We start from the raw sequence: 72,089 nt of genomic DNA, 5'->3' as shown, positions 1-72,089 counted from the left end.
TGATGAGTTGCCGCAATGTATAGTAGCATTGGTTCGCCAGTGTTTGGCGCGGCTAGGACTGGGTTTGTTGCCAATATGGCTTTTATTTCGTTCAGTCCGGCCGTGGTGGCGTCCGTCCACTCAAAGTGTTCGGTGCGCCATAGGAGGCGATAAAGGGGTAATGCATTTTCTCCCAAGCGGGAGATAAAGCGGCTTAGAGCCGCCATGCATCCAGTTAATTTTTGTATTTGTTTGAGGTCAGTTGGGGTAACCAACTGTGACAACGCTCGGATTTTGGCCGGATTAGCTTCAATACCTCTACTGGAGACGATGAATCCCAGGAGCTTTCCTGCTGGTACGCCGAAAGCACATTTTTCCGGATTGAGCTTGATGTCATATGTTCGGAGGTTGTTGAATGTGACCCTCAAGTCGTGTACTAGGGTGTTGACATGCTTGGTTTTAACGACCACGTCATCCACGTATGCCTCCACTGTTTTGCCGATCTGGTTTGCCAGGCATGTCTGAATCATGCGCTGATATGTTGCACCGGCGTTTTTTAGCCCGAAGGGCATTGTGTTGAAGCAGAATGGGCCGTATGGTGTGATGAATGCCGTTGCGGCTTGGTCTGGCTCTGCCATTTTGATTTGATGGTAGCCGGAGTATGCGTCGAGGAAACACAATGAATCGTGTCCTGCGGTAGCATCGATGATTTGATCGATGCGGGGGAGGGGGAAGGGATCCTTTGGGCAGGCCTTATTAAGGTCCTTAAATCGACGCACAAGCGCCAGGATTTGTCCTTCTTTGGCACCATCACCAGGTTTGCTAGCCAGTCCGGATGTTTTATGTCTCTGATGAATCCGGCCTCCAATAGCTTGGCTAGTTCCTCTCCCATGGCTTGTCTTTTAGGCTCGGAGAAACGTCGAAGAGCCTGCTTGACTGGCTTGAATCCTTTTAGGATATTTAGGCTGTGTTCAGCCAGCCTGCGTGGGATTCCTGGCATGTCTGAAGGGTGCCAGGCAAAAATGTCCCAGTTCTCGCGTAGGAACTCTCGCAGTGCGGCGTCAACATCAGGGTTTAATTGTGCCCCGATGGAAGCTGTTTTTGTAGGGTCCGTTGGATGGACTTGGAATTTGACTATTTCGTCCGCCGGCTTAAAGGAGGTGGACTTGGATCTTTTATCGAGTATCACGTCGTCCCTGTTCACCGTGGAGCGCAGCGCAGTTAGTTCTTCGGCCGCTAGGGCTTCGGATAGTGCCTCAAGGGCCAGTGCAGCTGTCTTATTTTCGGCGCGGAGTGCTATGTCCGGATCACTAACAAGAGTGATGATTCCGTTGGGCCCGGGCATTTTGAGCTTCATGTACCCGTAATGGGGTATGGCTTGGAAGATTGTAAACGCCTCCCGCCCTAATAGAGCGTGGTATCCGCTGCTGAACGGGGCCACTTGGAATGTAATTTCTTCGGACCTGTAATTATCCGGCGTGCCGAATACCACGTCTAGTGTGATTTTTCCGGCGCAGCGTGCTTCCCGACTGGGGATGATTCCTCTAAAGGTTGTGCTGCTTTGCTTAATGCGGCTCCAGTCTATTTCCATCTTTTGAAGAGTTTCCTCGTAGATGAGGTTTAATCCGCTGCCGCCGTCCATGAGTACCTTGGTGAGTCGAAAGCCGTCCACGATTGGACTGAGGACCAGTGCGGCTGGTACTCGGGCTGTTCGGAATTTAGGTTCGTCACTGGCATTGAAGGTAATAGCCGTGTCGCTCCAAGGATTTGTTTCTGCTATGTGGCAGATTTCGGACGTGCTGCGGAGTGTTCGCTTCCGTCTTTTATTTGACGCGAAGGTCTCGAAGACCGTCAAGACCGTACTGTTGTCCTCGGGGTGGTGCTCTGTGGTTTTTGGGAGGAGTAGATCCTCACCACTTTTGGCCACCTGCCGGAGTATCCAGCATGCTCTAAGGCTGTGCGTTGGTATCGCATCCGCTGTACTAGGAATTTTGCAGGGTCCGTTGAGCCATCCCTCCAGTACGGTTCCTTGCCCCGTAGAGGGCTTTTGCTTCGTGGTAGTTAACCCAGGTGTATTGTGATAATGCACCCTTTTATTTCGGACTGGGTTTGTATTCAGGGCCGGATTATCCCAAAATTTTATTTTGGTTTTCTAGGCACTTTCCATAGCACAGTACTTTCGTACTATGGACACCAAGTCGGCAAAGCGTGTAATTTCGCGACGACTAATGGCGTTGAGGATTCCCTTGTCCGTGCAATTATTGCAGAAGAGTGAAATTGCGTCTTCCTCGCGGCAGTCCTTTATCCTGTTCTTGACCAGGAGGAATCTGGCCCAGTAATGGTGTACTATCTCTGCTGGCTCTTGCCTAATTTGGGATAGATCGCGTATGTTTGGGTGGGTGGAATTAAATCCGAATCCTCACCCAATCTGAGGCTCAGTGGCCAAGGAGTTTCCAAACTCGAAAGTTTGGATTCTTGGATGTTTTCCAGTAAATTGGCCCGCTGCCTGATTCTAGGTTCAGGCTTTGAGTGACATCCTCCCCTCTGCGGGTATCCGGCTTGGAGGGATCGGGAATCCGGACGTAGCTAGTCCTTAAGATAGATGAAGTTTTGCCGCATTGTTCTTCCACCACTGCAACGTGATGGGTGAGCTGGGGAGAGTTAATTTCTCTTAGATCAGGTTTAGGCCCAATCTGATCGTAGTCTGTAGCGACTCCTAGGGCGGCGATACGATCCAAGAGCTCATTCAGGGAAGAGAGCTCCATTGGATCTAACTGCTCGGCGAGTTTTGAGTTGATGTGAAGATTGCTTTCGATGACCCGAGAAGTCATCGTCGGCGCAGCGGCCGAACAGGCGGTCATAAGAAAACCACCTAGCCGGAGAGTTTGGCCGATATCCAGAGCTCCCTCAGCGATAGTGCCGTCTTTAAAGACGGGACGAGACATCCTTCCTTGTGGCGACAACACAGCGGAACTCTCAATGAAAGCACCAATGTCGGTGTCAAAACCGGTGGATCTCGGGTAGGGGGTCCCGAACTGCGCGTCAAGGCCGGATGGTAACATGAGGCAAGGGACACGAAGTTTTACCCAGGTTCGGGCCCTCTTGATGGAGGTAAAACCCTACGTCATGATTGATTAATATTGAATATATGGGTGTTACAAGAGTAGATCTACCACGAGATCAGAGAGGCTAAACCCTAGAAGCTAGCCTATGGTATGATTGTATGTTGTGGTTGTTGTCCTACGGACTAAAACCCTCCGGTTTATATAGACACCGGAGAGGGTTAGGGTTACACAAGGTCGGTTACAAAGGAGGAGATATCCATATACGTATTGCCTAGCTTGCCTTCCACGCCAAGTAGAGTCCCATCCGGACACGAGACGAAGTCTTCAAACTTGCATCTTCATAGTCTATCAGTCCGGCCAATGGAGATAGTCCGGCTGTCCGAAGACCCCCTAATCTAGGACTCCCTCAGTGGGAGTTGGGTTTCTCTGTGCTGGAGCAGTATCTATGAAAACTGAAGTTGGTTTATTATCTCCTGGTGTTTGGATCTTTTACAAAGACCTGGTTTGTAACCCTTCAGATTCTAACATAGACGTCTTCCCCTTGCATGCCTTATATAGAAGAATGGTGCTTCAATTATAAAACATGCTACAACAGAGATGGAATAGGTACTGAAGAATAGAAAGGCATGAGATATTGACATGTATAACCTCCATTCGGAAATAAATGGATGGGTCTAGGCGTATTTCAGTTCTAGATACATCCAGTTTTATCCATTTCTGCGACATGTAATCCGGATGGAGGGAGTATGATGTAAGAGCTAGGGATACGACAGGACAACAGTGTAAAAAACACTACTTGAATGTAAAACTGTATGCTAGCGGAATACATACAGAAAAACACTAAGGCAACATATGCATGTATGATTGGGAAACTAAGATGGCATTGCAAGAGACCACTAGAATAGCACTTCAATGTAAAAAAAACATGGTATGGTAGACAGATGAAGTACATACTGATGAATAACAATGCATAAGATATTGAGAAGCATGATGTCCAAACTAAGAAGATGGCATTGCGATAGAGTAGAATGACAGTACTTGAATTTGAAAACATGTTATCCTGAATGGAATAGGTACTGAAATACAGGAAGGTATGCCATATTTACAAGCATGACCAGCAGGCTAAGCACAAGGCATTACAACAGAGTAGATGCACTCCAGGACATTATATGCATGTTGTACCCATATCAAGGGCCAAGTTAGAGCAAGGACCTTATGGGGTGAATAGGATTCATCATCTTTCTGCAAGTCTTGTCAAGAACCGCCTTTACATGTACCATCATATTGGGTATCATTGACGTCAAGTTTGTTGGCCGTTACATTGCTCCATGAGGTTCTTGTGGATAAATCAGTGTGTGCAATTATATCTGACATGCATGGAAGACAACTAGTAGTTAGATTTATGTAATGAGTGCCTTTAGGAGACGACATAAATAGTAGGACTGGGGTTAACTATCAGCAACAGGTCTCAAAAACTAAAGGGAGAACACAGATGAAAGATACATAATATGTATCGTTTCTACTCGAGATTAACTAGATGGCACACAAAAGTATTAAGGAATAACATAGGTTGTACTAGAAGTGGTATAATACTATAATCACCAGCCAGTGGGATAGCATTGGCTGATGGATGATGACTATGGAACATCGTTACCTAATGAACAAGTCTCTTAGCTGAACTATGGAACATCGTTAACTCCTGTACAAGGCCCGTAAGAGATCAGCATGAATATACAGTGAAATGTGATAATCTATTTTCCATGCTTAGATGAATAAAAAAGCCATAAATGTTGCACACAAGTAAGCATTGTTGAGGAAATCGTTAACTGGTAGCTTCTCGGTCGGCTGGTGAGTAGGGGATTAATAGGCTAATCGGCAAGTTAATGGGCCATTTAAACAATTAATCGGATGATTTATCGGGTAATCGGCTACTCGGGGGCCCTATGAGTAGGGATTAATCGGCAAGTTAACTAGTTAACCGGGTGAATTCTTGAACAGGGCAAGTAAGATGATGGTACAACCTTGATGTCTACTACACAACCTTCTTCTTGTAGACGTTGTTGGGCCTCCAAGTGCAGAGGTTTGTAGGACAGTAGCAAATTTCCCTCAAGTGGATGACCTAAGGTTTATCAATCCGTAGGAGGCGTAGGATGAAGATGGTCTCTCTTAAGCAACCCTGCAACCAAATAACAAAGAGTCTCTTGTGTCCCCACCACACCCATTACAATGGTAAATCATATAGGTGCACTAGTTCGGCGAAGAGATGGTGATACAAGTGGTATACGGATAGTAGATAATAGTTTTTGTAATCTGAAAATATAAAAACAGCAAGGTAGCGAGTGATAAAAGTGAGCATAAACGGTATTGCAATGCTAGGAAACAAGGCCTAGGGTTCATACTTTCGCTAGTGTAAGTTCCCTCAACAATAATAACATAATTGGATCATATAACTATCCCTCAACATGCAACAAAGAGTCACTCCAAAGTCACTAATAGCGGAGAACAAACGAAGAGATTATGGTAGGGTACGAAACCACCTCAAAGTTATTCTTTCCAATCAATCCATTGGGCTATTCCTATGAGTGTCACAAACAGCCCTAGAGTTTGTACTAGAATAACACCTTAAGACACAAATGAACCAAAACCCTAATGTCACCTAGATACTCCAATGTCACCTCAAGTACCATGGGTATGATTATATGATATGCATCACACAATCTCAGATTCATCTATTCAACCAACACATAGAACCTCAAAGAGTGCCCCAAAGTTTCTACCGGAGAATCACGACGAAAATGTGTGCCAACCCCTATGCATAGGTTCATGGGAGGAACACGCAAGTTGGTCACCAAAACATACATCAAGTGAATCACGTGATATCCCATTGTCACCACAGATATGCACGGCAAGACATACATCAAGTGTTCTCAAATCTATAAATACTCAATCCGATAAGATAACTTCAAAGGGAAAACTCAATTCATTACAAGAGAGTAGAGGGGGAGGAGAAACATAAGATCCAACTATAATAGCAAAGCTCGCGATACATCAAGATCGTGCCAAACCAAGAACACGAGAGAGAGAGAGAGATCAAACACATAGCTACTGGTACATACCCTCATCCCCGAGGGAGAACTACCCCCTCCTCATCATGGAGAGCACCGGGATGATGAATATGGCCACCGGAGAGGGATTCCCCCCTCCGGCAGGGTGCCAGAACGGGTCTAGATTGGCTTTCCGTGGCTACAGAGGCTTCTGGCGGCTGAACTCCCGATCTATTGTGCTCTTTGGAAGTTTTAGGGTATATGGAGATATAGAGGCGGAAGAAGTATGTCAGGGGGGCCACGAGGGGCCCACGAGGGTGGAGGGCGCGCCCTAGGGGGGTGGGCGCGCGCCCCTACCTCGTTGCCTCCTCGAAGGCCCCCTGACGTGCACTCCAAGTCTTCTGGGCTTCTTTCCTTCCAAAAATGAGTTCCCTGAAGTTTCAGGTCAATTGGACTCCTTTGATTTTCCTTTTCTTCGAAACCCAAAAAACAAGGTAAAAATAGAAACTGGCGCTGTGCTCTGGGTTAATAGGTTAGTCCCAAAAATGATATAAAAGTGTATAATAAAGCCCATAAACATCCAAAACAGTAGATAATATAGCATGGAGCAATCAAAAATTATAGATATGTTGGAGACGTATCAGCATCCCCAAGCTTAATTCCTGCTCGTCCTCGAGTAGGTAAATAATAAAAACAGAATTTTTGATGCGGAGTGGTACTTGGCATAATTTCAATGTAATTCTTCTTAATTGTGGCATGAATATTAAGATCCAAAAGATTCAAGACAAAAGTTCATATTGACATAAAAATAATAATACTTCAAGCATACTGACTAAGCAATCATGTCTTCTCAAAATAACATGGCCAAAGAAAGCTATCCCTACAAAATCATATAGTCTGGCTATGCTCTATCTTCACCACACAAAATATTTAAATCATTCACAACCCCAGTGACAAGCCAAGTAATTGTTTCATACTTTTGATGTTCTCAAACCTTTTCAATCATCACGCAATACATGAGCGTGAGCCATGGATATAGCACTATAGGTGGAATAGAGTGGTGGTTGTGAAGAAGACAAAAAGGGAGAAGATAGTCTCACATCAACTAGGCGTATTAACGGGCTATGGAGATGCCCATCAATAGATATCAATGTGAGTGAGTAGGGATTGTCATGCAATGCATGCACTAGAGCTATAAATTTATGAAAGCTCAAAAGAAACTAAGTGGGTGTGCATCCAACTTGCTTGCTCATGAAGACCTAGGGCATTTTGAGGAAACCCATCATTGGAATATACAAGCCAAGTTCTATAATGAAATATTCCCACTAGTATATGAAAGTGATAACATGAGAGACTCTCTACTATGAAGATCATGGTGCTACTTTGAAGCACAAGTGTGGTAAAAGGATAGTAACATTGTCCCTTCTCTCTTTTTCTCACATTTTTTATTTTTTTATTTTATTTGGGCCTTTTCTCTTTTTTTATGGCCTCTTTTCTTTCTCTCTTTTTTTATTTGGGCTTCTTTGGCCTCTTTTATTTATTTTTTGTCCGGAGTCTCATCCCGACTTGTGGGGGAATCATAGTCTCCATCATCCTTTCCTCATTGGGACAATGCTCTAATAATGATGATCATCACACTTTTATTTTTCTTACAACTCAACAATTACAACTCGATACTTAGAACAAAATATGACTCTATATTAATGCCTCCGGCGGTGTACCGGGATATGCAATGACTCATGAGTGACATGTATGAAAGAATTATGAATGGTGGCTTTGCCACAAATACGATGTCAACTACATGATCATGCTAAGCAATATGACAATGATGGAGTGTGTCATAAACGGAACGGTGGAAAGTTGCATGGCAATATATCTCGGAATGGCTATGGAAATGCCATAATAGGTAGGTATGGTGGCTGTTTTGAGGAAGTTATATGGTGGGTGTATGATACCGGTGAAAGGTGCGCGGTATTAGAGAGGCTAGCAAAGGTGGAAGGGTGAGAGTGCGTATAATCCATGGACTCAACATTAGTCATATAGAACTCATATACTTATTGCAAAAATCTACAAGTTATCAAAGCAAAGTATTACACACATGCTCCTAGGGGGATAGATTGGTAGGAAAAGACCATCGCTCGTCCCCGACCGCCACTCATAAGGAAGACAATAAATAAATAAATCATGCTCCGACTTCATCACATAACAGTTCACCATACGTGCATGCTACGGGAATCACAAGCTTCAACACAAGTATTTCTCAAATTCACAACTACTCAACTAGCATGACTTTAATATCACCATCTTTATATCTCAAAACAATTATCAAGTATCAAACTTCTCATAGTATTCAACACACTCATAAGATTTTTTTACTAATCTTGAATACCTAGCATATTAGGATTATTTAACAAATTTATCATGCTATTTAAGATTCTCAAAATAATCTAAGTGAAGCATGAGAGTTCATCTATTTCTTAAAAATAAAACAACCACCATGCTCTAAAAAGATGTAAGTGAAGCACTAGAGCAAATGACAAACTACTCCGAAAGATATAAGTGAAGATCAATGAGTAGTCGAATAATTATGCAACTATGTGAAGACTCTCTAACATTTAATAATTTCAGATCTTGTTATTTTATTCAAACATCAAGCAAAACTAAATAAAATGACGCTCCAAGCAAAACATATATCATGTGGCGAATAAAAATATAGCTCCAAGTAAAGTTACCGATGAACGAAGACGAAAGATGGGATGCCTTCCGGGGCATCCCCAAGCTTAGGCTCTTGGTTGTCCTTGAATGTTACCTTGGGGTGCCTTGGGCATCCCCAAGCTTAGGCTCTTGCCACTCCTTATTCCATAGTCCATCGAATCTTTACCCAAAACTTGAAAACTTCACAACACAAAACTTAACAGAAAACTCGTAAGCTCCGTTAGTATAAGAAAATAAATCACCACTTCAAGGTACTGTAATGAACTAATTCTTTATTTATATTGGTGTTATATCTACTGTATTCCAACTTCTCTATGGTTCATACCCTCCGATACTACTCATAGATTCATCAAAATAAGCAAACAACACATAGAAAACAGAATCTGTCAAAAACAGAACAGTCTGTAGTAATCTGGATCAAACATATACTTCTGGAACTCATAAAATTCTCAAATAAATTTCTGGACCTGAGGAATTTATCTATTAATCATCTGAAAAAAGAATTAACTAAATATCACTCTCCAAATAAAAATTGCAGCAGTTCTCGTGAGCGCTAAAGTTTCTGTTTTTTACAGCATGATCAACAAGACTTCCCCCAATTCTTCCCAATGGTTAAAACATAAAAAATCAATCATAACATAGGCTAGATAAATTATTTATTGCTAAACATGAGCAAAAATCAAGGAACAAAAATAAAGTTGGGTTGCCTCCCAACAAGCGCGATCATTTAACGCCCCTAGCTAGGCATGATGATTTCAATGATGCTCACAGAGGTAAGAATTGAAACATAAAGAGAGCATCATGATGAATATGACTAGCAAATTTAAGTCTAACCCACTTCCTATGCATAGGGATTTTGTGAGCAAACAACTTATGGGAACAATAATCAACTAGCATAGGAAAGCAAAACATGCATAACTTCAGAATTTTAAGCACATAAAGAGGAAACTTGATATTATTGCAATTCCTACAAGCATAAGCTCCTCCCTCATAATAATTTTTGGTAGCACAATGAATGAATTCAACAATATAACCAGCAACTAAAACATTCTTTTCATGATCTACAAGCATAGAAAATTTACTACTCTCCACATAAGCAAACTTCTTCTCATGAATAGTAGCAGGGGCAAACTCAACAAAGTAACTATCATGGGATTGAAAATTGAAATCAAGATGACAAGTTTCATTGTTACCATTATTCTTTAAAGCATTCGTGTCATCACAATAATCATCATATATAGTAGGCATGCTTTCATCATAATAAATTTGCTCATCAAAACTTGAGGGACAAAAAAATACCATCTTCATCAAACATAGCTTCCCCAAGCTTGTGGCTTTGCATATCATTAGCATCATGGATATTCAAGGAATTCATACTAACAACATTGCAATCATTCTCATCATTCAAATATTTAGTGCCAAACATTCTATAGGTTTCTTCTTCTAGCACTTGAGCACAATTATCCTTTCCATCATACTCACGAAAGATATTAAAAAGGTGAAGCGTATGAGACAAACTCAATTCCATCTTTTATAGTTTTCTTTTATCAACTAAACTAGTGATAAAACAAGAAACTAAAAGACTCGATTGCAAGATCTAAAGATATACCTTCAAGCGCTAACCTCCCCGGCAATGGCGCCAGAAAAGAGCTTGATGTCTAGTACACAACCTTCTTCTTGTAGACGTTGTTGGGCCTCCAAGTGCAGAGGTTTGTAGGACAGTAGCAAATTTCCCTCAAGTGGATGACCTAAGGTTTATCAATCCGTAGGAGGCGTAGGATGAAGATGGTCTCTCTCAAGCAACCCTGCAACCAAATAACAAAGAGTCTCTTGTGTCCCCAACACACCCAATACAATGGTAAATTGTATAGGTGCACTAGTTCGGCGAAGAGATGGTGATACAAGTGGTATATGGATAGTAGATAATAATTTTTGTAATCTGAAAATATAAAAACAGCAAGGTAGCAATTGAAAAAAGTGAGCATAAATGGTATTGCAATGCTAGGAAACAAGGCCTAGGGTTCATACTTTCGCTAGTGTAGGTTCCCTCAACAATAATAACATAATTGGATCATATAACTATCCCTCAACATGCAACAAAGAGTCACTCCAAAGTCACTAATAGCAGAGAACAAACGAAGAGATTATGGTAGGGTACGAAACCACCTCAAAGTTATTCTTTCCAATCAATCCATTGGGCTATTCCTATGAGTGTCACAAACAGCCCTAGAGTTTGTACTAGAATAACACCTTAAGACACAAATGAACCAAAACCCTAATGTCACCTAGATACTCCAATGTCACCTCAAGTACCATGGGTATGATTATATGATATGCATCACACAATCTCAGATTCATCTATTCAACCAACACATAGAACCTCAAAGAGTGCCCCAAAGTTTCTACCGGAGAATCCCGACGAAAATGTGTGCCAACCCCTATGCATAGGTTCATGGGAGGAACACGCAAGTTGGTCACCAAAACATACATCAAGTGAATCACGTGATATCCCATTGTCACCACAGATATGCACGGCAAGACATACATCAAGTGTTCTCAAATCTATAAAGACTCAATCCGATAAGATAACTTCAAAGGTAAAACTCAATTCATTACAAGAGAGTAGAGGGGGAGGAGAAACATAAGATCCAACTATAATAGCAAAGCTCGCGATACATCAAGATCGTGCCAAACCAAGAACACGAGAGAGAGATCAAACACATAGCTACTGGTATATACCCTCATCCCTGAGGGAGAACTACTCCCTCCTCGTCATGGAGAGCACCGGGATGATGAAGATGGCCACCGGAGAGGGATTCCCCCCTCCGGCAGGGTGCCAAAACGGGTCTAGATTGGCTTTCGGTGGCTACGGAGGCTTCTGGCGGCGGAACTCCCGATCTAGTGTGCTCTTTGGTGGTTTTAGGGTATATGGAGATATATAGGCGGAAGAAGTACGTCAGGGGGGCCACGAGGGGCCCACGAGGGTGGAGGGCGTCCCCTAGGGGGGTGGGCGCGCCCCCTACCTCGTGGCCTCCTCGAAGGCCCCCTGACGTGCACTCCAAGTCTTCTGGGCTTCTTTCCTTCCAAAAATGAGTCCCGTGAAGTTTCAGGTCAATTGGACTCCGTTTGATTTTCCTTTTCTTCGAAACCCTAAAACAAGGTAAAAACAGAAACTGGCACTAGGCTCTGGGTTAATAGGTTAGTCCCAAAAATGATATAAAAGTGTATAATAAAGCCCATAAACATCCAAAATAGTAGATAATATAGCATGGAGCAATCAAAAATTATAGATACGTTGGAGATGTATCAAACCTATCTGGTCGCCATCCATAGGAGTGAGATTCATGTGCTGACTTGTCGATGACCCTGTAGTTGTTGTGGCTGTCCATGTTGGGCACGTGCATTCGATGCAGGGAACTATTGAGTGGGGACTATAGCTCCCTTCTGGTGTATGCTTCCCTTGTTGGAGCAGCTGCGGTGAGTCGGAAGACGGTGTGGCTGAAGATGCAGAAAATGCATAATGTTAAGAACGACACATCTCTCTGATCTGAAGAAATACCCTAAGAGATCAATAGCAAGGTACGAGAGTGGTCACACGTCTATTTACTGAATACTAAATTGGGGTCACACGATTTTATTTTATTTTGGTACCATCCGATCTACGCCGGATGGCTTGATGGCTGTCTTGTGCCTCCCGGCTGACACTGTTCGGAATTTTCCCCGAAGAGCCAGCAACCACCGGCAGTGCAGCCTGCCTCCGCCGTCCGTGGCCCCGACCAAAACCCGCTCCCCGCCCCACCGCACTGCCGTGGTTGCGCCGCCCCTGGGCCAATCCACAAAGACTCGCCGTTATCTAGATCCGGCGGCGGCAGTACCTTCAACCCACACAACTCTAAGATAGCCATCTAAGCGCTGCTTCTGCGGCGAACTTGCGCCCCCGCACCCTTACGTTAGACACCAGCCAACCGGCAGCCTAGGAGCTTCGCCGGCTCGAGGGGTGCTATTTCCCATTGGGAATCGATTGGCCAGAATAAAAATTCAGACAATTGATGCCTACATAAAGTGATTTGAGATGAGGGTGCGACCTACCTAGCGGCCCGGTGAAGTAGGCAGCTCCATCTGCCTAGTCAGTGAGGCCGGTGTGGTTGTGGTGGCTACCGGCAGCAGGGAAGCAGAGATGTCGTGATGGTCGACGGCTACGGGGAAGTAGCGCCGGGGCTCTGGACGGGTCCAAAGTTGGAGCTGCTCCGGCGCCGTGAGCAATGGCAGGGGTGAATCGGCTCCGGTACGGTTCACGCGGCCGTCATCGAGGCGGCTCCGACAGCACGGAGTAAGAGGTACATGACCCAGTGCACGACGACAAATGGGCAGCGTCTTCGGGATTAGAGAGGAGGGCGGCTGTGAATTTGGTGCGGTGGGGGCGCCATGGAGGAGGGGCTGAGGTTTCGCGGCTCGGGAGAAGGGAGCTTCCGGGGAGAAGGTGATTTGGCGCCCACGAGGTATGTTTGGGGAATTGGGAGGGGGAACCATGTCTTACGGACGCATTTGTGTGAAATTTGGGGGGGGGGAGTTACAATTCTACCCCTGCCTTTAGGCTTCTCGGCTTGGGTTTGTGTACTGAGGGTCGGGGATAGTAGAGTAAGTTTGCTTCTCCCAAATAGTGGGCATGAGCAATTTCGGGTGAGGAGGGCGTGTTTTGAAATATAGTGGGCGTGAGCGATTTTGGGCGAGGAGGGCGTGTTTTCAAATATAGTGGGCGCGAGCGATTTCGGGCGAGGAGAGCATGTTTCGAAATAGTGGGCGCGAGCTATTTCGGGCGAGGAGAGGGTGTTTTGCCGACCATGGTTTATGAATTATTTGACACATGTCATTTTGGCCGAGGAGAAGGCATGCTTGGATGAAGTTACGAACCTACCCTCGATGTACAACAGGCCAATTGATGTGTGTCCCACATAGGCCGGTAATTTCGCGTCTCCCATTTATTTGCTCGGGCGAATTCGACCGAGCAGAGGGTGTTTAACGGTTCGTTCAAATTTTGGAGAACGAGCATCCACGTCTACCTTACCAAGTCAATTCGAATCAAATTTTGAAATATTAGCTTGCCACTTCTTTTTTAGATGGAGAGATGATGCTCGGGAGTAATGTGTTTTTACATGCTCGCTGCTAGCGATTTACTATATGACAAATAGTTGACCCACTCAAAAACGAGAATCAAACCCAAAATGAAATATCTCGATTCAATGAAATAGCTCGTTCACCAGGTTAAAATAGTGAACTAAATCCAAAATTGAACACCTCAATTGAGTAGCACGTTGTACAGTATTATAGTACTCCATGAACATGTTGAAAGTCAAATTAATGAACTTGTTTGATATACGCATATCTCCGTTCATGTGTGGATTGCAGACAACATGTTCTCCAATTTAAATATTTGAATGCAAGTATATATCGAAACATGGTTTATACCAGTCTTTGATGCATAAAACGCGACCTCCCCCTCTTCTGGACTCCTGCTCTCTCTCTCTCTCTCTCTCTCTCACCGACAATCTTCAATTCTGTCGCACGCATCCAACACACAAACCTTTTTGGTACCTATCCCTCTCTCTCCGTCTCTCTCTCTCTCTCTCTCACTCTCTTTGTGTGTGTGTGTGGGGGGGTGGTGGTCTTTCTAGCTCGCATGCATATATACTTCATCTATAGGTCTCTCTCGCACACTATGTATGATTCTCTAGTCCAAGCTAAATATATTGGGTGCACTCATCGTACGCACACAAATTCCTTGGCTCGTTGCCCATAACTCTCTCACGCACCACTCTATCGTCTCGGAGCTCTTCTCTATCTCTCTCAAACTCTCCATCTACCTGGGTCACACATACACATGCATATCTCACTCACACTTGATAGACCCATCTAAAACTCTATCTCTTTCCCTCGTTCTCTCTTCATCTCACACGCACACACACAAAATCTCATACCTAGCCAAGTATGATGGTCTCTCACTCAAATGTAGGCACTTGCAGTCCCCCCTATATGTGTATGACTAGCTAATCTTAGTCTCCATCACAAACATGTGCATGGTCTATCTCGATTTCTCTCGGGGCATCTTTCTATCGCGCATGCACCTCCCTCGATCTCCCACCCATATAGTCCCCTCACAATCTCGAGGGGATCTCTCTTTCACAAACACACCCTCTCTCCCTCCCCATGCGTCCATGTTCTACATGTGTCCCTCTCGACCTTTGTTCCTTGTTGGCCAGACCTCTATTGGACATGTGCTATAGGGGTGTCTCTCTCCGTTGCAAACAATCACACACTAGCTATCTTCGTGTATCTCCTCACCTCGCTTTTCTATCTCGGAGATGCATGCGTGATATGTTTGCGTAAGAAACGAAAAAACACACACTCTCTCTCTAATTTATCGTTTGTTGTCCCTTTATCTTTCACACACATACTCTTTTTGCACACTCACTCATTCTCCTTCGCATGCACTTGATCTCTCTTGACTTAGGCACTCTCTTCGGTCCATAGCATATAGATTTATTGAAAAGTCAAACATCACAAAGTTGGACCATGTATGTGGAGAAAAACATTTACATCTAGAATGGCAAACATATACCATTAGATTCATCATGAGATGTAGTTTCGTATGATGTATCTTTGGTATTGTAGATATAAATAACATTTGCATAAACCTGATCAAAGTTTCCAAAGTTCAACTTCTAAAAAATTTACATGCACTGCATTATCGAGCAGATGGAATATCTCTTTCCCCCTCTCAGCTATCTGACGCACCACTTAGCCTTATCGGGGCTCCTCTATCTATCTCAAACTTTATATCTCCCTGGTTCACACATACACATGTCTCGCTCGCACTACATATAGACCCATCCAACACTCTCCGCCCTTGTTCTCTCTCTATGTGACATGCACCCCCCTAAGTACCATAATCCTCACTCCATCATAGGCGCACACACTCCCCCTAACTATGATTATCTCTCACTAGCCATCTAGAACACACGTATTGTCTCCTTCCATCCATACGTCTATCTCGATATCTCTCAAGGTATCTTCTATCGCGCACACACCTTGTCACTCGATCTCCCACCCATGTAGTCCCATCACGATCTCCAGGGGATCTCTCTATGACAAACATACACTCTCTCCTCCCCATGTCTGCATTTTCTCCGTACGTCTCTCTCGACCTCTCCCCCTTGTTTGTCAGACCCCTCTTGGCCACGTGCTAGGGGTATTTCTCTATCGGTTGCACACAACCACACACTATCTCCTCACCTTGCTCCCGTTGTTGAAGATGCATGTGTGATATGTTTGCATAAGACACACACGCCTTTTCTCTACTTTTATCATGTGTTGTCCATGTCTCTTTCACACACGCACACACACACTTTTTTCGCTCACTCTTTCTATTTCACACTCTCTCTAGTTAGGGACTCTCTCACGTCCATAAACATATGGATATTTTGAAAAGTCAAACCTCATAAAAGTTTGACCAGGTATATGTGGAGAAAAACATTTACATCTGGAACGATCATTAGATTCATCACAACATGTATTTACTTCATACTATCATTTATCTTTGGTATTGTAGATATAAGTAATTTCTTTATAAACTTGGTCAAAGTTTCAAAAGTTTGACTTAAAAAAATGTTGGCACTACATTATCGAATGGAGGGAGTAGCTCTTTATCTCTCTCTCTGCTATCTCTCATGGGCTCATATACGGCCAGAGACTCGAAAATTTATTTGCCCGTTAGTGACTTGTCAGGGCGGTGGATTTTAGTTTGTACAATAATGCTGCATCCACCTAAAGTAATGAAAGTTCTTACATAAACTTCCTAGATTCCCTCTTCGTAGGTGCAACATTACTCCTAACATTTGTAATATCAGTTTGAAACTTGTAATATTGCTGTGTCCTATTCATGCGTTTTCAAAATCCTGCGAATCAAAGAGGTCCTAAGTTGGTCATGATGTTGTGCCTGCCATCTTTCATCAATAGCCGTCAGATCTAGATCTGACGCATACAAACCAAACTTCTCCAGTTTTGCAAAAAGATGCTCGCACTTGTTCCCTATTTACAAACAACTCCTTGTCTCTCACAATCAGCCTTATCTCCTCCCACCACATCTAGAAGGCCATGGAAAAATCTGGCACGATGGCCGCTACCGATGCCGTCCACCCCCAATCTTGGTGTTCCGTGCAATGCACGGGCATCTACGCACGGGAAATTATGTCAAACACGGCTAGTTGTAAGCAGGCTAGCTCTATAGCCATGATGATAGTGACTGCAGGCGGTGAGGCTGACTTATGTGTTATGCCGAACATGGCGCCTATACTCAGGTGTCATCTCCGGCGCAGGGTCTTGTCACTTCACTGCGATGAGCAGCACGTAATAATTTGACAAACGGGTAGTATAGTGCTACTACATTGGTAGTAGTACTACTAGTACTAGCATCACAATATGGATTTAGTAGTACTACCATGTCCATCTGGATTTAGTATTTGACTAGCAATATCTAGTAATGCATGTCACAAAAATGTACTACTCCCTGTAAATAAATACATGGTGTATTGTTTTATTCCTTCCGGTAGATGGCTCACATCTGAAGTCTCATCAATTAGACTACTATTGTACTCACCGAGCACTCAACTTTGTAAGATACCAACAAAAAATTGCTATCAAAGACCACTATTGTACTCCCTCCGTACTAGTGCATCAATCACGTTACGAAAACCAAATAGTAATCCCAAAACTTTTAGGCGCAGTGCATTAACTACCCACCTCGTTCCTTGTTTTTGCCACGAAAAAATAAATCACCCAATACGAGACATGGGGTGCGTATGCATCCAATGACTTGAGACTACTCCCTCTGTCTAGGTGTATAAGTCATCTTAGAGCAAGTGAGAAAGAGGAGTGGGCTCTCATGCAAGAGCCTAGCTATATGCGGATTCCTAGGCTGATATACAATAAATATTGAGAAAGAGAGAGAGAAGATGAGAAAAAGTAGTACTCTTATAGCCATCCTTATAGCTAACCTTATTGTATGAGTGGCTACAAGTGATGGCTCTACTATGACATGGCAATATCATATAGCCAGCAGTTGGCTATACTATTAAGTATTAACCATGCTCTTAGGTTGTGCACTGTGACCAAGACGAAGGGGAAAGCAAGAGAACTTAATGTATTTTTGCTAATTAATAGGATTACATGCAATGAACTAACCACTGCATGTCATGTTTGGTAGTCTCAAGTCATTGAAAGTATGCACGGCCCACATCTCTCATTGGTTGATATGTCACGAAATAAGAAACAAGGAGGGAGTTAATGTACCATGCCTAAGTGTTTTGGGACGGAGGGGGACGCAACTTCATTGACTTACTACACCTGCGTTTGGGTAAATGACTCGTGGCCCAACAAGTGGCTGGCCCACCTGTCATACAGCATAAGGCGGGTGCAGTAGAGGGCCGAGGAGTAGATGGCCAACACACACGAGAATGCAACGCAGTCTGCACTTCTCATATAAGGCTAGACATAGTGGGGGTAACATAAGTAGTAACATGCACTTGGGACTCACAAACATGCTTATGTGATAGTCAATTAAAGAAGAGAGAGATGGTTATAGTAACATAGGTAGGTATCATAACATAATAAATGTTATGCTACTATGTGTCATGCATGGCAATAAATGAGACCACCTATGATACTAATCTATGTTACTATGCACTATGAATGTAGTATCATACACTAGTATCATATGCATGATACTAGTATATGATACTCCCCACTATGACCAGCCTAAAGGCTCCCCACCAATCCAATCTACGAAATCCTACACACCTACGCACCCTAACCAAGGGCAAGAGTGATCACTCCAATCACAAGATCAGTTGACTAGAAGCTAGACCCATGGAGGCAATGAGCACGAGCATCAGCCGGCTGTGCCAGATGGTCCACGACGCCGGCCTGTGGCCCGGCATCGAGGAACGTCTCCAGGTTGTGCTTGAGGCTGCCTGGGTGAGAGGCCGCTTGGACGACAACTTCGTCTCCTTGTTCGACAAGGTCCTTGTCGGCTTCCTCGACAAGTTCACCATCGTCAAGAAGCTCGCGGACGACCTTGACGTACGCCTCCAGCCCATGTGCCCAGGCTCTGCGATTCCAGCCACCCTCAATGGCCTCTATGGTGATAACCTCTTCGATGCACTGGTGGCCCTGCGACTGCCCGCCGTCACGCCAGAGAATGTCCACCTTGAGGTCGCGCTCGCCGCGCAGCGCCTGGCGCAGCAAGACACCGTCGACATAATCACCCATGTCTACACGCAAATCGTCCACAAGGTCTACCATGTGCCAGAGGAGGACGATAGGTCGCTGGCCTTCTTGACCCGTAGGGCAACCTTGGACGGCATTGTTCAGAAGCACGTTGAGCTCGCCGCCAACGCCGCAAGGCGTGATGATGTCGTTGATGGATCCGTATGTATCTTTATCTTTCCGTCAAATCCATGTAGTAGTATATGGTACTACTAGTAATTATCTTACCTTTCGCATCAACTTCATAATTTCGTATGTACTCCATGCATGAACCGTGCCAGAACCAAACTTCTCATTACTCTAGGGAAAATCATTATTTCTACCTATCGGTCACGCCATGGAGTAGAACCAAATTTTACAAGTTACAAGTTAAAAAAGGCAAAGCATGCCGTGTTCGCGTACATCGCACCCCCACACGGTTGGTCCGGCACGCCGCTCAAGGGGGAATGCGTGCTATGTTGCATTTTCACTTACAAGTGGGACCACAGTTGAGCAAACCGACTATCGGCAAACCCCCACCCCTCCCACCGCATGATGGCTGAGAAAACAGGAGGGAGAAGAGATGGCTGTAGCATGGACTCCAAGAAAATTGGTGTCAGATGGGACTCGTGTGGGTGGCATGTGCCGTACTACTAGACGTGAATGCTAGTTATGGCCCATGCCACCCCACTATATCGAGCCTATATCGAGGTGATGGTTACGTAGAACAAATTTCCTGGAGTTCGTGCTCAGCCTGTTGGGTTCTACGGTAGGGTGCGTCAACTGCAAATTAAAATTTTCCTACGCGCAGAACAACCAAGAACATGCTACGGGAGATGGATCACAGTTTGTTATCACTGGATGCGCAGTGCTGTGCAGTGGAAGAAGAGTTGGGGGCAGCATGTCCGCATGGATCGTCTCCTCCTCGTCTGATCTCCCTCGTACAGCCGGTCGTCGGTCCCATGTACAGGTTCGCCGGAGCGATGCAAGTGCACCGCCTCTAACGGTATCCGCACGTGCAGGAGGAACGTCGCGCGGCGGACTGCTAGGTCCGATCACACAACCGGTGGCGAGTGGAGGTGTCTATTCGCAACACATGCAAACTGCTACCTCTTGAGCACTGTGTTGGTTTTCCCTTGAAGAGTAAAGGGTGATGTAGTAAAGTAGTGTAAGTATTTCCCTCAGTTTTTGAGAACCACGGTATCAATCCAGTAGGAGATCACACTCGAGTCCCACGCACCTACACAAACAAATAAGAACCTCACAACCAACGCAATAAAGGGGTTGTCAATCCCTTCACGGTCACTTACGAGAGTGAGATCTGATAGATATGATAAGATAATATTTTTGGTATTTTTATGATAAAGATCAATAAAGATGCAAAGTAAAATAAACAAGAATAAAAATAGCTAAGTGTTGGAAGAATAATATGATGGAAGATAGACCCGGGGGCCATAGGTTTCACTAGTGGCTTCTCTCAAGAGCATAAGTATTACGGTGGGTAAATGAATTATTGTCGAGCAATTGATAGAATTGAGCATAGTTATGAGAATATCTAGGTATGATCATGTATATAGGCATCATGTCCGTGACAAGTAGACCGAAATGATTCTGCATCTACTACTATTACTCCACACATCGATCGCTATCCAGCATGCATCTAGAGTATTAAGTTCATAAGAACAGAGTAATGCTTTAAGTAAGATGACATGATGTAGAGGGATAAACTCATGCAATATGATATAAACCCCATCTTTTTATCCTCGATGACAAAAATACAATACGTGTCGTTTCCCTTTCTGTCACTGGGATCGAGCATTGCAAGATTGAACCCAAAGCTAAGCGCTTCTCCCATCTATTTATACATAAAAAGTACTTGATGGGGTCACCAGAATAAAGATAATTAACTTAGTAAATCCCACAATAATTAGAAATATCCGACCTTTAATTCTGTGAGACAACAAAGTCCAGCCATTAGATCATCATAAACCAGGTGGGTCCATATCGCGAGACAACAAAATCAAACCATGACATCTTCATGAACTAGGTGGGCCAGAATAAAGATAAGTCCAACCATTAGATCTTTCGTAAATGTGGTGGGTCCATGCCGTGCAATGACGGCTTCATGTTAAATCTCACAATCCCGACCATAGCCCTACCCAATAGGTTGGACCATCCCGTGAGGGGTCAGAAACACGCATGCATCATGCATCATTTGAAAAAAAACGCACACAAGTTGGGCCATTACACGCATACAGGATGGACCATGCCAAGAGCGATGGGGCCATCCCCAAAAAAATGTCCAATGTCCCTAAACAAATCCAAACTATCATATCTCTCCAAACAGAATATATGTCCAGACAGAATCCAAAAAACCTTTCTTTCCATTGTGCAAACATGAGAAACTTAGCCATCCATACAAGACCTTCCCCATGACTCATAGGTTCATTGTCCTCTAGATTTTTGGTTAGAAATTCTCCATCATCTTCCGCCAGCGACCAAAACATCGAGATCAACTTCAGAATTAGCACTTCGAAGTTGTCTTCCTCCAGCGGTCATAGGACAGCTCCGTCGAGCAATCAGGCAACATCAAGTAAGTTCCATCCACACAAAACTATAAATCAGACCGATTAATGGATCAATAATGGTTCAACTACGCTCTATGCAGTCCTCATCTAAAAATATTTGACATATTACCTCAGAAGGTTGATTATGTAGAATCCAATAGGTGTTGGTTCATGTCTTAATGGTGTTGGGTTCATACTTTTTACTCATCTACAGAAGGCTAATGCCATGGATGTTGATTGCTGTGATATAGAGAAACATATATGGTGCATCAGATGGTGTTCATATTATAGATTAGACCTATTGTTATAGAGCAGACCTATTAATGGATCAATAATACTCAGATTATACTGTAGGCAGTGCTAATCTAAAAAGATTTCACATGTAAGCTCACAAGTTTCATTATGTACAAACAGATATAGAGAAACATACATAGATGGTTTCCATGTTTAATCAACCTCATATGCTATAGTTGTTTCCTGTCATAATGCCAGCAGCTCCATCTGAAACAAAAATAATGACCAATTTTCAATAAAATTGTACTAATGCATCTACTATGATTTGATATGAACTCATCTATAGATACATAGATGGTTTCCTTATTTGGTCAACATCAGATGCTATAGTGGGTTCCTGTCATAATGCCAATAGCTCCATCTAAAACAAAAATTAAGACCAATTGTCAATAAAATTGTATCGATTCATCTACAATGATTTCATATAGACTCATCTACAGAAGGCTAATGCCATGGATGTTGCTTCCGGTGTTTTCATGCTAAGATAATATAAAATAGAAGTCTAGAATCATACAACTATAATAGCAAGAAAAGGGATGGCTTGCTGTGATATAGATAAACATATATCGCACATCAGATGGTGTTCATATTATAGATTAGACCTATTATTATAGACCAACCTATTAATGGATCAATAATACTTAGATTACATTGTAGGCATTGCTAATATAAAAGCAACAGAAATATTTTGTATTTATAGCTTGCATGTCATTATATTACTTACTTTACTAATCAACATTCTATTCTTATAGTTTTAGGGCCTCAAAGGTTGTGGCACCCACACCGTTGAATGCATTGACTATAGGAAACGAGACATGGACAATTCAGTGCTGATATGATGTTATTAGGTAAAAGGGTGCAAGTATTACATATATAATGTCTCTTTAATTTACCGTTTCCAAAGTTTGCTAATGGTTTCTCTCTATGTAGGGCTATGCGATCCATGCTTCTATTGGGAGCAAATTTGTCAATAAATTTAAATCAAAAATTAAAGAGGACTCCATATACATAAATAAGACCTTGAAAGTCTGGGAGTATGAAACATACCGACCATAGAAGAACAATCTCAAAATCAGTTTTGTTTATGATACACCAGTGAAGTAAGTGGATGAAGGAAAATCCAAGTTTTTGGACTACCACTTTGAATTTGCTAATGGTAATACCTTGGATAGTAGGGTGAATATTGATAAATAGTTCTTAGGTATGATCAAAATCCGTATCGAATAACAAGCGTCGGTGAACTAGATTTTTAAATATGATTATGTGCAGATGCCGCTGGATTGCTTAGTACAATGAAGCCAATAAAGGAAGTGCAAAAACATAAAGGGACGAGCATGGCGGAAACATCAAACATATGTGAGACTGAAGTCCTTTTGCTAAAGTGATTATATTACTATAGCTATTTTTGAATTACACAGATGATCTTTGTATCACTTCATGATTAAATTCATGTAGTGGTGAGAAGATCTAGATCACGCTAGGGGGATATTTTAGCAAATATGGTGAATGAAAGTCTTCTTCACAAACAAACAATAGTGATTGTCACTTCAAATTTGGTCACAAGATTCAGTGGTGAGAACTATAATCTCTGTGTACCCAAATCCAAATTACTAACAATTTATTACCAGGGCTACCACTATGAACAACAAATGCATCTAAAGTCTCCTGAAATTCTAGGTATGTATATACTAATGCAATTATGTATGTTTTCGAAGTTACAAGTTTATTTGCTCATAGTGTAATCTATTATAGACATTACGAAAGTGATGTGATTCCAACAATGATTGGAATCGATGAAAGCACCCAAGGAACAATTGAAGAGCAAATGTTCTACAAGAGAAAAACATTGAGGGAAATTTTAGAACTGTGATATACTGAGCTTAAAATAAAGTTTCCTCGCTAACCTTGGTCATAAAAATTATACCTTCTCTATTGAAAAGCTGCGTAGCTGTGTTCTCAAGGCAAGATAGTACTAGCAGTGGCATCATCTGGTATTGCAACACTCTTCTACAAGGAGGGCAAACGACACACTCGAGGTTCCACATCCCCCTAATCCTTACAGAAGAGTCAACATGTGACATCAAACAAGGTTCACACTCGGCAGACCTACTAAAAAAGACGTCGCTAATACTATGGGATGAAGCTCCAATGGCAGACAAAGTAAGTTTCGAGGTGCTAGATAGGATTCTAAGGGATATATTAAGACAAGAATGTGAACAACTGCGAGAGACCACTCGATGGAATGACAATGGTTCTAGCAGGGGACTTCTGCCAGATCCTTCCTGTTATACCAAAGGGAAGTGAAAGATCGTGGATGTTCCCTAGAGGGGGGTGAATATGCGTTTTAAAATAATTACGGTTTAGGCTTGAACAAATGCGGAATAAACCTAGCGGTTAATTTGTCAAGCACAAAACCTAAAACAACTAGGCTCACCTATGTGCACCAACAACTTATGCTAAGCAAGATAAGAAACTAAGTGAAAGCAAGATATGTGAGAAGAAACAATATGGCTATCACAAAGTAAAGTGCATAAGTAAAGGTCTCGAGTAAGAGATAACTGAGGCACGCGGAGACGATGATGTATCCCGAAGTTCACACCCTTGCGGATGCTAATCCCCGTTTGGAGCGGTGTGGAGGCACAATGCTCCCCAAGAAGCCACTAGGGCCACCGTAATCTCCTCACGCCCTCGCACAATGCAAGATGCCGTGATTCCACTAAGGGACCCTTGAGGGCGGTCACCGAACCCGTACAAATGGCAACCCTTGGGGGCGGTCACTGAACCCGTACAAATGGCAACCCTTGGGGGCGTTCACCGAACCCGTACACTTTGGCAACCCTTGGGGGCGGTCACCGGTACCCGTCAAATTGCTTGGGGCGATCTCCACAACCTAATTGGAGACCCCGACGCTTGCCTGGAGCTTTGCACCACAATTATTGAGCTCCGAACACCAACAACCGTCTAGGGCGCCCAAGCACCCAAGAGGAACAAGCTCAAGGGTACCAAGCACCAAAGAGTAATAAGCTTCTCAACTTGTAACTTCCACGTATCACGTGGATAACTCAAACCGATGCACCAAATGCAATTGCAAGGGCACACGAAGTGCCCAAGTCCTTCTCTCTTAAATCCCACCGAAGTAACTAATGCTAGGGAGGAAAATGAGAGGAAGAACAAGAAAGAGAACACCAAGAACTCCAAGATCTAGATCCAAGGGGTTCCCCTCACATAGAGGAGAAAGTGATTGGTGGAAATGTGGATCTAGATCTCCTCTCTCTTTTCCCTCAAAAACTAGCAAGAATCCATTGAGGGATTGAGAGTTAGCAAGCTCGAAGAAGGTCAACAATGGGGGAAGAACACGAGCTACAAGGATAAGTTTGAATGGGGAAGAAGACCCCCTTTTATAGGAGCTCCCGAATCCAACCGTTATGTGCTCAGTCCGCGAACGAGTGGTACTACCGCTCAGGGGAGCGATACTACCGCTCGGGCGGTAGAACACGAAGAGCGGAGCGAAACAGAGTGCAAGACAGAGCCGTATGAGCGGCACTACCGTTGGAGCCAGCGGTACTACCGTTGGCCGCAATGGTACTGCCGCTTGGGACAGCGGTACTATCGCTTGTGGTGATAAGCGGTACTGCCGCTCCGGCCCGGTGGTACTACCGCTGGGACCGTGCACAGTGCCTACCACGAGCACAGGGAGAAGGAACAGAGAGGAGGGCCATTGAGCGGCACTAGGGGTAGTGGTAGCCGCGGTACTACCGCACATGAGCGGTACTACCGCTCCTACTGCCGCTCCTACTGCCGCTGAACCCGACACGAGAAAACCACGTCTCGAGTCATGGCGGTACCAGCGCGGAACCGGAGCCGTACTACCGCTTATGGCCATGGGCAGTACTACCGCTGTGGGACAGCGGTACTACCGCTTGTGGCGATAAGCGGTACTGCCGCTCCGGCCCAGCAGTACTACCGCTGGCGCCATCCTTATGCCAGTTCCACGAAAGCAAGTAAACTCCACAGAAAACCAGAACTGCCATAACTTCTGCATATGAGCTCCGAATTGAGCAAACTCAAGCTTGTTGGATACAAGACGACGAGTAGCATCAAAACAACATAATAGTAAGAAGAGGCAGGGGAGGTATGCCAACAAATAGAAGAGTGAAACCTCCAACCAAGAAGAACTGACATAACCTCCAACATCGAAAACATCATAGAAGATGCGAGTGAACTCTGTTTTCGATGAACTCGAGCTTGTCAACAAGATGACCATAAGCTCTAAGACTCACAAAGAGAACCAAGAAAGATGATGCAAGGATGCAATGGTTTGAGCTCTCTACGAACGATACGATCAAGCTACTCATCAGGAGCCCCCCTTGATATTACGGCAATCGATCCTATAACCCGGTCTCCCAACTCCCATCATGAGACCGGTAACATAGAAAACCTATCAAGGGCAAACCTTTGCCTTGCACATGGTCCACTTGAGCTAGATGATGACGATCTTGACTCCCTCAAGTTGGACCACCTTTCTTGATTGTGTTGACTCGATGAAGACTAGTTGATTGCTCCCCCATACTCCACTATGGGTGAGCCACTCTTCCGCACATCTTCACAAGTCCATTGTCACCACAAAGGAAGGCAAGCTTCAAGCATTTGATCTCTTCGTGATGCTCCACTTGAACTTGCACACCGCAACCTAACCCCACAAAGAACCCTCATGGAGACCATGGGTTAGTACACAAAGCGTAATTGACAATGCTTACCATACCATGGGATCACTTGATCCCTCTCGGTACATCTACGCTTTGTGGGTTGATCAACTTGATCCACTCTTTGACTTAGTCTTGATCAACCTCGCACAAGACCAATCTTTAGGTAATTCCCTGAGTAGCACCTTGGTCGACACAAACTCTCCTTGAAACCAACACATGTACTCCAAGAAAAGCCTATGGACAAAACCTTCAAATAAAACTCAAGGCAACCATTAGTCCATAGAGATTGTCATCAATTACCAAAACCAAACATGGGGGGCACCGCATGTTCTTTCAGGAAGGAGACACAACATAGTCATTGTATCCATTAAAAAGATCTTATCTTTTAAAGAACTTTCATATGATGAAGCTAACAAACAACATGCGGTTGAAGAACACAAAAAATGATGATTCAGAGAAACAAAGGGTAGCAAAATTTGTAGAGTGGATTCTCAATATCAGCGATGGAAAAAAATACATCATCAGAAGGTGGGGAATTGATAAAAATATCAAATGTCATACTTCTAAAGAAAGGAAATGATCCGAAAAAACAATTGTAGAGAGCATATATCCTAATTTGTAAGAGAGGTATCGCCAGCAAGAATGCTTAGAAGAAAGAGCAATATTATGTCCAAGAAATGAAATAGTTCGCGATATGAATGAGTATATAATGGATCAGATACATGGTGAAGAGAGAACTTATCTAAGTTGTGACACGGTATGCAAAGCAACTACCTTCAATGCAGAAACATAATTGTTATATCCAACAGAATTCCTGAACAGATTACCATTTCTTGGAATCCCAAAGCACAAGCTCAAATTAAAAGTTGACACACTCACATACCTATGATGCTACTACATAATATCAACCAAAGTGTTGGGTTATGCAATGGTACAATGATGACAATTATTCAACTTGGAAGAAGATTCATCGGAGCACAGATAATAACTGGAACACATGTGGGAGAAAACGTATATATGCTAAGAATAGTCATGTCACCAACTGAATCAGCGTGGCCATTTGTTCTAAAAAGGAGACAATATCCTATTGCAGTTTGCTTTGCTATGACTATCAACAAAAGCCAGGGCCAATCTCTAAACAAGGTGGGACTATATCTACCTAAACAAGTTTTCACACATGGACAGTTATACGTAGCCTTCTCAAGACTAACAAAAAGGGAGGGATTGCAGGTAATGGTAGATGATGAAGATAGCAATGAGGATGATGTGGTCAAGAACATAGTCTATACAAAAACATTCTAAAGGTATGAACAAATAACAGAATTTCAGCTTGATGTTTCTTTCACAAGATGAGGCCAGTGGACTATTACATACAAATTACATATATAGAAACTTACTACACTACAAAATCACTTACAAATCAAGTGTGACTTAACTATGCCAACATGATATGGCAGATCGAATATGGTATACTTACCCTGCCAAAGTAATGCAAACATGCATCAACAGGTGGAAAGACGTCATTACTACCAATCATAAAAAATCTATACTGTGTGATACTTCATCTATAAGCTTATTATTCAATAAAAACCAATGGCGAAAGGATCGGGACATTATAATATTGCATGTGTACAATGCTATCAGACCTGTTTTCATATTAATCTATTATCTATTAATTTTTGTTGGACAAGTCTTGCAAAAATGCTCAACAATTGGAAAGTTAAATACTACCAAACATCGACAAAATATATTATCTGATGTTTTATTCTACGAACTTACTATTTCATGCAAACCAATAGTGAGAGCATGGGGAAATTTTTATAATTCACATGGACAATGCAATCAAGCCTGTGATATTCAACTATTATATTATTATATATTCATTCTTCCCTACAAAATATTTACACTATAGCTAATCATAACTGTATTAATTGTTTCTTAAGTTTGTTGAATATTATTAATATGGTTAGTGGGGCCTAACACTGCCAATGTCGGTCCCAAGCCCGAAAAAAAGTGGAGGGGCATAAACAAATTAAAACAACACCTTAGCGTGTACTACCTCCATCCCATAATCCAAGATGTTATTGCATCCAATATGTGAGCATACGCAACTTACTATCATCAACCAAATCAAAAATAAGAGCAGCCAGGATACACGACGATACAATGAATATATAGTACTAATTCGTATGTCTGCTAAAACATATACTTACATTTTAAAATGTACACTAACTTATTAGTATTTACTCTGTACCTCATTCGACACTTATAAATCACTTGAAAAAGAATACATGTTTGTTATTAAAATAATTCAGGAAAAAATTATGAAATATTCACAGCTAGCAAGAATTTCTGTAATTAAATTATATTGGTTGAATGGCACAAGGACAGGAAAAGGCTAAGAAAACGGAAAAATATTACAGAGTCGTGAAAAGGGAAAATAAGGACCTGCAGTTCAACTTGGAGCAATGTTTTTTTCAAAAAGGAACTTGGAGCAATGTTGCTGTTGCAGACCTGTGGGAGATGAAATCCACGACGAAATCAACTGCACGGACGACAATATCAACGATAGCGTCCAGATCGATGATCTCGCCTCCTCCATGGTGCAGCAGATCCTTGGGCCCTGCTAACCCTCAATCGCCGTTGATAGTGACCCTGTTGAAGCACCAGGTGCGGGGGTGGCTTCAAGTTAGGACGAGCATCCTGATTGCACTCAAAATATACAAATATAATTTGAATAATGTAGTCGATAATAAGACTACAATTTAAAATATGATTTCAGAAATGCAGTCAACCATAAAAGTATAGTTAGTATGGCATGAACAATTAGCAAATAAAGGATGAAGGGACAACAAATATAACCCGCAAAAAAACAAATATATTTAGATGTGAACAAAAAAACCAAAGAATAATGTTTCGAAAAATGTAATACTTCAAAAATGTCTCAACAATTGCTTTCAATTTTACTTCAAAAAATAACAAATAAAATAATCTTCTAATTCAACTTCGTAAAATCCTAGCCCGCGCGTCGAGCGGGCCACTTTGCTAGTTGCAAGAAAGATCAATCTAGTAGGCCAAACCAAACTGATAATTCGAAGAGACATGCAAAGATAAACCAATCATACATAAAAGAATTCAGAGGAGATTCAAATATTGTTCATAGATAAACTTGATCATAAACCCACAATTCATCGGATCTCGACAAACACACCGCAAAAGAATATTAAATTGAATAGATCTCCAAGAAGATCAAGGAGAACTTTGTATTGAGATCCAAAGAGAGAGAAGAAGCCATCTAGCTAATAACTATGGACCCGTAGGTCTGAAGTAAGCTACTCACACATCACCAGAGAGGCCTTGGAGTTGATGTAGAGGCCCTCCGTGATCAATGCCCCCTCCGGCGGAGCTCTGGAAAAAGCCCCAAGATGGGATCTCTCGGGTATAGAAGGTTGCGGCGGTGGAATTAGGTTTTCGTGGTGCTCCTGGATGTTTGGGGGGTATGTGGATATATATAGGAGGAAGAAGTACGTCGGTGGAGCAACGAGGGGCCCACGAGGGTGGAGGGCGCGCCCAGGGGGGTAGGCATGCCCCCTGCCTCGTGGCTTCCTCCGTTGTTTCTTGACGCCCACTCCAAGTCTCCTGGATCATGTTTGTTGAGAAAGTCACGTTCCCGAAGGTTTCATTCCGTTTGGACTCCGTTTCATATTCCTTTTTGGCGAAACCCTAAAATAGGCAAACAAACAGCCATTTGGGCTGGGCCTCCGGTTAGTAGGTTAGTCCCAAAAATAATATAAAAGTGTAAAATAAAGCCCATTAGCATCCAAAATAGATAATATAATAGCATGGAGCAATAAAAAGTTATAGATGCGTTGGAGACGTATCAAGCATCCCCAAGCTTAATTCCTGCTCGTCCTCGAGTAGGTAAATGATAAAAAAAGAATTTTTGATGTGGAATGCTTTCTAACATATTTCTCAATGTAATTTTTCTTTATTGTGGCATGAATGTTTAGATCTGAAAGATTCAAGATAAAAGTTTAATATTGACATAAAAATAATAATACTTCAAGTATACTAACTAAGCAATCATGTCTTCTCAAAATAACATGGCCAAAGAAAGTTATCCCTACAAAATCATATAGTGTGGCTATGCTCTATCTTCACCACACAAAATATTTAAATCATGCACAACCCCAATGACAAGCCAAGCAATTGTTTCATACTTTTGATGTTCTCTAACTTTTTCAATCTTCACGCAATACATGAGCGTGAGCCATGGATATAGCACTATATGGTGGAATAGAATGGTGGTTGTGGAGAAGACAAAAAAGGAGAAGATAGTCTCACATCAACTAGGCGTATCAAATGGGCTATGGAGATGCCCATTAATAGATATCAATGTGAGTGAGTAGGGATTTCCATGCAATGGATGCACTAGAGCTATAAGTGTATGAAAGCTCAACAAAAAAAACTAAGTGGGTGTGCATCCAAGTTGCTTGCTCATGAAGACCTAGGGCATTTTGAGGAAGCCCATCATTGGAATATATAAGCCAAGTTTTATAATGAAAAATTCCCACTAGTATATGAAAGTGATATCATAGGAGACTCTCTATCATGAAGATCATGGTGCTACTTTGAAGCACAAGTGTGGAAAAAGGATAGTAGCATTGTCCCTTCTCTCTTTTTCTCTCATTTTCTTATTTGGGCCTTTTTTATGGCCTCTTTTTTTCTTTTTCGTCCGGAGTCTCATACCGACTTGTGGGGGAATCATAGTCTCCATCATCCTTTCCTCACTCGGGACAATGCTCTAATAATGATGATCATCACACTTTATTTACTTACAACTCAATACTTAGAACAAAATATGACTCTATGTGAATGCCTCCGGGGGTGTATCGGGATGTGCAATGATGCATGAGTGACATGTATGAAGAATTATGAAAGGTGGCTTTGCCACAAATACGATGTCAACTACATGATCATGCAAGCAATATGACAATGATGAAGCGTGTCATAATAATGAAACAGTGGAAAGTTGCATGGCAATATATCTCGGAATGGCTATGTAAATGCCATAATAGGTAGGTATGGTGGCTGCTTTGAGGAAGGTATATGGTGGGTGTATGATACTGGCGAAAAGTGTGCGGTGTTAGAGAGGCTAGCAATGGTGGAAGGATGAGAGTGCGTATAATCCATGGACTCAACATTAGTCATAAAGAACTCACATACTTATTGCAAAAATCTATTAGTTATCAAAACAAAGTATTACGTGCATGCTCCTAGGGGGATATATTGGTAGGAAAAGACCATCGCTCGTCCCCGACCGCCACTCATAAGGAAGACAATCAATAAATAAATCATGCTCCGACTTCATCACATAATGGTTCACCATACGTGCATGCTACGGGAATCACAAACTTTAACACAAGTATTTCTCAAATTCACAACTACTCAACTAGCATGACTCTAATATCACCATCTCCATATCTCAAAACAATTATCAAGTATCAAACCTCTCATAGTATTCAATGCACTTCTATGAAAGTTTTTATATTATCCCTAAAAGCAAATTTCCATGTTGTTCTAAAGGACTCTCAAAATAATGTAAGTGAAGTATGAGAGATCAATTATTTCTACAAAATAAAACCACCGCCGTGCTCTAAAAGGTATAAGTGAAGCACTAGAGCAAAAACTATATGGCTCAAAAGATATAAGTGAAGCACATAGAGTATTCTAATGAATTTCAAATCATGTGAGTCTCTCTCAAAAGGTGTGTACAGCAAGGATGATTGTGGTAAACTAAAAAGCAAAGACTCAAATCATACAAGACGCTCCAAGCAAAACACATATCATGTGGTGAATAAAAATATAGCTCCAAGTAAAGTTACCGATAGACGAAGACAAAAGAGGGGATGCCTTCCGGGGCATCCCCAAGCTTAGGCTTTTTGGTGTCCTTGAATTTTACCTTGGGGTTCCATGGGCATCCCCAATCTTAGTCTCTTGCCAGTTCTTGTTCCATAATCCATCAATTCTTTACCCAAAACTTGAAAACTTCACAACACAAAACTCAAAATAGAAAATCTCGTGAGCTCCGTTAGCGAAAGAAAACAAAAGACCACTTCAAGGTACTGTAATGAACTCATTCTTGATTTATATTGGTATTAAACCTACTGTATTCCAACTTCTCTATGGTTTATAAGCTCTTTTACTAGCCATAGATTCATCAAAATAAGCAAACAACACACGAAAAATAGAATCTTTCAAAAACAGAACAGTCTGTAGTAATCTGTAGCTAACGCAAACTTCTGGAACCCCAAAAATTCTAAACTAAATTGCTGGACGTGAGGAATTTATCTATCAATCATCTTCAAAATAATTAACTAAATAGCACTCTCCAAATAAAAATGGCAGCAATTCTTGTGAGCGCTAAAGTTTCTGTTTTTTACACCAAGATCAAAAAGACTTTCTCCAAGTCTTCCCAACGGTTCTACTTGGCACAAACACTAATTAAGCACAAAAAACACAACCAAAACAGAGGCTAGATAAATTATTTATTACTAAACAGGAGCAAAAATTAAGGAATACAAATAAAATTGGGTTGCCTCCCAACAAGCGCTATCGTTTAACGCCCCTAGCTAGGCATAAAAGCAAGGATAGATCTAGGTATTGCCATCTTTGGTAGGCAATCCATAAGTGGCTCTCATAATAGATTCATATGGTAATTTAATTTTCTTTCTAGGAAAGAGCTCCATGTCTTTCCTTAATGGAAATTGGAATTTAATATTCCCTTCCTTCATATCAATAATTGCACCAATTGTTCTAAGGAAAGGTCTACCAAGAATAATAGGACATGAAAGATTGCAATCTATATCAAGAACAATGAAATCTACGGGCACATAGTTCCTATTTGCAACAATAAGAACATCATTAATTCTTCCCATAGGTTTCTTAATAGTGGAATCCGCAAGGTGCAAGTTTAAACAACAATCATCAAATTCACGGAATCCTAGCAAATCACATAAAGTTTTCAGAATAGTGGAAACACTAGCACCCAAATCACACAAAGCATAGCACTCATGATCTTTAATTTTTATTTTAATAGTAGGTTCCCATTCATCATAAAGTTTTCTAGGTCTAGAAACTTCCAACTCAAGTTTTTCTTCGTAAGATTGCATCAAAGCTTCAACGATATGTTTAGTAAAAGCTTTATTTTGACTATAAGCATGAGGAGAATTTAGCACGGATTGCAACAAGGAAATACAATCTATCAAAGAGTAATTATAATAATTAAATTCGTTGAAATCCAAAATAGTGGGTTCATTGATATCTAAAGTTTTGACCTCTTCAATCCCACTTTTAACAATTTTTGCATCAAGATCTAAAAACTCCGAATTTTTGGAATGCCTTCTAGGTAAAGGTGGCTCATATTCAGTCCCATCATTATCAAGATTCATATTGCAAAACAAAGATTTAATAGGGGACACATAAATATCTTTTTGATCTTTATCCTTATTATCATGAAAACTAGAAGAACATGCTTTCACAATGCAATCTTTCTTAGCACGCATCCTAGCGGTTCTTTCCTTGCAATCATCAATGGAAATTCTCATGGCTTTGAGAGACTCATTGATATCATGCTTAGGTGGAATAGATCTAAGTTTGAAAGAATCAACATCAAGAGAAATTCTATCAACGTTCCTAGTCAATTCATCAATCTTAAGCAATTTTTCTTCAAGCAAAGCATTGAAATTCTTTTGCGAATTCATAAACTCCTTAACACTAGTCTCAAATTCAGAGGGCATCTTATTAAAATTTCCATAAGAATTGTTGTAGGAATTACCAAGATTACTAGAGGAATTACTAGGAAACGACCTAGAATTAAAATCACCTCTATACGCGTTGTTACCAAAATTGTCCCTACCAACAAAATTCACATCCATAGATTCATTATTATTCTCAATCAAAGTAGACAAAGTCATATCATTAGGATCAGTAGGAGCACTCTTATTAGCAAACAATTTCATAAGTTCATCCATCTTTCCACTCAAAACATTGATATCTTCAATTGCATGCACTTTTTTACTAGTAGATCTTTCACTGTGCCATTGAGAATAATTAACAATAATATAATCTAGGAGTTTGGTAGCTTCTCCTAAAGTGACTTCCATAAAAGTGCCTCCCGCGGCCGAATCTAAAAGATTTCTAGAAGCAAAACTCAATCCGGCATAAAAATTCTGTATAAATATCCATAAATTCAAACCATGTGTAGGGTAATTATGTATCATTAATTTCATCCTATCCCAAGATTGTGCAACATGTTCATGATCAAGTTTCTTAAAATTCATAATATCATTTCTAAGAGAGATGATCTTAGCGGGAGGAAAATACTTAGAGATAAAAGCATCTTTGCACTTATTCCATGAATCAATACTATTTTTAGGCAAAGACGAAAACCAAGCTTTAGCACGATCTCTAAGCGAAAATGTGTAGCGACCAGACCTCAAACAATCTGATCTCTGTGCATCAGTGTCATCCCTGGATCGGTAATGCTGACACGCACAGTACTTGAGGATTTATAACAGAGTAGCAATCACACACTTATTACATCGAATGTCTCAAAAGAGAACTTATTACAATAAATATGACATAAGGCCATCTAATACGATAACAACGGAAGGCTTGGAAGATAAAGTGAGTCCATCAACTCCAACGGCATCACTGAGTGAAAGACAACGACCTAAGGCTCCTTACTCGTCGTCTGAAAAGTCTGCAACATGAACATTGCATCCCGAAACGGGTCAGCACATGGAATATGCTGGCAAAGTAACACACGAGTAATGCACAGAATAATTGCTATCACTATATGCATATTTGGCTGGTGGAGGCTGTATAGTTGATGAGTTTTTGTGAAAAGCCAATTTTTTCCTACAACAAAGGAATAAATTTTATTTAACTATCATGGTAGTTGTTAAACATTGAGAAGGTTCCTCCAACTCAATCCCAATTAAATATCATCATTAAACCCAATCAAATTATATTAAGAGTGATGAGATCAACATGATAATCCAAGAACCAGATACTCAAGATGTCCATAACCGGGGACACGACTAACCATGATTAGTTTATACACTCTGAAGTGGTTTGCGCACTTTTCCGGACAAGACTCGATCTGCTCCGTTGGATTTCTCGCACTACATGGTGTTTGAGAAATAGATGACTGAGACACAGTCATTCAGAAGCATTAACTCTCTACTCTTGATAGACAGTACCACCTACAACCCACTACATCTGCTAGTCTACCTCTTCGAGAGCTTCACGCAACTTACTCCACTATGCTAGAGCCCATAATAGCTTGTGGCTGCACACGGAAGTTTCTAGCATGAATAATCTTATGACCCCTTTGAGCCTGGGTGGCGGGCCATAGGATTTTCACATGGGTCCTCCGGGATATCCTAGGACAACACTGGATTCTCCAGGTGCCCACAAGCAATCCACCCAGATGTGTGTTTAAGTTGCCACCTTAAGTTGAACCATTAGTTAATAACTCACATCTGTAGTGAATAAACCCAATCCACGTCTACGAGCATAGCATAGCATAACATAATAAGCAACGTAGAAGTAACTCCCAAGGGTTTGATAATAAAACAGGTAATAGGTACAACCGCATCTACTTCCCAAAACCCACAATTTAATCAGATCCTAACCATGCAATTGTTTGAGGATTGATCTAATGCAATAAAACTGGGTAGTAAAGAGGTATGATCAAAGTGTTACTCGCCTTGCTGATGATCCGTGAAACCTAGAGACTCGTAGTAGCACGCTTCACACTCCGGGTACTCTATCGCAAACAAACAAGCATACAATAAGCACTCAACTTTAAGCACAAATAAAACTCAAATAAGAGATCTAACTAGAAAGTTCAACTTAAGAAGTCCGGTTTGCAAAAAGAATCAAATCAAACGAAGCAACGAAACTCAAACTGCGAAAGAAACAAGATCAGTTTACTATTCTAAACGAAAGTCAAGTTTTACAGTAGAAAAATCTTGTTCAAGTTGGTTAAACAGAAAGAGGGCTTCGAGACGAAGATCTAGGCGCTTGAATCATCTGATTCCGATAAACGAGCGAAAAGTTATACTAGAAAGAAGATTAGGGCAGAAATCACGATCGAAAATAATCGCGGAAAAACCCTGGAAAAAGAAAACTAACGAACAGGCTAACGAACGAATGTTTGTTGTCTGTGGTTAACCCGCGAAAACCGTTCGTTAAAACGAGCGTACGAATGGGCGTTCGCTAAATAAATAAACCGGCAGAAAACCGAACCGATCTAAACAAAAAAACAAATCTAGATTTTCGGAAATAAAACCGATTGTTTTTTTAAAACGGGCGGCTACCTCGACGAGGTTCGGCGGCGGCGTGCGACAGCGGCGCGTGGCGGCAGCAGGCGGGGCTGGCTAGGGTTCGGGTGGGGTGGCGGGCTGCGGCTCGGCCTTAAAGGGCCGGCCGGACTAGAGTCCTAGTCGGTTACGGCCCGACTAGGTCGGCTGACTTTTTTTTAATCCCGCTCGCAAAAACAAAGAAAAGAAATACTAAACAGACTCCAAAAATCCTGAAATAAATTTTCCCCGTCCTCTAAAAATCTAACGGACAAGGTGAACATTTAGTTGGGCCTCTAATGCAATTTTGAAAAACGCATATTTTTCCTAATTCAAATAAAATAGCGATAAAAACTCCGAATAAAATCTTATTTGATTTTAATATTAAATCTTCAATATTTCTTTATTTTGGGGAAGTGATTTTATCCCCTCTTTTTTTTTATTTTCATAAAAGAAATATTCGAAGAGAAAATAATTAAAATCAAACGATCCTCTTTTCAAAATTTGAGAAATCTCAAATATGAAAATAACAAAATCCCCAAGGTCCTTGAGTTGCATAGAATTTCTAGGATCAAGCCAAAATGCAATAAAATATGATATGCAATGATGATCTAATGCACAACATTCCAAATTGGAAATTTGGGATGTTACAAACCTACCCCCTTAAGATGAATCTCGCCCTCGAGATTCGGGTTGGCTAGAAAATAGGTGATGGTGATCCTTCTGTAGGTCTTCCTCTCAGGTGGCTTCATCCTCGGTATGGTGGCTCCACTAAACTTTACAGAACTTGATAACCTTACTGCGTGTGACTCGGCTGGCAAAATCAAGAATCTTAACTGGTTTCTCCTCGTAGGTCAAATCATTATCCAACTGAATCGCTTCCAATGGTACTGTATCTCTGAGAGGAATATCAACCATCTCTGCGTGGCACTTCTTCAACTGAGAAATGTGGAACACATCATGAACTCCTGACAATCCTTCGGGCAATTCCAACTTGTACACAACTTCTCCCATACGTTCCAAAACTTGGTATGGTCTCACAAAACGTGGCGATAACTTTCGCTTAACTCCAAAACGCTTCACTCCTCGAAGTGGTGATATACGAAGATACACTCTGTGTCCGACTTCATAAGCTGTCTCCTTGCGTTTAGAATACGCATAGCTCTTCTGCCTGGACTGGGCTACCTTGAGTCTGTCGCGTATCATTTAACCTTCTCTTCAGACTCTTTGATCAAGTCTGGCCCAAACAACTGACGGTCTCCAACTTCATCCCGCAACAATGGTGTCCTACACCTCCTTCCGTATAATGCTTCAAAAGGGGCCATCTTCAAACTGGCTTGATAGCTGTTGCTGTAAGAGAACTCTGCATAAGGCAAATTATCGTCCCAACTAGATCCATAGTCTAGCGCACAAGATCTCAACATGTCCTCCAAAATTTGATTGTCTCTCTTAGTTTGTCCATTTGTCTGCGGATGAAAGGTTGTACTAAACTCTAACCTGATTCCCAAAGTCTCATGCAACTGATTCCAAAACTTTTAGGTAAACTGGGTTCCTCTATCTAATACAATGGTCCTCGGAACTCCATGCAGACATATGATCCTGGTCATGTAAATCTTTGCCAACTTAGCACTGGTGTAAGTGGTCTTCACTGGGATGAAATGAGCTACCTTCGTCAAACGATCGACTACTACCCATATCGAGTCATAGCCTGAACGAGTCCTGGGCAATCCCATGATAAAGTCCATGCCTAATTTATCCCACTTCCATTCAGGCATCGACAATGGCTGTAACAATCCCGCTGGCTTCTGATGTTCTGCCTTCACTCTCTGACATACATCACAAACTGCTACATACTCCACAATATCCTTCTTCATTCCAGTCCACCAGAAACTATCCTTCAAATCAAGATACATCTTGGTGTTTCCTGGGTGAATCGAATACGGTGAATCATGGGCCTCTTGCAGAATCAACTTCCTAATCTCCGGATCATTAGGCACATAAACGCGGTCCTCAAACCATAGGGTATCGTGCTCGTCCTCACGAAATCCCTTAGCTTTTCCTTTGCTCATCCTCTCTTTTATCTCGGCAATCTCCTTGTCCGTCTTCTGAGCTTCCCTGATCTTATCCATCAAGGTAGACTGAATCTCCAATGCTGCTACATAACCTCTCGGAACTATTTCCAAACATAGCTCACAAGATCCTCTGCTAACTCCTTGGGTAACTCTCCGGTCATGAGTGTATTGATATGACTCTTGCGGCTCAACACATCGGCTACTATGTTAGCCTTTCCGGGATGATAATGCAACTTCATAGCATAATCCTTGATGATCTCCAACCATCTCCTTTGCCTGAGATTCAACTCCTTCTGTGTGAAGATGTACTTCAAACTCTTGCGATCCATGTACACCTCACAATGGTTTCTGATGAGAACATGTCTCCATGTCTTCAACGCATGCACTACGGCTGCTAACTCCAAATCATGGGTAGCATAATTCAACCCATGGGGTTTGAGCTATCGTGAGGCATAAGAAACAACCCTTCCTTCCTGCATAAGCACTGCTCCAAGTCCTTGACAAGAAGCGTCGCAATACACCTGGTAATCCTTGCGTTGATCTAGAAGAATCAACACTGGAGCTGTAACCAAGCGTTTCTTCAGCTCCTGAAAGCTGGCCTCGCATTCCTCAATCCATTTGAATTTGGTGTCCTTCTTTAACAACTCCATCATGGGCTTTGCAATCTTCGAGAAATTCTCAATGAACCTCCGGTAGTATCCTACGAGTCCAAGAAAACTCCGAATCTCTCCAGCTGACGTGGGTGCTTCCCAGTTTGTCACAGTGATGACCTTGGTAGGGTCTACGGCTATTCCTTCTCCAGATATAACATGTCCGAGGAATCCAACTTCCTTCAACCAAAACTCGCACTTGCTGAACTTGGCATATAGCTGATGTTCTCTGAGCTTCCCAAGTACCAAACACAAATGCTCCTTTTGCTCTTCTTCATTCTTTGAGTAGACCAAAATATCATCAATGAACACCACGATGAACTTATCCAAAAAATCCATAAACACTTTCTTCATCATGTTCATGAAATAGGCAGGTGCATTAGTCAGGCCAAATGACATAACGGTATACTCATATAGCCCATACCTTGTGGTAAAAGCTGTCTTAGGTATATCCTGCTTTCGAATCTTCAGCTGATGGTACCCTGATCGCAAATCGATCTTGGAAAACACCTTAGCTCCTTGCAGCTGGTCAAACAAATCATTTATCATCGGCAGTGGGTACTTGTTCTTGATCGTTACTTCATTCAATCCTTGATAATCAACAACCATTCTCAATGATCCATACTTCTTCTCCACTAGAAGCACTGGTGATCCCCAAGGTGACGAGCTTGGGCGAATATAACCTTTATCCAGTAACTCCTTAATCTGCTTCTTGATTTCCTCCAAATCCTTAGTGGGCATCCTGTACGGTCTCTTAGATATTGGCCCTGTGCCTGGCAAAAGCTCGATCAAAAACTCGATGTCTCTATCCGGTGGCATGCCTGGCAACTCTTCTGGAAATACATCCGGGAATTCCTTCACCACTGGTACTTCCTGTTGTACAATTCCTGATAAGGAATTCACTTGAGTCCTATTCGGCACATGCCAAGATACATACTTGATCCTTCTTCCTTCTGGGGTGGTAAGAAAAACCGACTTACTGGCGCAGTCAATGTTCCCTCCATACTTCAATAACCAATCCATGCCTAATATCACATCCACTCCTTGTGACTCCAATACTATTAGGTCTGAGGGGAACACATAGCTACCAATCCTTAATGGTAACCGATCACACCATAGGCTAGCCATATACTCCGCTCCTGGTGAGGTTACTAACATGGGTGTCCTAAGGGCTTGGGTTGGCAGTTTAAACTTTTCCACAAATCCGATTGATATGTATGAATGCGATGCACCAGAATCAAAAAGAACGATTGCAATAAATGACTTAATCATAAACTTACCTATTACTGCATCCGGTTGCGCTTCAACCTCCTCCACGTTCACGTGGTTCACTTGTCCCCTGTTGAAAGGGTTGGGCTTCTTCCCAGAGCTTCCATTGCCATTTCCATTGTTTGCTTCAGAACACTCCGTGGCATAATGTCCATTCTTCCCGCACTTGAAGCAAGTAATTTGACTTAGATCCTTCTTGGCGGGCGTTGCTGGGTTGGTACGGTTTTGGCCGTTGCTTCCTCCATTACCATTCCCGTTCTTGGGGCCACTATGGTTGTGTGAAATCCCTCCATTGTGTTTGTGGCCTCCATGATTATGCTGAAGAGGTCTTCCTAAGTTTGGGGTAAGATGGGGTCTCTGCTGAGCTCCAGAATTGTACTTCCCTTGTCCATACTTCCTCTTGCGGTTGTCAATCTGTTGTTGTTTCGCTTCAATCATGAGAGCTCTATCTACCAACTCCTGGTAGTTAGTGAAAGTTGCTACCATAAACTACATGCTCACCTCATCATTCAGTCCTTCTAGAAACTTCTCTTGTTTAGTGGCATCCGTAGCAACGTCATCTGGGGCATAATGTGCTAGCTTACTAAAGTCATCCACATACTGGCCCACGGTGCGTCCTCCTTGGTGTAAGTTGCGAAACTCATGCTTCTTCATGGCCATTGCTCCTACTGATACATGGGCGGTACGGAATGCTTGCTAAAACTGCTCCCAAGTGACATTGGCTATAGGAAAAGTGGTTGTGTAATTCTCCCACCATGAGGCTGCTGGTCCATCCAATTGGTGCGCGGTAAAATGTACCTTCTCAGCATCTATGCATCCTACAGTGGTCAACTCCCTTCCAATCATGCGGAGCCAATCATCTGCAACTATCGGCTCGGTGCTACTAGAGAACATCGGCGGCTGCAACCTCAAAAAACGGGCTAAGTTGTCACCTGGGGGGGGGGGGTGGCGGGTTGTTGTTGTTGTTGTTGCCTTGGTTCTGAACTAACAACTGCATCAAGGCATTCTGCGGCTGGATCAACTGAGTGAGCTCCAATGGGAAAGTAAATCCAGGGTCACGTCTCGGAGGCATCTGAGGGTTTAGAGGGAAGAGAATATAATAGAATGAGGTCTAGTGAGAAAACACTACCCATATGCACATGAGACAAACACAATCATTTCACTTCAATCAATTCAAACAAGGGCATACAATCGGTCTAACTATCATTACAAAGTGCTCGGACTAATCTATATACATGGGGGAATACAACTACTGATATGGTGGTCGACTAGAAAAATTGATCGGTGGAAGACTCCATAATATCCGCTCCAGCTTCATCAACATAGTCATCATCGCTATCGTCGGGGTCCTAGTCGGTGTCGTCGATGATGATGTAGTTCTCCGGGCAAGTGGAATCATCGTCTTCTCCTCCTGGCGCGGGGTCTCCCATGAATACTCCTAGCTTCCTTATCAGATCATCATTCATCTCCACTAGTATCGTCATTTCCTCCTCATATCCATCGCGTGTAGACTTGAGTTCTTCCTCCAGCTCCATGATCCTGGTCATTGCCTTCTTCAGATATATCATGCCTGCGCACATCTGGTTCTCTTGGTGACGAATGTGCTGGTTTAACTCCTGGATGAAAGCTGCAATAGATCTATCCTTCCTGGTGCTGATCATCTCCCATTGTTCATCTCGGCGCCCACAAATCTGGTAGATAGCATCCTTGAGATCCTTGTGGTAAACTTCTCCAATGCATCCCATGGTGATGTGGGCTGCCATGCTTTTGCCTAAACTCCAGGTTGGTGCATCAAAGGAAAACTCTATGGGCTCAGTGGCTGGCGTGAACGTCCTTCCTAGAACTTGAACTCTAATCATCCAGCGCTCCTCTTCTGGTAAAGTGGCGTTGTAGGTCCCGGTGAAACTTGGTATTTCAATGTTCAGGTACTTAGTAACTTCCTTCAAGTGTCGTCCAAAAGGTGCATCTTCATTCGGTTGAGTGAACTTGTTCCTTGCATCCGCCATCCTAAAGAGTAGAAAAGGGAGAGGAGTCAGAAATGAGAAGAGAGTAGTGATCTAGGGTTTTAGCTTAGTGGTCGTGTCCTACATTCAATGTGTGTGCTCTGATACCATCTTGTAGCGACCAAACCTCAAACAGTCAGATCTCTGTGCATCAGTGTCATCCCTGGATCGGTAATGTTGACACGCACAGTACTTGAGGATTTATAACAAAGTAGCAATCACACACTTATTACATCAGATGTCTCAAAAGCGAACTTATTACAATAAATATGGCTTAAGGCCATCTAATACGATAACAGCGGAAGGCTTGGAAGATAAAGTGAGTCCATCAACTCCAACAGCATCACTGAGCGAAAGACAACGACCTAAGGCTCCTTACTCGTCATCTGAAAAGTCTGCAACATGAACGTTGCAGCCCGAAACGGGTCAGCACATGGAATATGCTGGCAATGTAACACAGGAGTAATGCACAAAATAATTGATATCACTATATGCATATTTGGCTGGTGGAGGCTGTATGGTTGATAAGTTTTTGCGAAAAGCCAATTTTTCCCTACAACAAAGGAATAAATTTTATTTAACTATCATGGTAGTTGTTAAACATTGAGAAGGTTCCTCCAACTCAATCCCAATTAAATATCATCATTAAACCCAATCAAATTATATTAAGAGTGATGAGATCAACATGATAATCCAAGAACCAGGTACTCAAGATGTCCATAACCGGGGACATAGCTAACCATGATTAGTTTATACACTCTGCAGAGTTTTCACACTTTTCCCCACAAGACTCGATCTCCTCCGTTGGATTTATCGCACTACATGGTGTTTGAGAAAACGGATGACCAAGCCACAGTCTTTCAGAAGCATTAACTCTCTACTCTGGATAGACAGTACCATCTACAACCCACTACATCTGCTAGTCTACCTCTTAGAGAGCTTCACACAACTTACTCCACTATGTTGGAGCCCATAATAGCTTGTGGCTGCACACGGAAGTTTCTAGCATGAATAATCTTATGATCCCTTTGAGCCTGGGTTGTGGGCCGTAGGATTTTCACACGGGTCCTCCAGGATATCCTAGGACAACACTGGATTCTTCAGGTGCCCACAAGCAATCCACCCAGATATGTGTTTAAGTTGCCACCTTAAGTTGAACCATTAGTTAATAACTCACATCTGTAATGAATAAACCTAACCCACGTCTACGAGCATAGCATAGCATAACATAATAAGCATTGTAGAAGTAACTCCCAAGGGTTTGATAATAAAACAGGTAATAGGTACTACCTCATCTACTTCCCAAAACCCACAATTTAATCAGATCCTAACCATGCAATTGTTTGAGGATTGATCTAATGCAATAAAACTGGGTAGTAAAGAGGTATGATCAAAGTGTTACTTGCCTTGCTAATGATCCATGAAACCTAGAGACTCGTAGTAGCATGCTTCGCACTCCGGGTACTCTATCGCAAACAAACAAGAATACAATAAGCACTCAACTAGAAGCATGGATAAAACTCAAATAAGATATCTAACTAGAAAGTTCAACTTAAGAACTCCTTTGCAAAAAGAATCAAATCGGACAAAGCAACGAAACTCAAATGGCGAAAGAAACAAGATCAGTTTACTATTCTGAACTAAAGTCAAATTTTACAGTAGCAAAATCATGTTCAAGTTGGCTAAACAGAAAGAGGGCTTTGAGATGAAGATCTAGGCGCTTGAATTGCCTGATATCGATAAACGAGCGAAAAGTTATACTAGAAAAAAGAAGATTAGGGCAGAAATCGCAATCGAAAATAATTGCGGAAAAACCCTGGAAAAAGAAAACTGATGAACAGGCTAATGAACGAACATTCGTTGTCTGCGTTTAACGGGCGAAAACCGTTCGTTAAACGAACGTACGAACGGGTGTTCGCTAAATAAATAAACCAGCGGAAAACCGAACGAATCTAAACAAAAAAAACGAATATAGGTTTTCGGAAATAAAATTGATCGGTTTTAAAAAAAACGGCGGCTACCTCGACTAGGTCAGGCGACGGCAGGCGGGGCGGCTCTGGTTGGCGGCGGGCGGGGCGGCGACGGGGTGCGGCAGCGGCAGCGGCGACGTTTGGTGGCGGCGGGCGGGGCTGGCTAGGGTTCGGGTGGGGTGGCGGGCTGGCGAGCTGCGGCTCGGCTTTAAAGGGCCGGCCAGAATAGAGTCCTAGTCGGTTACGACCCGACTAGGGCGGTTGATTTTTTCAAAAAAAATAATTCCGCTGGGAAAAACAAAGAAAAGAAATACTAAACGGACTCCAAAAATCCTGAAATAAATTTTCCCCGTCCTCGAAAAATCTAACGGACAGGGTGAACATTTATTTGGGCCTCTAATGCAACTTTGAAAAACGCATATTTTTCCTAATTCAAATAAAATAGCGATAAAAACTCCGAATAAAATCTTATTGATTTTAATATTAAATCTCCAATATTTCTTTATTTTGGGGAAGTCATTTTATCCCCTCTTTTTTTCATAAAAGAAATATTCGAAGAGAAAATAATTAAAATCAAACGATCCTCTTTTCAAAATTTGAGAAAACTCAAATATGAAAATAACGAAATCCCCAACTCTCTCCGTGGGTCCTTGAGTTGCGTAGAATTTCTAGGATCAAGCCAAAATGCAATAGAATATGATATGCAATGATGATCTAATGCATAACATTCCAAATTGGAAATTTGGGATGTTACGAAATGGAAATAGCTTACGTTTAACAATACCATTATCCACACCTTTCTTCTTTTGCATATCACACAAATCAACAAAGTTGTTTAGATGGGTAGCGTCATCTTTACTAGGAAGGCCAGAAAATGGATCTTTCATGACAAGTTCAGCAAAGCAGTATTAATTTCACGAGATCTAGCATCGGTAAGAGGAGCAATCGGAGTGCTAATAAAATCATTATTGTTGGTATTGGCAAAGCCACACAATTTAGTATTATCTTGAGCCATCGTGACAAGCGAGCAATCCAACACACAAGCAAACAAGACATAGACAAAAAAGGCAAATAGAAAAAAAGAGAAGGGGAACGGAAAAAGAGGGCGAATAAAACGGCAAGGGTGAAGTGCGGGAGAGGAAGACGAGAGGCAAATGGCAAATAATGTAATGCGAGGGATAAGAGTTTGTGATGGGTACTTGGTATGTCTTGACTTGTGCGTAGACTCCCCGGCAATGGTGCCAAAAATGGCTCGTTGTTGGGAGTCAAATCTTGACTTGACTTGGCGCGAATCTCCCCGGCAACAGCGCCAGAAATCCTTCTTGCTGCCTCTTGAGCACTACGTTGGTTTTTCCTTGAAGAGGAAAGGGTGATGCAGTAAAGTAGCATAAGTATTTCCCTCAGTTTTTGAGAACCAAGGTATTAATCCATTAGGAGATCACGCTCGAGTCCCACACACCTACACAAATAAATAAGAACCTCGCAACCAACGCGATAAAGGGGTTGTCAATCCCTTCATGGTCACTTACGAGAGTGAGATTTGATAGATATGATAAGATAATATTTTTGGTATTTTTATGATAAAGAGAAATAAAGATGGAAAGAAAAATAAACGACAACAAAAATAGCTAAGTGTTGGAAGATTAATATGATGGAAGATAGACCCGGGGGCCATAGGTTTCAGTAGTGGCTTCTCTCAAGAGAATAAGTATTACAGTGAGCAATTGATAGAATTGAGCGTAGTTATGACTTATGAGAATATCTAGGTATGATCATGTATATAGGCATCATGTTCGTGACAAGTAGACCGAAACAATTCTGCATCTACTACCATTACTCCACACATCGACTGTTGTCCAGCATGCATGTAGAGTATTAAGTTCATAAGAATAGAGTAATGCTTTAAGTAAGATGACGTGATGTAGAGGGATAAACTCAGGAAATATGATATAAACCCCATCTTTTATCCTCGATGGCAACAATACAATACGTGTAGTTTCCCTTTCTATCACTGGGATTGAGCACCGCAAGATTGAACCCAAAGCTAAGATCTTCTCCCATTGCAAGAAAGATCAATCTAGTAGGCCAAACCAAATTGATAATTCGAAGAGACTTGCAAAGATGAACCAATCATACATAAAAGAATTCAAAGGAGCTTCAAATATTGTTCATAGATAAACATGATCATAAACCCACAATTCATCGGATCTCGACAAACACACCGCAAAAGAAGATGTACATTGAATAGATCTCCAAGAAGATCGAGGAGAACTTTGTATTGAGATCCAAGGAGAGAGAAGAAGCCATCTAGATAATAACTATGGACCCGTAGGTCTGAAGTAAACTACTCGCACATCATCGGAGAGGCCATGGAGTTGATGTAGAGGCCCTCCGTGATCAATGCCCCCTCTGGCGGAGCTCCGGAAAAGGCCCCAAGATGGGATCTCTCGGGTACAGAAGGTTGCGGCGGTGGAATTAGGTTTTCGTGGTGCTCCTGGATGTTTGGGGGTACGTGGATATATATAGGAGGAAGAAGTACGCCGGTGGAGCAACGAGGGGCCCATGAGGGTGGAGGGCGCGCCCAGGGGGGTAGGCGCGCCCCCTACCTCGTGGCTTCCTTGGTTGTTTCTTGACGCCCACTCCAAGTCTCCTGGATCATGTTTGTTGAGAAAATCACGTTCCCGAAGGTTTCATTCTTTTTGGACTCCGTTTGATATTCCTTTTTCGGCGAAACCCTAAAATAGGCAAAAAAAACAGCAATTTGGGCTGGGCCTCCGGTTGGTAGGTTAGTCCCAAAAATGATATAAAAGTGTAAAATAAAGCCCATCAACATCCAAAATAGATAATATAATAGCATGGAGCAATCAAAAATTATAGATACGTTGGAGACGTATCACAAACCCTAGTGACAATGCCGAACCGATCAACCGCATGAGTGTGCCGCACCCCACTTTATATAGGCATCCGTCGTGGGCTCAACACTTGGGCCTCGCACGGACCCTAAAGCCCATAAGTCTACTCTGCCACAATCCGAATACAGCTCAGATCACATCCGACAAATGTCCTCGGATCCGACCTCGTAGGTTCGTTCCCTTAAGCGCGCGACCCTTTAGGTTCAAGCCGGCTTAGTCGCAGTTAGGATCACCTCCGGACTACATGGCTGGTAGCGGCCTCTAGCAAGGCATGCCGACCACCAAGCAGACGTTGAAGCTGGTTAGGCGAACTTGTACATCACACTTTCATTCCTTTTTCCACACGATATATGTTGTCGGGCTCAAGGAGAGTCTGTCATCCTTGTGCTAGCCCGACCTCTTTCTCATTCCAGTGATGCCGACCACAAACCAGATTATCTCATAATCCTTGTCGCATGGCCATGCTTATACTAGTCGGATCACACGAGGGGCCCAGAGTATATCTCTCCTGATCAGAGGGGAAAATCCCATGTTGCTCGACCATGTCTCACAACATGGGTCTGGACAAGCCCGAAACCTACATTTGTAACTACCTAGTCACGGAGTAGCATTTGGTTGGCCCAAAGCAAGTCTGTTACCATCCCGAGTACACGCGCCAGCTCAGGTCTTAGGACATAGAACATATGTTGTACTAGAGACTCACAGATGACATATCGCTGCGTCTCATAGTTGGGTCTGTCCGACCCGGAACTTATCTGAACTCGGATCCGACTACGTCGAATTCGACCAGATCCTTCCAAGTCCATATTATCCGGTTAGCATCCAATGCTCCATGGCTAGTGAGACCAAGCCATCGACCATGTCATATGCTAGTCTAGTTGGCTGCGCGTCCACACAGCCCTTTCGACTAGGGACCTTTTAGGACAGTCATCATACAATGCGTAGTCCCACAAACAAGTCATGTACTTGCTGATACACATCGTTGATAATGTCCAAGGACTATCTTTATTCATAAACACATAGGAAATATCATCATACATGATTGCCTCTAGGGCATATCTCCAACCGTCTCCCACTTGCACTAGAGTCAATCAAACAGAGATCGAATTCCCATAGCTCTAACGTGCCCCTCATGCTTGGGTTGTGGAAGCGGCTTAGTCAACAGATCCACAACATTTGCAACCATGTGAATTTTGCATAACTCTACATCACCACTCTTTACGATCTTTCATATCATGTGATATTTCCGATCTATGTGTCTGACCTTGTGGTGATTCCTCGGCTCCTTGGCTTGTGCGATGGCACCAGAATTATCACAATAAAGGTCCAACGGTTTTACCGAGGCTGGGAAAATACCAAGATCATCCAGAAAGTTTCGGATCCAAACACCTTCCTTTGCAGCTTCACAAGCCACAATGTATTCGGCTTTTGTAGTAGAATCGGCCACCGTATCTTGCTTGGAACTCATCCAGCTCACTGCTCCTCCGTTCATGATGTACACGAATCCGGACTATGATCGACAATCATCTCTGTCAGTTTGGAAACTAGCATCAGCGTAACCCCTGACGACGAGCTCTTCCTCACCTCCATAAACTAGGAACATCTCTTTAGTCCTTTTCAGGTACTTCAAAATAGTCATTACCGCTGCCCAGTGACTCTCACCTGGGTTGGCCTGGTATCTACTTGTTAGGCTTATTGCAAAAGCAACATCGGGCCGCGTACATATCATGGCATACATGATGGATCCGATTGCCGAGTCATACGGAATCCTACTCATCCTGCTTCGCTCATCAGATGTCGAAGGACTCTGAGTCTCTCTTAGCCTTATACCATGTGAGAGTGGCAAGAACCCTTTCTTTGCCTCACTCATGTTGAACTGCTTCAACACTTTATCTATGTACGTGCTCTAGCTTAAGCCGAGCAGCCTCCTTGATCTATCTCTATAGATCTTAATGCCTAAAATGTACATTGCCTCACCAAGGTCCTTCATCGAAAACTTGCCATTCAATGACTCGTTGACCGTGTTCAGCATCAAAATATCATTTCCGATTAGTAGTATGTCATCCACATACAAGATCAAAAACATAATCGAGCTCCCACTTAACTTCTTGTATAAACAAGAGTCCTCTTCGCTTTTGATGAAGCCGAAACCAATGACGACCTCATCAAAACGAATGTTCCAGCTCCGAGATGCTTGCCTCAACCCATAAATGGATCTCTTGAGCTTGCATACCTTACTAGTGCTAGTCGGATCGACAAAACCCTCGAGCTGTATCATATACACGTCCTCGGTTAAATTTCCATGAAGGAAAGCCGTCTTGACATCCATCTGCCATATCTTGTAATCGAAATATGCAGCTATAGCTAGTACGATCCTCACCGACTTTAGCATCGCTACTGGCGAGTAAGTCTCATCATAGTCAATTCCTTGAACTTGTCCATAACCCTTAGCGACAAGCCAAGCTTTGTGGATCTGAACATTTCCATCCACATCGATTTTCTTCTTAAAGACCCATTTGCAACCAATGGCTGTTACGCCAGGCGGCGGATCAACCAAGTCCCAGACTTGATTCTCATCCATGGACTTTAACTCGGATCTCATGGCCTCCAGCCATGCCTTGGAATCTGGGCTCACCATCACTTCCGCATACGTGGCCGGCTCGTCACTTTCTAGCAACAATACATCACACACTCTGCGCAATCTTTCCGACTGATATGTCTCCAACATATCTATAATTTTTGATTGCTCCATGCTATATTATCTACTGTTTTGGGCAATATTGGGCTTTATTTTCCACTTTTATATTATTTTTGGGAATAACCTATTAACCAGAGGCCCAGCCCAGATTTGCTGTTTTATGCCTATTTCAGTGTTTTGAAGAAAAGGAATATCAGGCGGAGTCAAAACGGAACGAAATCAACTGGAGAAGTTATTTTTGGAAGGAAACACACCTGATGGACTTGGACATCACGTCAAGGAAGGAACGAGATGCTCACGAGGGTGGGGGCACGCCCCCTGTTTCGTGGGGCCCTTGTGGCTCCCCTGACGTACCTCCTGCACCCATATATACTTACATGACCTAAAACTTCGAGAACGAAAAAATATATCGAGAGTTCCGCCGCCAGAAGCCTCCGTAGCCACCTAAAACCAATCTAGACCCGTTCCGGCACCCTGCCGGAGTGGGCAATCCTTCTCCGGTGGCCATCTTCATCATCCCGGTGCTCTCCATGACGAGGAGGGAGTAGTTCTCCCTCGGGGCTGAGGTTATGTACCATTAGCTATGTGTTTGATCTCTCTCTCTCTCGTGTTCTTGATTTGGCACGATCTTGATGTGTCACGAGCTTTGCTATTATATTTGGATCCTATGATGTTTCTTCCCCCCTCTTCTCTCTTGTAATGAATCGAGTTTCCCCTTTGAAGTAATCTTATCAGATTGAGTCTTTAAAGACTTGAGAACACTTGATGTATGTCTTGCCGTGGATATCTGTGGTGACAATGAGATACCACGTGCCACTTGATGTATGTTAAGGCGACCAACTTGTTGGTTTCGTGACATTGGGAACCTATGCACAGGGGTTGGCACACGTTTTCGTCGTGATTCTCCGGTAGAAACTTTGGGGCACTCTTTGAGGTCCTTTGTGTTGGTTGAATAGATGAATCTGAGATTGTGTGACGCATATCGTATAATCATACCCACGGATACTTGAGGTGACATTGGAATATCTAGGTGACATTAGGGTTTTGGTTGATTTGTGTCTTAAGGTGTTGTTCTAGTACGAACTCTAGGGCTGTTTGTGACACTTATAGGAATAGCCCAACGGATTGATTGGAAAGAATAACTTTGAGGTGGTTTCGTACCCTACCATAATCTCTTCGTTTGTTCTCCGCTATTAGTGACTTTGGAGTGACTCTTTGTTGCATGTTGAGGGATAGTTTTATGATCCAATTATGTTAGTATTGTTGAGGGAACTTACACTAGCGAAAGTATGAACCCTAGGCCTTGTTTCCTAGCACTGTAATACCGTTTACGCTCACTTTTATCATTAGTTACCTTGCTGTTTTTATAAGTTCAGATTACAAATACCTTTATCTACTATCCATATACCACTTGTTTTACTATCTCTTTGCTGAACTAGTGCGCCTATACAATTTACCATTGTATTGGGTGTGTTGGGGACACAAGAGACTCTTTGTTATTTGGTTGCAGGGTTGCTTGAGAGAGACCATCTTCATCCTACGCCTCCTACGGATTGATAAACCTTAGGTCATCCACTTGAGGGAAATTTGCTACTGTCCTACAAACCTCTGCACTTGGAGGCCCAACAACGTCTACAAGAAGAAGGTTGTGTAGTAGACATCAAGCTCTTTTCTTGCGCCATTGCCGGGGAGGTTAGTGCTTGAAGGTATATATTTATATCTTGCAATCGAGTCTTTTAGTTTCTTGTTTTATCACTAGTTTAGTTTATAAAAGAAAACTATAAAAAAATGGAATTGAGTTTGTCTCATAAGCTTCACCTTTTTAATATCTTTTGTGAGTATGATGGAAAGGATAATTGTGCTCAAGTGCTAGAAGAAGAAATCTATAAAATGCTTGGCACTAAATATTTGAATGATGAGCATGATTGCAATGTTGTTAGTACGAATTCCTTGAATATCCATGATGCTAATGATATGCAAAGCCACAAGCTTGGGGAAGCTATGTTTGATGAAGATGATATTTTTTGTCCCCCAAGTTTTGATGAGCAAATTTATTATGATGAAAGCATGCCTCCTATTTATGATGATTATATTGATGAAATTAGATTTGGAGAGGTCATGACTTTATTTTGTGATGAATCCACTATTTCGGAAGAGGTTCCAATTGATTATGAGAACAAAGTTGCTATCTATGATGATTATTGTGATGACTTGTATGCTATAAAGAATAATGATATCCATGAAACTTGTCATCATGATTTTAGTTTTCAATTGGATTATGCCTCACATGATAATTATTTTGTTGAGCTTGCTCCCACTATTATTCATGAGAAGAATTTTGCTTGTGTGGAGAGTAATAAAATTTCCATGCTCATAGATCATGAAAAGAATGCTTTAGGTGCTGGTTATATTGTTGAATTCATTCATGGTGCTACTGAAAATTATTATGAGGGTGGAACTTATGCTTCTAGGAATTGCAATAATATCAAGTTTCCTCTCAATGGGTTGAAAATCTTGAAGTTATGCATGTTTTGCTCTCCTATGCTAGTTGATTATTGTTCCCATAAGTTGTTTGCTCACAAAATACCTATGCATAGGAAGTATGTTAGACTTAAATGTGCTAGTCATATTCTTCATGATGCTCTCTTTATGTTTCAATTCTTATCCTTTATGTGAGCATCATTGAAATCATCATGCCTAGCTAGGGGCGTTAAACGATAGCGCTTGTTGGGATGCAACCCAACCTTATTTTTGTTCCTTGCTTTTTGATCCTGTTTAGTAATAAATAATTCATCTAGCCTCTGTTTAGATGTGGTTTTATGCTTTTAATTAGTGTTTGTGCCAAGTAGAACCTTTGGGAAGACTTGGGGAAAGTCTTGTTGATCATGCTGTAAAAAACAGAAACTTTAGCGCTCACGAGAATTGCTGCCATTTTTATTTGGAGAGCGCTATGTAGTTAATTCTTTTTGCAGATGATTAATAGATAAATTCCTCAGGTCCAGAAATTTATTTGATAATTTTATGAGTTCCATAAGTATACATTTGATCCAGATTACTACAGACTGTTCTGTTTTTGACAGATTCTGTTTTTCATGTGTTGTTTACTTATTTTGATGAATCCATGGCTAGTAAAATAGTTTATAAACCATAGAGAAGTTGGAATACAGTAGGTTTAACACCAATATAAATAAATAATGAGTTCATTACAGTACCTTGAAGTGGTGATTTATTTTCTTATACTAACGGAGCTTACGAGTTTTCTGTTAAGTTTTGTGTTGTGAAGTTTTCAAGTTTTGGGTAAGGATTCGATGAACTATGGAATAAGGAGTGGCAAGAGACTAAGCTTTGGGATGCCCAAGGAACCCCAAGGTAATATTCAAGGACAACCAAGAGCCTAAGCTTGGGGATGCCTCGGAAGGCATCCCCTCTTTCATCTTCGTTCATCAGTAACTTTACTTGGAGCTATATTTTTATTTACCACATGATATGTGTTTTGCTTGGAGCATCAATTTATTTTGTTACGATTTGCTTGCTGTTATTTATAATAATGTTTTGCATCTTTTATTTCAATAAAAGTGGCATTGATAGCCTTTACTATGCCTATGTTACAAGTATACATGTTGCTGTTTGAAAACAGAAAGTTTAAAGCTGTTGCAATAATTCCCTAGAAAAGTCAGAATGTGATAAAATGTTGAAAACTTTTTCATATTAAGCTCTGATAAATTTACTACAGTGGGAATTTTCTTTCATAATTTTTTGAGCTAGGGAAGTATGGATGTTGCAGCATTCTTTACAGACTATCCTTTTTAGGCAGATTGCTGTTATGTTTGCATTGTTTGCATATGTTTGCTTCTTTAATGATTCTATTTGAGGATAGGACTATTAAATATGCAGAGGCATTTAGTATGCAATGTTGAATAATAATTTTAGTGATTTGCTACAGTAGAGTATGATAAGGTTTTTTGCAATGGTTTATACTAACTTATCTCATGAGTCCTTGTTGAGTTTTGTGTGGATGAAGCTTTTGAGATTTAGGGAGACCGTGATATGAGAGGAATTAAGGAGACACAAAATCTCAAGCTTGGGGATGCCCAAGGAACCCCAATATAATATTTCAAGAAGTCTTAAGCGTCTAAGCTTGGGGATGCCCCGGTTGGCATCCCACCTTTCTTCTTCAACAACTGTCGGTTAGTATCGGTTGATCCTAAGTTTTTGCTTCTTCACATGATGTTTGCTATTCTTAGATGCCATTTTATTTTGCTTTGCTTGCTGTTTGAATAGAGTACCAAGATCTGAAATTATTAAATGTTAGAGAGTCTTCACATAGTTGCATAATTATTCGACTACTCATTGATCTTCACTTATATCTTTCGGAGTAGTTTGTCATTTGCTCTAGTGCTTCACTTATATCTTTTAGAGCATGGTGGTAGTTTTATTTTGAATAAATAGATGAACTCTCATGCTTCACGTAGATTATTTTGAGAGTCTTAAATAGCATGGTAATTTTCTTATAATCCTAATATGCTAGGTATTCAAGAATAATAAAATTCTCTTATGAGTGTGTTGAATACTATGAGAAGTTTGATACTTGATAATTGTTTTGAGATATGGAGATGGTGATATTAGAGTCATGCTAGTTGAGTAGTTGTGAATTTGAGAAATACTTGTGTTGAAGTTTGTGATTCCCGTAGCGTGCACGTATGGTGAACCGTTATGTGACGAAGTTGGAGCATGATTTATTTATTGATTGTCCTCCTTATGAGTGGCGGTCGGGGACGAGCGATGGTATTTTCCTACCAATCTATCCCCCTAGGAGCATGCGCGTAGTACTTTGTTTCGATAACTAATAGATTTTTGCAATAAGTATGTGAGTTCTTTATGACTAATGTTGAGTCCATGGATTATACACACTCTCACCCTTCCACCATTGCTAGCCTCTCTAGTATCGCGCAACTTCTGCCGGTACCATAAACCCACCATATACCTTCCTCGAAACAGCCACCATACCTACAAATTATGGCATTTCCATAGCCATTCTGAGATATATTTCCATGCAACTTTCCACCATTCCGTTTATTATGACACGCTTCATCATTGTCATATTGCTTAGCATGATCATGTAGTTGACATCGTATTTGTGGCAAAGCCACCGTTCATAATTCTTTCATACATGTCACTCATGCATCATTGCACATCCCGGTACACCGTCGGAGGCATTCATATAGAGTCATCTTTGTTCTAGTATCGAGTTGTATCATCGAGTTGTAAATAAATAGAAGTGTGATGATCATCATTCAATAGAGCATTGTCCCAAAAAAAGAAAGAAAGGCCAAATAAAAAAAGAAGGCCAAATAAAAAATATAAATAAATAAATAAAAGGGACGATGCTACTATCCTTTTACCGCACTTGTGCTTCAAAGTAGCACCATGATCTTCATGATAGAGAGTCTCCTATGTTGTCACTTTCATATACTAGTGGGAATTTTTCATTATAGAACTTGGCTTGTATATTCCAATGATGGGCTTCCACAAAATGCCCTAGGTCTTCATGAGCAAGCAAGTTGGATGCACACCCACTTAGTTTCTTTTTGAGCTTTCATACATTTATAGCTCTAGTGCATCCGTTGCATGGCAATCCCTACTCACTCACATTGATATCTATTGATGGGCATCTCCATAGCCCTATGATACGCCTAGTTGATGTGAGACTATCTTCTCCCTTTTTGTCTTCTCCACAACCACCATTCTATTCCACATATAGTGCTATATCCATGGCCCATGCTCATGTATTGCGTGAAGATTGAAAAAGTTTGAGAACATTAAAAGTATGAAACAATTGCTTGGCTTGTCATCGGGGTTGTGCATGATTTAAATATTTTGTGTGGTGAAGATGGAGCATAGCCAGACTGTATGATTTTGTAGGGATAGCTCTCTTTGGCCATGTTATTCTGAGAAGACATGATTGCTTAGTTAGTATGCTTGAAGTATTATTATTTTTATGTCAATATGAACTTTTGTCTTCAATCTTATGGATCTGAATATTCATACCACAATTAAGAAGAATTACATTGAAATTATGCCAACTAGCATTCCACATCAAAAAATATTTTTTTATCATTTACCTACTCGAGGACGAGCAGGAATTAAGCTTGGGGATGCTTGATACGTCTCCAACGTATCTATAATTTTTGATTGCTCTATGCTATATTATCTACTGTTTTGGGCAATTTGGGCTTTATTTTCCACTTTTATATTATTTTTGGGACTAACCTATTAACCGGAGGCCCAGCCCAGATTTGTTGTTTTATGCTTATTTCAGTGTTTTGAAGAAAAGGAATATCAGACGGAGTCGAAACGGAACGAAATCAACTGGAGAAGTTATTTTTGGAAGGAAACACACATGATGGACTTGGACCTCACGTCAAGGAAGGAACGAGGTGCTCACGAGGGTGGGGGCGTGCCCCCCCAGGACATGCCCCCTGTCTCGTGGGGCCCTCGTGGCTCCCCTGACGTACCTCCTGCACCCATATATACTTACGTGACCTAAAACTTCCAGGAAAAAAAATAGATCGGGAGTTCCGCTGCCAGAAGCCTCCGTAGCCACCGAAAACCAATCTAGACCCGTTCCGGCACCCTTCCGGAGGGGGCAATCCTTCTCTGGTGGCCATCTTCATCATCCCGGCGCTCTCCATGACGAGGAGGGAGTAGTTCTCCCTTGGGGCTGAGGGTATGTACCAGTAGCTATGTGTTTGATCTCTCTCTCGTGTTCTTGATTTGGCACGATCTTGATGTATCGCGAGCTTTGCTATTATATTTGGATCCTATGATGTTTCTTCCCCCCTCTTCTCTCTTGTAATGATCGAGTTTCCCGTAATCTTATCGGATTGAGTCTTTAAAGACTTGAGAACACTTGATGTATGTCTTGCCGTGGATATCTGTGGTGACAATGAGATACCACGTGCCACTTGATGTATGTTAAGGCGACCAACTTGCGGGTTTCGTGACATTGGGAACCTATGCATAGGGGTTGGCACACGTTTTCGTCGTGATTCTCCGGTAGAAACTTTGGGGTACTCTTTGAGGTCCTTTGTGTTGGTTGAATAGATGAATCTGAGATTGTGTGACGTATATCGTATAATCATACCCACGGATACTTGAGGTGACATTGGAGTATCTAGGTGACATTAGGGTTTTGGTTGATTTGTGTCTTAAGGTGTTGTTCAACTCTAGGGCTGTTTGTGACACTTATAGGAATAGCCCAACGGATTGATTGGAAAGAATAACTTTGAGGTGGTTTCGTACCCTACCATAATCTCTTCGTTCGTTCTCCACTATTAGTGACTTTGGAGTGACTCTTTGTTGCATGTTGAGGGATAGTTTTATGATCCAATTATGTTAGTATTGTTGAGGGAACTTACACTAGCGAAAGTATGAACCCTAGGCCTTGTTTCCTAGCATTGTAATACCGTTTACGCTCACTTTTATCATTAGTTACCTTGCTGTTTGTATAATTTCAGATTACAAATACCTTAATCTACTATACATATACCACTTGTTTTACTATCTCTTCGCCGAACTAGTGCACCTATACAATTTACCATTGTATTGGGTGTGTTGGGGACACAAGAGACTCTTTTTTATTTGGTTGCAGGGTTGCTTGAGAGAGACCATCTTCATCCTACGCGTCCTACGGATTGATAAACCTTAGGTCATCCACTTGAGGGAAATTTGCTACTATCCTACAAACCTCTGCACTTGGAGGCCCAACAACGTCTACAAGAAGGTTGTGTAGTAGACATCACCGACCTCCGTGGTTCCGGTGCCGCTTCCACTACGGGCTCCCTAACTGACTTCGGTATGATCTCATCACCAGCCGAGCCGTCCCCGAGTGGTCCTCGAATTTCTTCGAGTCGGACCGTCCTCCCGACTGAGAAGCTCTTTCTCAAGGAAAACCCCGTTCCGAGCAACAAACACCTTGTTCTCTTCCCAGTTGTAGAAGCTATATCCCAAGGTTTCCCTTAGATATCCCACGAATATGCATTTATCCGACTTGGGTGGAAGCTTGTCTGACATAAGTTTCTTGACAAATGCTTCACAACCCCAAATCTTTAGAAAAGACAAACTGGGACTCTTCCCGGTCCACATCTCATGTGGTGTCTTGTCTACGGATTTTGATGGTACCCTGTTAAGTGTGAAACCTGTAGTTTCGAGAGCGTATCCCCAAAATGACAAGGGTAAATCCGATTTGCTCATCATAGATCGAACCATGTCCAACAAGGTACGATTCCTCCGTTCCGATACACCATTTCTCTTTGGCGTACCCGGAGGTGTGAGCTGAGGTACTGTACCTCTGCTTTTCAGATGATCATCAAACTCCTGGCTCATGTACTCACCTCCACGATCAGATCGTAGAAGTTTTATAGTCTTGCCGAGCTGATTCTCAACCTCATTTTGAAACTCCATGAACTTTTCAAAAGTCTTCGACTTGTGCCTCATCAAATAGATATATCCATATCTACTCAAGTCATCGGTAAAAGTCACGAAGTACTGATAGCCACCTCTGGCAGTTGTGCTCATTGGTCCACACACATCACTGTGTATCAGTTCCAACAGCTCGGATGCCCTCTCACAACTCTTTGCGAAAGGAGACTTAGTCATCTTGCCGAGCAAGCATGATTCGCATGTCTCAAACGACCCAAAGTCGGTCAAAGTTAGGAGTCCATCATCATGGAGCTTCTTCATGCGTTTCAGACTAATGTGTCCAAGCCGGCAATGCCAGAAGTATGTCAGATTTATCTCATTAGGCTTATGCCTCTTGACATTCACGTTATAGACCGGTTCCTGTTCTAGATTCAATATAGATAACCCATCAACAATGGGTGCATAGCCGTGGAACATACCATTCAAATAAATCGAACAACCATTGTCCTTTAAATTGAATTCATAACCCTGACTCATCAAGCATGAGGCAGAAATACTGTTCCGACTAAGTGCAGGAATGTAATAACAATTATTCAATTCCAAAATAAATCCAGAAGGAAGCTGGAGCTGCATCGTGCCAACCTCCAACGCAGCAACTCTTGCTTTGTTGCCGACCCTGATGTCAATATCCCCTTGCACCACACGCCTAGTTCTTACCAGCCCCTCCATCGAGTTGCAAATGTGAACAACTGATCCAGTATAAAATACCCAAGAGCTGTTAGGTATGTCAGCAAGGTAAATGTCTATAACATATGCAACAAGTGTACCTTTGCCTGAAGCAGCATTTCCGACCTTCTTGCCATGCTCTGCAAGCCACTTGCTACAGTTCCTCTTCTAGTGACCAGTTTCCTTGCAATGATAGCAAATGGTCTTTGAGTCCGGTCCAGACTTCAGCGCAGCGGCGGAGGTTACCGTCTCCGTGCCCTTTGCCTTAGCCTTTTTCTTGGACCAACTCTTCTTGAACTTAGCCGATTTCTGCACAATCAACACTTGATGCGTGCCTTTCTTAATATCCTGCTCTGCCACTTTGAGCATCCCATGCAATTTAGTGAGCTTCTTATCCATGCCATGCATATGATAGTTCGAGATGAACGTCCCATAGCTGGGCGGAAGAGAACCCAAAACTACATCAGTAGCCAGCTCATCCAAGAGTGGGAAGCCCGACCGATCCAAAGCTTGCACATATCCGATCATCTTGATCACATGCGGGCTCAGGGGATCACCTTCCTTCAGCTTACAATCTATCAAGGATTGCCAGACGTTGAACCTTTCGGTCCTAGCCTGCACCTGAAACATGCTCTTGAGACTCTCGATCATATCGAAAGCCCCAATGTCTTTGAAATGCTGCTACAAATCAGGCTCCATACAAGCTAGCATGAGGCAACTGATCTCGTTTGATTCATCAACAAGTTTCTGGTAGGTATTCTTGGTTGTGGTACTAGCATTATCGGCAGGTTCCTCTGGAAGCGGATCCTCTAGAACATGTTCCTTTTTATCATGCTTGAGAACAATTCTCAAATTTCTATACTAGGTAGTAAAGTTTGTTCCATTCAATTTATCCTTTTCCAGAATTGATTTCAATGCAAAGTTGGGTTGAGCAGGTGGTGCCATTGATCTACAACAGAAAAATATGCAATCACTAAGCAATGTGTTTATGTAGAGTAATTCTAGCCTTAAACAGAAATACTCCCACTGAAGTTAGCATCCCTCCGCAAACTCTCAGTGATTCAGGATCCGACTAGCACATGTGACTAGTGAGCTTTAGCATCACTGCTAGACAACATGCCTATTCGGTAAGCAACTCCTTACTAATCGTATCTCTATATGACTCTTATCGGTCGGGTAGGTATCTCATACCCCGGCTCCCGACCTCTTTTGCCACAAGGCCCAAAACTGTTTTGATAGTCTTGTCAAGTTAACCTAATGCAGTGCATGTCCGTGTCCGACACGAACCCTTCAGTTCAAGGACACCTAGCAGCATCCCAATTTTATGAGCTCACTACTAGACGTACTTGACATGCGAAGGTGCAACATCAGGAATGGCAATTTACTTGATATTCATGAGGGATCTTTCTACCATTCTAACATGCATAGAAATAAAGAAGCATAACAATCACAAGTAAAACATATATTGTGAAATAGTATGGCTCCTTCATGGATGTTCTTCCAGGTCAGCTCCAACTCCGATGACCATCTAGAAACTCCACCTTGTTTGTCACGCTGGGCCACCAAGCCGCCAACCTGATCTCTATTATCCAACTACTACAACTAGTAATGAATTTTACATAGAGTCATAAGTCGACACGCAGGTCGTTATACAATATAATGACAACACTTTGGCTCCTGCCGGCTGACAAACATGACACACATGCCATGTATAATTACACATGAGCCATACTATTCACATCAAACCCTGCAAAATAAAGTTATGCATAGAATCGCATTCTACCTATTTGAGTGATCATGTAAGAAATACAAGGCGCTACGCACACGGCGGTCCCTCGGGGTGTGGGCAGCGCCCGATGTTTTCGGAAATCATAGATCACATCTGAACTCCGATCATGCCGAATTCTCTCATCTGACCGATCTTATCGATCATCGCGAGCCCGATTCGGATTTACGTTCCATTGTTAACCCCGATGGCGGATACCGACTGGTAGGGGTAGGTTGTGTCACGACCTCATCGACTATGATCATCAGCAAACATAGCCTCAACGATCCCCATGTGCAGTTGATCACATCAACCATGCACATAGACGATCTCATCAATGACAACAGATCTCATCTATCGCCTCCACATATCTAATATGCATACGATCTGAATCCAAATCCTATAGCAGAGGCTCTGATACCACTGTTGGGTTCTACGGTAGGGTGTGTCGACTGCAAATTAAAATTTTCCTATGTGCAGAACAACCAAGAACATGCTACGGGAGATGGATCATAGTTCGTTACCACTAGGCGTGCAATGCTGTGCAGTGGAAGAAGAGTTGGGGGCAGCGCGTCTGCGTGGACCGTCTCCTCCTCGTCCGATCTCCCTCGTACAGCCGATCATCGGTCCCACGTACAGGTTCGCCAGAGCGACACAAGTGCACCGCCTCTAACGGTATCCATGTGTGCAGGAGGAACGTCACACGGCGGACTTCTAGGTCCGATCACACAACCGGCGGGAGAGTGGAGGTGTCTATTCGCAACACATGCAAACCCTAGTGACAGCGCCGAAGCGATAAACCGATGAGTGTGCCGCACCTCACTTTATATAGGCATCCGTCGTGGGCTCAACACTTGGGCCTTGCACGGACCCTAAAGCCCATAAGTCTACTTGGCCACAATCCGAATACAGCTCGGATCACATCCGACTAGTGTCCTCGGATCCGACCTCATAGGTTCCTTCCCTTAAGCGCGCGACCCCTTAGGTTCAAGCCGTCTTGGTCGCAGTTCGGATCACCTCCAGACTACATGGCTGGTAGCGGCCTCTAGCAAGGCGTGTCGACCACCAAGCAGACGTTGAAGCTGGTTAGGCGAACTTGTACATCACACTTCCATTCCTTTTGCCACACGATATATGTTGTCGGGCTTAAGGCGAGTCCGTCACCCTTGTGCTAGCCCGACCTCTTTCTCGTTCCAGTGATGCCGACCACAAACCAGATTATCTCATAATCCTTGTCGCATGGCCATGCTTATCCTTAGCAATGCCCAAGGTATAGATACAATTGCTTCTCATAAATGGTAGTAACATTGTGTCAACAGCAGCTGGATCGCCTTTCACCATGATTGGATAGTTTTATCCAAGGAAGAGCGAGTTTCCCCCAAGAGTATCAATACTAAACCAGGGAGAAGGTGTTGGTGATACGTCTCCAACGTATCTATAATTTTTGATTGTTCCATGCTATTATATTATCTGTTTTGGATGTTTAATGGGCTTTAATATCCACTTTTATACTATTTTTGGGACTAACCTATTAACCGAAGGCCCAGTGCAAATTGCTGTTTTTTTGCCTATTTCAGTGTTTCGCAGAAAAGGAATATCAAATGGAACGAAACCTTCGCGAGGATCTTTCTTGGAACAAACACAACCCAAGAGACTTGGAGTACAAGTCTGGAAGTCCATGAAGCTTCCATGAGGTAGGGGGGCGCGCCCAGGGGGGTAGGCGCGCCCCCACCCTCGTGGGCCCCACGGAGCTCCATCGACGTACTTCTTTCGCCTATATGTACCCATGTACCTGTTGGGGAACGTTGCAGAAAACAAAAATTTTCCTACGGTTTCACCAAGATCCATCTATGAGTTCTTCTAGCAACGAGTGATTAGATGCATCTACGTACCTTGTAGATCGCGAGCGGAAGCGTTCAAAGAACGGGGATGAGGGAGTCGTACTCGTCGTGATTCGAATCACCGAAGATCCTAGCACCGAACGGACGGCACCTCCGCGTTCAACACACGTATGGTCAGCGTAACGTCTCCTTCTTCTTGATCCAGCAAGAGGGAAGGAGAGGTAGAGGAAAATGGCTCCAGCAGCAGCACGACGGCGTGGTGGTGATGGAGCTGCAGTACTCCGTCAGGGCTTCGCCAAGCGCTATGGAGGAGGAGGAGGTGTTGGAGAGGGAGAAGGAGGCAACCAAAGGCGTGGATGAAAATACCTCCTTCCCCCACTATATATAGGAGGGCCAAGGGGGGGGGGCGCCGGCCCTAGGAGATCCAATCTCCTAGGGGGGCGGCGGCCAAGGGAGGTTTCCCTCCCCCCAAGGCACCTAGGAGGTGCCTTCCACTAGTGGGACTCTTCCCTTTTGTGAACCCTAGGCGCATGGGCCTCTTGGGGCAGCCCATGTGGCCCCCGGGGTAGGTGGACCCACCCGGTGGACCCCCGGGACCCTTCCGGTGGTCCCGGTACAATACCGATAACCCCGAAACTTGTCCCGATGGCCGAAACAGCACTTCATATATATAATTCTTTACCTCCGGACCATTCCGGAACTCCTCGTGACGTCCGGGATCTCATCCGGGACTCCGAACAACATTCGGGTTACTGCATATACATATCCCTACAACCCTAGCGTTACCGAACCTTAAGTGTGTAGACCCTACGGGTTCGGGAGACATGCAGACATGACTGAGATGACTCTCCGGTCAATAACCAACAGCGGGATCTAGATACCCATGTTGGCTCCCACATGCTCCACGATGATCTCATCGGATGAACCACGATGTCGAGGATTCAAGCAACCCCGTATGTAATTCCCTTTGTCAATCGATATGTTACTTGCCCGAGATTCGATCGTCGGTATCCCCATACCTCGTTCAATCTCGTTACCGGCAAGTCACTTTACTCGTACCGTAATGCATGATCCCGTGACCAGACACTTGGTCACTTTGAGCTCATAATGATGATGCATTACCGAGTGGGCCCAGTGATACCTCTCCGTCATACGGAGTGACAAATCCCAGTCTTGATCCGTGTCAACCCAACAGACACTTTCCGAGATACCCGTAGTCTACCTTTATAGTCACCCAGTTACGTTGTGACGTTTGGTATACCCAAAGCACTCCTACGGTATCCGGGAGTTACACGATCTCATGGTCTAAGGAAAAGATACTTGACATTGGAAAACTCTAGCAAACGAACTATACGATCTTATGCTATGTTTAGGATTGGGTCTTGTCCATCACATCATTCTCCTAATGATGTGATCCCGTTATCAATGACATCCAATGTCCATAGTCAGGAAACCATGACTATCTGTTGATCAACGAGCTAGTCAACTAGAGGCTTACTAGGGACATGTTGGTGTCTGTTATTCACACATGTATTACGATTTCCGGATAACACAATTATAGCATGAATAAAGACAATTATCATGAACATGGAAATATAATAATAATGCTTTTATTATTGCCTCTAGGGCATATTTCCAACAGTCTCCCACTTGCACTAGAGTCAATAATCTAGTTACATTGTGATGAATCGAACACCCATGGAATTCTGGTGTTGATCATGTTTTACCCTAGGGAGAGGTTTAGTCAATGGATCTGCTACATTCAGGTCCGTATGTACTTTACAAATATCTATGTCTCCATCTTGAACATTTTCACGAATGGAGTTGAAACGACGCTTGATGTGCCTTGTCTTCTTGTGAAACCTGGGCTCCTTGGCAAGTGCAATAGCTCCAGTGTTGTCACAGAAGAGTTTGATTGGCCCCGAGCATTGGGTATGACTCCTAGGTCGGTGATGAACTCCTTCACCCATATTGCTTCATGTGCTGCCTCCGAGGCTGCCATGTACTCCGCTTCACATGTAGATCCCGCCACGATGCTCTGCTTGCAACTGCACCAGCTTACTGCCCCACCATTCAAAATATACACGTATCCGGTTTGTGACTTTGAGTCATCCAGATCTGTGTCGAAGCTAGCGTCGACGTAACCCTTTACGACGAGCTCTTCGTCACCTCCATAAACGAGAAACATTTCCTTAGTCCTTTTCAGGTACTTCAGGATATTCTTGACTGCTGTCCAGTGTTCCTTGTCGGGATTACTTTGGTACCCTCCTACCAAACTTACGGCAAGGTTTACATCAGGTCTGGTACACAGCATGGCATACATAATAGAACCTATGGCTGAGGCATAGGGGATGACGCTCATCTCTTCTATATCTTCTGCCGTGGTAGGACATTGAGCCGAGCTCAATTTCACACCTTGCAACACAGGCAAGAACCCCTTCTTAGACTGATCCATATTGAACTTCCTCAATATCTTATCAAGGTATGTGCTTTCCGAAAGACCTATGAGGCGTCTTGATCTGTCTCTATAGATCTTGATGCCTAATATATAAGCAGCTTCTCCAAGGTCCTTCATTGAAAAACTCTTATTCAAGTAGGCCTTTATGCTATCCAAGAGCTCTATATCATTTCCCATCAAAAGTATGTCATCTACATATAATATGAGAAATGCTACAGAGCTCCCACTCACTTTCTTGTAAACGCAGGCTTCTCCATAAGTCTGCGTAAACCCAAACGCTTTGATCATCTCATCAAAGCGAATGTTCCAACTCCGAGATGCTTGCACCAGCCCATAAATCGAGCGTTGGAGCTTGCACACCTTGTTAGCATTCTTAGGATCGACAAAACCTTCCGGCTGCATCATATACAATTCTTCCTTAAGGAAACCATTAAGGAATGCCGTTTTGACGTCCATTTGCCATATCTCATAATCATAAAATGCGGCAATTGCTAACATCATTCGGACTGACTTTAGCTTCGCTACCGGTGAGAAATTCTCATCGTAGTCAACCCCTTGAACTTGTCGATAACCCTTAGCGACAAGCCGAGCTTTATAGATGGTCACATTACCATCCGCGTCTGTCTTCTTCTTAAAGATCCATTTATTTTCTATGGCTCGCCGTTCAATGGGCAAGTCAGTCAAAGTCCATACTTCGTTTTCATACATGGATCCTATCTCGGATTTCATGGCTTCTAGCCATTTGTCGGAATCTGGGCCCGCCATCGCTTCTTTATAGTTCGAAGGTTCACCATTGTCTAACAACATGATTTCTAAGACAGGGTTGCCGTACCACTCTGGTGCGGAACGTGTCCTTGTGGACCTTCGAATTTCAGTAGGAGCTTGATCAGAAGTATCTTGATCATCATCAATAATTTCCTCTCTAGTTGGTGCAGGCACCTCAGGAACATTTTCTTGAGTTGTGCCATTTTCCGGTTCAAGAGGTAACACTTCATCAAGTTCTACTTTCCTCCCACTTACTTCTTTCGAGAGAAACTCTTTCTCTAGAAAGAATCCATTCTTGGCAACAAAGATCTTGCCTTCAGATCTGAGGTAGAAGGTATACCCAACAGTTTCTTTAGGGTATCCTATGAAGACGCATTTTTCCGACTTGGGTTCGAGTTTTTCAGGTTGGAGTTTCTTGACATAAGCATCGCATCCCCAAACTTTTAGAAACGACAGCTTAGTTTTCTTCCCAAACCATAATTCAAACGGTGTCGTCTCAACGGATTTCGACGGAGCCCTATTTAAAGTGAATGCGGCAGTCTCTAAAGCATAGCCCCAAAAAGATAGCAGTAAATCAGTAAGAGACATCATAGACCGTACCATATCTAATAGAGTGCGATTACGACATTTGGACACACCATTACGCTGAGGTGTTCCAGGCGGCGTGAGTTGTGAAACTATTCCACATTTTCTTAAGTGTGTGCCAAATTCATGACTCAAGTATTCTCCTCCATGATCTGATCGTAGAAACTTGATTTTCCTGTCACGTTGATTCTCAACCTCACTCTGAAATTCCTTGAACTTTTCAAAGGTTTCAGACTTGTGTTTCATTAAGTAGACATACCCATATCTACTCAAGTCATCAGTGAGGGTGAGAACATAATGATAGCCACCGCGAGCCTCAACACTCATTGGACCGCACACATCCGTATGTATGATTTCCAATAAGTTGGTTGCTCGCTCCATTGTTCCTGAGAACGGAGTCTTGGTCATTTTACCCATGAGGCATGGTTCGCACATGTCAAATGATTCATAATCAAGAGACTCTAAAAGTCCATCTGCATGGAGCTTCTTCATGCGTTTGACACCTATGTGACCAAGGCGGCAGTGCCACAAGTATGTGGGACTATCGTTATCAACCTTACATCTTTTGGTTTTCACACTATGAACATGTGTAGCATTACGCTCGAGAAAGAATAAACCATTCACCATCGGAGCATGATCATAAAACATATCTCTCATATAAATAGAACAACCATTATTCTCGGATTTAAATGAGTAGCCATCTCGAATTAAACGAGATCCCGATACAATGTTCATGCTTAATGCTGGCACTAAATAACAATTATTGAGGTTTAAAACTAATCCCGTAGGTAAATGTAGAGGTAGCGTGCCGACGGCGATCACATTGACCTTGGAACCATTCCCGACGCGCATCGTCACCTCGTCCTTCGCCAGTTTCCGCTTATTCCGCAGCTCCTGCTTTGAGTTACAAATGTGAGCAACTGCACCGATATCAAATACCAGGAGCTACTACGAGTACTGGTAAGGTACACGTCAATTACATGTATATCACATATACCTTTTGTTTTGCCGGCCTTCTTGTCTGCTAAGTATTTGGGGCAGTTCCGCTTCCAGTGACCACTTTCCTTGCAATAAAAGCACTCAGTCTCGGGCTTGGGTCCATTCTTTGGCTTCTTCCCAGCAGCTTGCTTGCCGGGCGCAGCAACTTCCTTGCCGTCCTTCTTGGAGTTCTTTTTAACCTTGCCCTTCTTGAACTTAGTGGTTTTATTCACCATCAACACTTGATGTTCCTTCTTGACTTCTACCCCTGCTAATTTCAGCATTGAAAATACCTCAGGAATGGTCTTTTCCATCCCCTGCATATTGAAGTTCATCACAAAGCTCTTGTAGCTTGGTGGAAGCGACTGGAGGATTCTGTCAATGACCACATCATCCGGGAGATTAACTCCCAGCTGAGTCAAGCGGTTATGTAACCCAGACATAGTGAGCATGTGCTCACTGACAGAACTGTTTTCCTCCATCTTACAGCTAAAGAATTTGTCGGAGACTTCATATCTCTCGACCCGGGCATGAGCTTGAAAAACCATTTTCAGCTCTTCGAACATCTCATATGCTCCATGTCTCTCAAAACGCTTTTGGAGCCCCGGCTCTAAGCTGTAAAGCATGCCGCACTGAACGAGGGAGTAGTCATCAGCACGTGTCTGCCAAGCGTTCATAACGTCTTGGTTCTATGGGACAGGCGGGTCACCTAGCGGTGCTTGTAGGACATAATCTTTCTTGCCAGCTATGAGGATGATCCTCAGGTTCCGGACCCAGTCCGTATAGTTGCTGCCATCGTCTTTCAGCTTGGTTTTCTCTAGGAACGCATTGAAGTTGAGGACTACGTTGGCCATTTGATCTACAAGACATATTGTAAAGATTTTAGACTAAGTTCATGATAATTAAGTTCATCTAATCAAATTATTCAATGAACTCCCACTTAGATAGACATCCCTCTTCTAGTCATCTAAGTATAACATGATCCGAGTCAACTAGGCCGTGTCCGATCATCACGTGAGACGGACTAGTCAACGTCAGTGAACATCTTCATGTTGATCGTATCTTCTATACGACTCATGCTCGACCTTTCGGTCTTCTGTGTTCCGAGGCCATGTCTATACACATGCTAGGCTCGTCAAGTCAACCTAAGTGTTTGCATGTGTAAATCTGTCTTACACCCGTTGTATGTGAACGTTGGAATCTATCACACCCGATCATCACGTGGTGCTTAGAAACGAACGAACTGTCGCAATGGTGCATAGTTAGGGGGAACACTTTCTTGAAATTATTATGAGGGATCATCTTATTTACTACCGTCGTTCTAAGTAAACAAGATGAAAACATGATAAACATCACATGCAATCAAATAATAATAGTGACATGATATGGCCAATATCACATAGCTCCTTTGATCTCCATCTTGGGGCTCCATGATCATCTTGTCACCGGCATGACACCATGATCTCCATCATCATGATCTCCATCATTGTGTCTCCATGAAGTTGCTCGCCAACTATTACTTCTACTACTATGGCTAACGCGTTTAGCAATAAAGTAAAGTAATTTACATGGCGTTTCTCAATGACACGCAGGTCATACAAAAAATATAGACAACTCCTATGGCTCCTGCCGGTTGTCATACTCATCGACATGCAAGTCGTGATTCCTATTACAATAGCATGAACAACTCATACATCACATATATATCATTCATCATTCATCACAACTTTGGCCATATCATATCACAAAGCACTTGCTGCAAAAACAAGTTAGACGTCCTCTAATTGTTGTTGCAAGTTTTACGTGGCTGAAGTAGGGTTCTAGCAAGAACGTTTTCTTACCTACGTGAAAGCCACAACGTGATTTGTCAACTTCTATTTACCCTTCATAAGGACCCTTTTCATCGAATCCGCTCCAACTAAAGTAGGAGAGACAGACACCCGCCAGCCACCTTATGCAACTAGTGCATGTTAGTCGGTGGAACCGGTCTCACGTAAGCATACGTGTAAGGTTGGTCCGGGCCGCTTCATCCCACAATACCGTTGAAGCAAGATAAGACTAGTAGCGGCAAGAAAGTTGACAACATCTACGCCCACAACAAATTGTGTTCTACTCGCGCAAGAAGAACTACGCATAGACCTAGCTCATGATGCCACTGTTGGGGAACGTTGCAGAAAACAAAAATTTTCCTACGGTTTCACCAAGATCCATCTATGAGTTCATCTAGAAACGAGTGATTAGATGCATCTACGTACCTTGTAGATCGCGAGCGGAAGCGTTCAAAGAACGGGGATGAGGGAGTCGTACACGACGTGATCCAAATCACCGAAGATCCTAGCACCGAACGGACGGCACCTCCGCGTTCAACACACGTACGGTCAGCGTAACGTCTCCTTCTTCTTGATCCAGCAAGAGGGAAGGAGAGGTTGAGGAAGATGGCTCCAGCAGCAGCACGACGGCGTGGTGGTGATGGAGCTGCAGTACTCCGTCAGGGCTTCGCCAAGCGCTATGAAGGAGGAGGAGGTGTTGGAGAGGGAGAAGGAGGCAACCAAAGGCGTGGATGAAAAGCCCTCCTTCCCCCACTATATATAGGAGGGCCAAGGGGGGGGGCCCCGGCCCCTAGAGATCCAATCTCCTAGGGGGGCGGCGGCCAAGGGAGGTTTCCCTCCCCCCCAAGGCACCTAGGAGGTGCCTTCCACTAGTGGGACTCTTCCCTTTTGTGAACCCTAGGCGCATGGGCCTCTTGGGGCTGGTGCCCTTGGCCCATGTAGGCCAAGGCGCACCCCCTACAGCCCATGTGGCCCCCGGGGTAGGTGGACCCACCCGGTGGACCCCCGGGACCCTTCCGGTGGTCCCGGTACAATACCGATAACCCCGAAACTTGTCCCGATGGCCGAAACAGCACTTCCTATATATAATTCTTTACCTCCGGACCATTCTGGAACTCCTCGTGACGTCCGGGATCTCATCCGGGACTCCGAACAACATTCGGGTTACTGCATATACATATCCCTACAACCCTAGCGTTACCGAACCTTAAGTGTGTAGACCCTACGGGTTCGGGAGACATGCAGACATGACCGAGATGACTCTCCGGTCAATAACCAACAGTGGGATCTAGATACCCATGTTGGCTCCCACATGCTCCACGATGATCTCATCGGATGAACCACAATGTCGAGGATTCAAGCAACCCCGTATGCAATTCCCTTTGTCAATCGATATGTTACTTGCCCGAGATTCGATCCTCGGTATCCCCATACCTCGTTCAATCTCGTTACCGGCTAGTCACTTTACTCGTACCGTAATGCATGATCCCATGACCAGACACTTGGTCATTTTGAGCTCATAATGATGATGCATTACCGAGTGGGCCCAGTGATACCTCTCCGTCATACGGAGTGACAAATCCCAGTCTTGATCCGTGTCAACCCAACAGACACTTTCGGAGATACCCGTAGTCTACCTTTATAGTCACCCAGTTACGTTGTGACATTTGGTATACCCAAAGCACTCCTATGGTATCCGGGAGTTACACGATCTCATGGTCTAAGGAAAAGATACTTGACATTGGAAAACTCTAGCAAACGAACTATATGATCTTATGCTATGTTTAGGATTGGGTCTTGTCCATCACATCATTCTCCTAATGATGTGATCCCGTTATCAATGACATCCAATGTCCGTAGTCAGGAAACCATGACTATCTGTTGATCAACGAGCTAGTCAACTAGAGGCTTACTAGGGACATGTTGGTGTCTGTTATTCACACATGTATTACGATTTCCGGATAACACAATTATAGCATGAATAAAGACAATTATCATGAACATGGAAATATAATAATAATGCTTTTATTATTGCCTCTAGGGCATATTTCCAACAGTACCCTAAAAACATCCAGGAGAGCCATGAAACCACTTTTGCACCGCCCCAA

The sequence above is a fragment of the Triticum aestivum genome, chromosome 1A (genome assembly GCF_018294505.1).
Source record: "Triticum aestivum cultivar Chinese Spring chromosome 1A, IWGSC CS RefSeq v2.1, whole genome shotgun sequence".
In the NCBI taxonomy this organism is placed as follows: Eukaryota; Viridiplantae; Streptophyta; class Magnoliopsida; order Poales; family Poaceae; genus Triticum; species Triticum aestivum.
Note: the sequence above shows the minus strand (reverse complement) of the source record.